The sequence below is a fragment of the Eucalyptus grandis genome, chromosome 3 (assembly GCF_016545825.1).
Source record: "Eucalyptus grandis isolate ANBG69807.140 chromosome 3, ASM1654582v1, whole genome shotgun sequence".
NCBI classification, from domain to species: domain Eukaryota; kingdom Viridiplantae; phylum Streptophyta; class Magnoliopsida; order Myrtales; family Myrtaceae; genus Eucalyptus; species Eucalyptus grandis.
Window position 1 is genome coordinate 42,885,067 of NC_052614.1, and position 72,089 is coordinate 42,957,155.

The window sequence follows — 72,089 nt, forward strand, 5'->3', positions numbered from 1 at the left end:
GGAGTCTCTCTATATCGACACAGCGTACTTTTGTAACTTGGAGTCTCTTTTCATTGACATGGCGTGCTTCCATAGCTCGGAGTCTCTTTACACCAACACGAGGTGCTTTTATAGCCTAGAGTTCCCCTACATTGACATGACGTGCTTCCATAACTTGGAGTCCCTTTACATCAACATGGCGTGCTTTCATAATCTGAAGTTAGGTAACTAGCAATTAGATATTGCAAGAAAAGTCATCACATCCCCGAGAAGGGTCAAGTAATCAACAAACTAGTATCCCAAGAAAAGTCGATACATCCCCGAGAAAGGTTGAATAAACAATTTGTTGCTCTAATAGACGACTGAAGAATGATTTAAATCCTAGAAAAAGCAAGTTCCTGTTAGGGCGACCGAAGAAAAGTTCGGGTCTTGGAAAAACAATCCTCACTGTTAAGGCAACCAAAGATAGCTCAAGGACCATGACAACAATTCGTTGCTCTAATAGGCAACCAAAGACATGTTCGAAAAGGTAGCACCCCTACGTCATCAGGTAAAATGAGACCTTGATACTTGCCAAAAAACTCGTGGTGCGTATCCCGCATCACTCCTTCTTAATAAGTAGCTACAGGTATCTTTTATTCGCCTTAGTTTGTATTATGCTATATTATACTTTTTACATAGGGCACCCGGTCCTATATAGTATAGCATCTAGTGCACATGGATGAACAAAATTTAGGTATCAATTCATATTTGAGTGCAACCTTCACAAATTCACCTTCAAAAAGGGGCATGTATTGCCTAAATTTTGGCTAAATATTTAGGATGAAATTGTATAGAAAATTTTGGCTAAATATTAACCTGGGTCATTTTTTTTAATAATAATACATTATTTTAATATTAAAATATTTTAATAATTAAAAATAAAAATCCAAAAAATCCAAAAATGATTTGCATTTCCCAAAAAATCAGAAAAAGCCCAAAAATAGTTTTTTTTTCCACAAATACATGGAAAATCCTTGAAAAGAAAAAATGCATTTAAGTTCTTGGTGGTAAATATTAGCTTATTCCAATTATGCCCTTATGATGTATGAATTTATATTTGCTCAATTTGGTTAAGAATTGAATTTTAGAACTTGTGATTGGTATAAAATATTGCTAAATGCTCACTTGATGTTTAAACAAGATTTTCTCCTGATATTTCACTTGGGTTCTAATCAACTCACCTTAAATCGGTTAGTGACGACTCCTAAATGAAATCGACTTGTAGGTTAAAAATTCGGACAATAAATTGTGAATTGGTCAGCTTGGAAGAACCTGGGTTTAGCGAGTCATTAACTTTTGCATGTGCCTGTGCGTAGGACTGCCGAAAAGGGAGATTGCAACAAACATAACAGTATTGCACAACTAAAGTGCAAACAAATATATGCTTTTTATCTCAAAATATTGCTATACTAAACCCGCTCTCGGACCGCCTCATGAGGGTTGGCAAATATGTATTTCTTTTACCATATTATGTTTCTTTTTTTTTCTTATTCCACATAAGTGAAATGGGCATTCTTTTTTGAAAAATAATTGGGTGATAGTCTTTTATCTACTATAAGAATAACAGTTTATTTTGGACCATAAAAATCAAATAATAAATAATTATAAATTATTGTGGGGTTCACTCCTTCAAAAATTTGGCTCACAATAAGTTATTATTGTAGTCCCAAACTGTTGTGCTAGCAAAATCTTTATTTTTTTCATTTTTCTTTTGGCTGAGATTTACTTGCCACTTTAAGCATAATGTGCATCTTTAATATTGGAAAGAATTGGCCAGTTAACTCTCCTTGAAGTGTTGGCTTTAATACTCTGTTCTTGTAACCCAAAAAATGTTCTGAATATATTTCTTAATGACGTATATTTGCTCCTTAATTCGTGTTAAAGTCCTTATACTGCATATATGATACTGGGCCTGGCAAAGAGAATAAATGGGTTAGAACGAATTTCTCACTCCCGCAGGCTTAATCCAATTAACTCAGTTAAGCTCAAAACCTCCCTATGTCAGTCCTATCAACTCTAATGCAATTATACGGGCTTAATTAAAATACTCTTTATATCTATATGTTAATTTAATTGATATTTTTTGTTTAGGGGTCGGGATCAATCCTCAATTTTCTATGCAATATAATGTCTAAATGGATTGCCAATTTTTAAGTGTTAACAACCTATCTTTGTGTATCATAAATAACTATAACAAACATTCCATACTTCTTACTATTCCTGTCTTTGCTTTTTTCTTTTATCTTTTTTTAATCTTTTATTTGTTTGTGTTTTGCCACAGGAAGATAGTCCATTTGGTGGATGTTTCCATCATGATTTTATTGGGTCGTGTTATATTATTCTTAAGAGACCTGTCTATAGTATTTTCGACATGTCATGTTCTCGTAAGCTTGACTATGTTCGTTTCGAAAATCATTATTTTAATAATAAAATGAAAAACAACACATATATTTAAAAAATTACAACCATCTTAAGAATGAAGATATTCATTATCATGAAACATGCTTTCGTATTTTCTCTGTCTCTCTTGTACCAACGGTAGAGATGCTTGTGCTATTCTGATTGTCGAAATTGAAATGACTAGCTAGTGGTAATTATTATCAACTATCAATAGTATATTACATGGTCGAATATCAGGAACTGATAGTAATTTATCTATCTTTGGAAAGGAAAGAAATACATACAGAAAACACTGCTGGCGTTCCCCGGGAAGACCGCAGAAGGAAGATGCGAGGATATTCTCAAATTTGACGCAAAGCGTATCATTTGGTTCTTGAAATTTGGAGAAAAAGAGATCTTGCCCCTAGATTGATGATCTTGATGGCCCATTTTTATAGTCAAGAGCATGCCATTACACAGTTCTAACAACATTATTTTACTAAAAAGTTCATTCTTTAATCAAAAACCAGAAAAGGAGAATATCTTTTGAAGTGAAGTATAGGTGAATTTGTTGCGAGACCTTCAAGTTCTTTCGATATCATTTTGGACAGTTCTAATTTTATCGTAAAGACAGGACCAAGACATCAAAGTAAATCTTGATGCCTCCTTCCTGTTTTCCATGAAAAGCGACCGTCACTCAAGGGACGGAATCACACTACTACAATTTTCATGTTTGCGAAGTCGAATTTCAAAGATACTCTATTATGATTCATTTTTTTTTTTACTAATTTAATTTAGTACTAGAGAAATTAGGAACGGTCCAAAAACCAGGTGAATTCACTTGTATAGTATGCTCAAATTAAAGGGTTAGACAAACCTATCAATCGTGCAATGTGAACCATCGTAATTTAGGGTTTTTGAAGGAGAATTTCCATAAAGATATAGGGTACCCTATAGTATGTTTTTTAAAAGACATACATGTGCTAAAGAAACTTATAATTCATTTATGATTTTATATTCTTTCTTTCAGAATGGTTGATAAGAAACAACATGTAGAGCTATATTATGAGTTGGAAAAACTATGTTTTGCACTTTAGTTGTGCATAGCAGTTTTGTTTAATCACTCTTCATGAATGTTGATATAAACACACGTCCTACTAATTTAAAATTGATTATTTTTTTTTTTTTTTATGTTAAATTGGTTATTACTAGATGGAAAATGCAATGAATTTTTATCAATAAAATATTTAAAAAGGATTGAATGCACTGTACAAATGCAACGAAACTACATATCATATAATGAATAGTTAGTATTAGACAGAAAATGCAATGAATTATTATCAATCAAATATTTTAAAAGGATGGAATGCATTGTACAAATGCAACGGAACTAATGAAGACATCTCAATTTTTCCTTGTAATTTTACAATATCATCCAACATTTTACTAGCACAAATTTGCTAGATTCTGATTGATCGTGGTGTTCAATTTTGATGAAATGATTTTCTTATAAAGCACCGGTGACAAGCTCATCAACACATTGATAATCAAATTTTAAAAAAGTGAAATATGGAAAAGCTCGCTAACATATATCCATTTTTCTAAGTAAGTGTCGAGGTTCATTGGACCTGCCCACCAGGGCAAATTACTTTCCCTCTTGACCCTACCTATTGAATTGGAAATGCTTTTTACTCTAGTTTATATATAAAAAGAAAAAGAAAAAGAAAAAACTCCTAAACCCAATAGAAAAATCAATAGATGCTTAGGATTCATACCAATGGGAATAGTACCAAAAAATCATAAACCTACTACATTACTACTAATTCAATTATTAATCTTTTAACTAGACCAATTAAATTCCAAATTTTTTCACATTAGTACCAATTGAGTCAATCGGACCAATTTAGGTCCAAAATCGATGACATAGATGCCGGTTGTTTTATATGGTACAACCAGTGTTGGCGTAGATAAAATTTAAAATTTCTTCATATCCTTTGAATTATTTATTATTTTATTTTATTTTATTTTTTTATTATGGCCAGTGAGGGCCAGGGCCCTTGCCTAGGCTATTGCTAGTCAAGCAAGAGTCACCAAACTCTTGCCAGATCTGGTGAGGGTGGCCCCCACCTGGCCGTGGTGTATCTCCCAAAGCATGTTCATTTTCCCTTTCCAAAATGAATGCAATGACGTATGGAAATGAGAATTCACCTCTCTTTTTATCCGAACCAAATCTATTTTAGTCAATCAAACCGAGATTCAACTGCAATCTCGAGTGTCAAACACATCTAAAAACGTCAAAAAGCTTATCATTCTCAAAAGCTGTGTGGGGATGGATTGATTCGGCCTTCAAAGGTGGAGGGGCCACAGCCGCCACCCCCACTAACTTAAATTGGGTCTTTCATAATTGGTAGGTTTCTTTAACCCTCGATTTGAGCATATTATATAAGTGAATTCACCTGATTCTGCAATCATTCATAATTCCTCTAGTACTAAATTTAGTCAAAGAATTAGTTGTAATAGACTATCTTGGAAATTTGATATCGTAAACACAAAAGTCGTAGCGGTGTGATTATCATCCCTTGAGTAACTCATTTTTCATGAACAGCAAAAATAATGCATCAAGATTTATTCTGGCATCCAAGATGATATTAAACGAACTTGAAGGTTTTGCAACAAATTCATCCGCTCTTTACTTCAAAAAATATTTTCCTTTCTCTCTCTCTTTTTTTTTTTTTTTTTTTTTTATATATATTAAAGAACAAACTCTTTAGTAAAATAATGTTGTTAGAACTGTGTAATGGCATGCCCTTAATCATAAAAGTGGGCCATCAAGACCAGCAATCTGGGAGCACGATCCCTTTCTCTCCAAATTTCAAGAGCAAATGATGCGCTTTTACGTCTGCTTTCGAAAATATCCTCGTATCTTCCTGCTATCTTCCCGGGGACACAGTAAGTGTTTTGTGCTATCAGTTCCTGATATTCGACCAAAGAATATCCTATTTATATTTGATTATGATGACCACCAGCTAATCATCAGAATTTCGGACATTGAGAACCACACTAGCATCTCTCCCTTCCGTACATGGGAAAACAAGAAATACGAGAACGTATTTCTTGACTAATGAATATCTTGATTCTTAAGATGGTTATAATTTTGTTTTAAAATATTATATAAGTGCTGTTTTTCACTTTTATCGTTGATATAATGACTTCCGAGATGGATACAGTCAAGCTCACTAGAACATAAAATGTCAGAGATATTATAAACAGGTCTTGTAAGGGTAATACAACACAACCTAATAACAAAATGATGATGGAGACATCCACCGAAGGTGGACTATCTTCTTTTGGCCCAAAAAAAGAAAAAAGAAAAAACAAATATAGGAATTATAAGAAGTATTGAATGTTTGTAATAGCTAATTATGATAGAGAAAGATCGGTCCTCATTTATGTTTTTTTTGTTTGGTAAGGGTCCTCATTTATGTTTCTTTCCCCTTTTTCCTTATTTTTAGCACGCCTGCTAGATGCGTTTGGATCTACTTTTACAATTTTGCCCTTTATTTTTCTGCTTTATCTAAATCTATGGCGCATGCATCTTATAAGTAAGTTATTTTCTTTCTAATATATCTCAAGCTCTATTACAACAATAAAAACATGAGAGTTAGTAGGATATTGAGTCAAATGAGAGTGGGTTCTTTGGATAAAACGTCAAATTCAATTATCATACGCTATGTCACCCAATGATTATATTTAACCGTAGCGAGGGTTACCAATAATTTCTTGACCTTGGAGATGGTTGAGGCACCAAAGGTTATGTATTTTCGAATGGTGAGAAGAAATAAAAGACAGAGAAAGAAGTGAGGAATTTATTTAGTTGGCCGTGCAACCGAAATATTAAAAAGCAAGAAGACATATCTCAAATTGTTTGCCAGTCATCTGCATAACTTCAATGAAATCAAGTGAACAAGATGACTCCGGCCAAGAGAAAGGTAAACTAAATGAAATAAACACTCTTGTTTCTTATTCTGCTTTTAGGTTTCAGCTTTAGGGTAAAATGTGAACGCTTCAGTTTTGGTGGGATCAATAAGAAGGAAGAACTTACAACATTTCGGAAGTTTCCTTCTTGAAAATTGACTGAAATACATATCGTTCTTAACCTAGATGCAGAAGTTCATCCATATACAGAGCAAACTAGCACCATCCTCGATGCTTCGGGAAATCTTACTTTTCTGCTTAGAATAACTAATCCTCCTCAAGTTGTCGGCAGAAGTTTGAATCTTTTCAGCAGCTGTTCATCACTTTAAAATGCTGAGATTGCATGGAATTCAACTTAGAAGAGGTAGCGTGACAGCGATAGGTGACGCTCTATGGTTATAGGAAAACTTTTTGATTTTTTAATTTAGAATTGTAACAACTGAGAACCCTCGATGGTGTTCAAGGAAAAACCTGATTAAATAGAATTGGTCGTGTGTTTAGGGGCTTATTTGGGCGGTCCAAAACCACTGTGCTTGAATCCTAAATCGACCTGCTCACTCAGGCCAAAACAGGGTTTCATGAAATGAGGTTAACAAATAGGACGAGTTGCAACTTACGTTGGTCAAGGATTCAATGTATAGATGGAGAAATTGATGCATTCATTCGAGATTTGAAGAGACATTTATAAGACGCTTGAGCTGCTTCATTTTCAAGAAGGATGCCCACTTGAGATCATGTTCTCCTTAGATTCGAGAAAAGATTTTACAGACTCGTTCTTGGTTGATATGCTCGTAAAAATCACCACGATGCGAGACATGTTTAGAAAGGTATCTTCTTTTATTGGTAAAAAAAGAAAAGTGAAATTTTCTACCTTTTTTATGTCATTAGCTTGACCTTATATAAAATTGTGAAAACAATACTTTCTTCACAAGGTAATGTTCACCTTTGCGGAGTTTCATTAATTCTAGATTTTTAGTGTAAACGTGTGGTACATAATAGGAACATTTGTGTGGCAAACCCAAAAATGGATAGTCAATTCCACATTGCATGGTTATGCATGGTAAGCATAGTTAATGAACTTAGTGATTTCATAGTTCCTTGATTTAAGTTTTTGATTAAATTGACTTAAGGGTTCATTAGGATTTCAAATGAGCTAGGTCTTTTGGCTTCCTTTCATTATCAACTCTACAAGGGTTGCAATTTCCAAAAGATATAAGTATATTGCCCACGGGTGGGTAGATAATTTCTAATGCCCTGTTAACGGACCAAGCAAATTTTAGTTCTGAACCCGACTTTGCCACGGTGAAGCAAAACATATGTCAATTTTGTCAAATCGCTTTAGCTATAAATCAATCTAAAAGTATCTTGTTAATTAAAGAGCATTTGTGCCGAAACAAATTGAGATATGTCTTCTTGCTTTTTGAGATTTCGGTTGCACACCCAACTCGATAACTTCCTCACTTCTTTCTTTGTCTTTTATTTCTTTTCACCATTCAAAAATACATAACTTTTGGCACCTCAACCATCTCCAAGGTCACGAAAATTATTGGTAACCCTCGTTACGGCTAAATATAATCATTAATTGAATTTGACGTTTTATCTATAGAACCCACTCTCATTTCACTCAATATCCTACTAACTCTTATGTTTTTATTGTTGTAATAGGGTTTGAGATATATTAGAAAGAGGAGAACTTATAATATGCATGCGCCATAGATTTAGATAAAGCAGAAAAATAAAAGACAAAACTGTAAAAGTAGATCCAAACACATCCAGCAGGTGTGCTAAAAATAAGGAAAAAGGCGAAAGAAAAATAAATGAGGACCAATCTTTCTCTATCATAATTAGCTATTACAAACATTCAATACTTCTTATGATTCTATCTTTGTTTGTTTGTTTTTTTTTTTTTTTTTTTTGGGGGGGGTAAAAGAAGATAGTCCACTTTCGGTGGATGTCTCCATCATCATTTTGTTATTAGATTGTGTTATATTACCATTACAAGGCCTGTTTATAATATCTCTGACATTTTATGTTTTAGTGAGCTTGATTATATTCATTTCGGAAGTCATTATATCAATAATAAAAGTGAAAAACAGCACTTATATTAAAAAAATTTAGCCATCTTAAGAATCAAGATATTCATTAGTCAAGAAATACGTTCTCGTATTTCTTGTTTTCCCCATGTACGGAAGGGAGAGATGCCAGTGTGGTTCTCAATGTCCGAAATTCTAGTGATTAGCTGGTGGTCGTCATAATCAAATATAAATAGTAGATTCTATGGTCGAATATCAGGAATTGACAGCAGAAAACACTCTGTGTTCCCCGGGAAGACAGCAGGAAGATACGAGGATATTTCCGATATCAGACGTAAAAGCGAATCATTTGATCTTGAAATTTGGAGAGAGAGGGATCGTGCTCCTAGATTGCTGGTCTTGATGGCCCACTTTTATGATCAAGGGCATGCCATTACATAGTTCTAACGACATTAATTTACTAAAATTATTCTTAAAATTAATTGTCTAGTTAGAGAAAGGAATTATTTGAAATGGAAAAGGAGGCCAGCAAGAAATACTCGTTAGTTGACCAACTAAGAAAAAAGGACAATGAGCTTAAAACATTTAAAAAGTACAATCAAATCATAAAATTTATCATAAAAATGCAATTGAGTCATAAAACTTTTAAAAAATGCAATTAAATCTTAAAACTTGACAAAATGATTCATTCAGGTCATTGTGTTAATTACACTTTTTGAAAGTTTTAAGACTTAATTATAATTTTTGATAAGTTTTAGGACTTAATTGTATTTTTAAAAGATTGAAGACTCGATTGCACATTCGTACTAGGACTTAGTTGAACTTTTTGAAAGTTTTAGGATTTAATCCCATTTTTGTTGTAAATTTATGACTTCCATTGCATTTATCCTTAAATATATGGAATAAGTATTCTGAAAACACTAATAATAAGTAATACATTTAATAATTGAATATTGAATGTGACTCACTTATTCTTAAGACCATGTATTGTATCAAATGAAAAAAAGTTCTTTAGTATATTAGTTTTGCATCAAATTATGCCTCCCAAAGTATTAAAAAAAAAGTATATACATTTTCACTTTCCCAAATGAACGCATTTTATTTTATTATTATTTTTTTATTTTATCGAAGCAAAATCTAGATAGACAATTAGCCAAGATACTCCAACCCCTGGCGGCGAACACATCTAAAAACGACCAAAAGGTATTATTCTCAAAAGATGTGTGGGATTCCTTTATTGGTTAATAGCAGGGCGGATTGATTCATGATTTCGAAAGATTGGGTCTTCGATAATTGAAGGGTTTGCACGTTTTAAGTTTTTCTAACACGTTCCATTTGAGCATATAATATAAGTGTGCCCACAGAAAAGCATTTTCACATTGGCAAAAGTCCATTCTTGAAAACAATTACTTTGAGGTCTCATTTGTTTCACTTTAAAATTAAGTTAGTCAAGAAATTAGAATAGTATGTTCAAAAAAAAAAGAAAAAGAAATGAGAATTGAGAACCGCAATAGAATGTCTTGACAAGTCCATTTCGCAAGCATGATTGCATGATTCTCGCCACTTGAGTAATACGTTTCGTGAAAAGTAAAAACAAGACACCAACTTACTTTGGTGTTTTTGTCCTGTATTTGCTATTAAATTAGAACTATCTAAAATAATACTGAACAGACTTAAATGTTTCTTAAGTCGAGCCGGGAGTGGACATCCGTGCTATGGGAGAAATTTGCTCCTATGGTTGGGAATTCTTGATAATGAGGGGTCAAGTACGATCCTTAAATCATCATCAAGCCTCGGCTTGAGTGCCATATTTACTAATTTCTGAACAAGTCTCTGCAAGTCAATAATTCCAACAGTGCCTTTTAAAGAAGGAACTGTCTATTAAGATGGTGGCATCTACTCTATCGAATTCAGGAGCGTCTACGTCCTTCCCCGAGCTGGAGGAACGGTTTTGACGGTGACATATAGGGTTTAGCCTTGTTTGGCATCTATGCCCTCTGCCTCTTGGTACGCTTATGGTTTGCATGGCTTTCGGTTTGACAAATTTGCATCCACTTTATTTCGAAAGGTATTCACTTTTTCGTTTTTAGTAAAGAATATACTCTGTTTCTAGTCAAACACACCCATTGCTAGAGATCCTTTTTTTCTTTTTTGGACAATTCCTTGGGGAACGGTTTCTCAGAAATAGATAATCATAGAATCACCAAAAAGAAAATATAAATTTTAGCCTAAAATTTATAAAGTACATATGCATTACAACACTTAATAAAGAATAATATATTTATTGTTAGAATTTTGTCATGACACGCTCTTGACCATAAAAATGGGCATACCAAAAACAGCAACCTAAGAACATGATCCACTTTTTGTCAAAATTTCCAGAACAAAGAAATGTTTTACATCGGTCTTTATAAATATCCTCGTATCTTCCTTCTGCTTTCTTCCCGGGAACACTAAACGTGTCTTTTCCCTAACTTTCCATGGGAAGTTAAATATTATCAGTTCCTGATACATGAACCTAGAATATGCTATTTATTTTGCATAATAATTACCACGAGCTAGTCACTTGAATAAATATCTTGTTGTTTTTTTTATATTATAAAATAATTATTCTCCACTAATAGAGTTAAGTTCATGATGGAGACATCCACCGAAAGTGGAAATTTGACTATCTCCTTGTGGAAAAAAATGAAAAAGAAAAGAAGACGAAAAACAAAGATAGGAATAATATAATATGTTTGTAATAGTTAATCACGTACGTGTGTCGCAGTCTTGGTTGCTGCTTGATGAGAAAATTATGGGAGATCCAAGAGGAAAATGGAGATATGTCTGTTCCTCATTTATTTTCCTTTTGGCTTTTCTCTGTGTTCAGCAAATTTACTGGGTGTGTTTAATTGAATTTTACAATTTTTATTTTTAATTTTTTGCATAATCAAAATTGAGTAATTTCTCTTCCTTCTTTTATATCTCAAGCCCTATCACAATTTATTTATTTTTTAAAATTATTAAGAGAAATCTTTCTTTTACGTTCAATTATCATGCACCATCTCTCGATAACTATGGTTAATCATTCTAATAATTAGAGATTATTGATCTTGGAGATGGCTGAGGCACCGAAAATATATAGAGTCGAATGGGAAATGAAAGGGAAGAAAAATAAAATATGAAAGTTCTTAAGATGTGTGCGTGGATTTCTTAAGTAAAAAATGATGCATCTCAAATTTTTCTCCAGTCATAACGGAAGTCTAGTAAACGAAATGATTTAGGCCAGAAGAAAGGTAAAGTAAATGAAATGGATACTTTTGTTTCTTGTTCTGCTTTCAGGTTTCAGCTTTAGGTTAAAATTTAAACATTTAGCTCAAGTGGGATCCTCTACCCTTCTCCCTGTTCACCGGCGTCCTTTTTCACGCTTGCCTTGTTCCTTATTTTGTTGTAAGGGTTTCCCTGTTCTCCCATTCCTTGTATCCGCTGTGTTGGTTGCTTTTAGCCGTTGTTTGGCTTGTTTATGCTCCTGTGCAGTTTGTGGCTTCCCCCATTTTTCCTTGGTACATTTCCACTCGCTCTGACTTGTTTGTTTTCGTGAGTGCAAGTTTTAGGTGCCGAGTTTTTGCTGTATAGCTGTATAGCTCTTTAGTTTAAAGTCAATATATCTCTTACCTTCTACCAAATAAAAAATAAAAAATAAATAAGAAGGGAGATTTTTTAACATTTCGGAAGTTTCCTTCTTGAAAATTGAATAAAATACATATTATTCTAAACCTAAATGCAGAAGTTTCTCCGTTCAAACCAAACATTACGCCACTTTAGTTCGATTTATCTTTCTCTTTTGATTGACCTAAAGTAAACTAACGGCGTTTCGATCCCGAACAAATTAGCACCATCCTCGATGCTAATTTTCGATCCCAAACTTTTCTGCTTAAAATAATCAACCTTCCACAAGGGTGGGGTTATAACGTGTGATTAGTAAACATGACTGGTGAAACTTTTCAGTATCACTAAATAAAGCATGGAATTCCACTGGGGAAAGCTGGCATGACAGCAATGGGTAATGCTTACTTTTTTTATATGTTCGAGCAAAACTCTATGTGTTAGAGTAGAACAAGTAATGTGTTTAGTGGCTCATTTGCTAACGGTTTCCTTCCATTGTGCCTTAACCGCTTTGCTCACTCAGGCCAAAACTGGTTTCATGAAATACGGTCAACGAGTTGCAAGAGTTGTAATATACATTGGTCAAGGATTGTATGTATGGAGGGAGAAATTGATGCATTGATCGAGATTTGAAGAGACAACTCTAGCCGATTGAGCTAGTAATTTTCAAGAAGAATGCCCCATTGACACCATGACTCCTTTGGTTCAAGAAAAGATTTTATAGACTTAGTCCGTGGATGATGTGAACGTTAGAATCATTGTAATGCAAAATATGATGAGGAAGTTACCTTCTTTCGTGGATCCAAGATGAGGTGTAATCAATTACTTCTTTACATGCCATTGGCTCGACATAGTATGGCAAATTGTAACAATACTTTCCATTCCATTTAGACAGTAATATTTCCCACACAAAATTTCATATCTAAACATTTAAAGAGAACTTGTGGTACTTAATAGGGAAATTTGTCTACATAAGCTAGCAAATGAATATGCAATGCTGTTGGGGGTGTAGTTCATACTCCTTATTGAGAGGATGAAATGGGGGTTCCACTCCCTGGTGAGCAAGCGAGGGTCCAAGGGGCCAACTTCATGGTTCGGTTTGGAGAAAGAGACCAAGGATGAAGTTAGGTGTTGGAGATTCAAATTGAGATAAATTGATATAATATAGAGTAATTAATATATCCTAATTAACGTGTAACTCATTATAATTTAAGTTTTTTTAGTAAAAGTGAGATCATTTGGATATGTTGATGGACTCAATTTTAGGCTTCCTCTTGGCTCTCTAGGTAAATATATCCAGTTTTTTTTGCACGCTCCCAACAAATGCATGGTTATGTGTGGTTCAAAACATGGTTGATGAACTTAGTGATTATATAGCTTATAGATTAAAATTTTAGATTCAATCGAGTTTATCTATGCATCTTTTTGTTGATGCCCAATAATAAAGATTTCTAATGAACTGGATCTTTGGTTTTCTTTCATGTTCTCCCCCATGAGGGTTGCAATTCCCAAGAAGCATCTTTATGAAGCATGCAATAATTGCAACGGTAGAAAACACAAATCATAATTCGGGTTAATACCCTGAAAAACCCCAAACTGGTACACTTGTGACAAATTTACCCCAAACTATTTTTTTGACCACCAAAAACCCCAAACTAGTATACTTTTGACAAATTTACCCCAAACTGGTACACTTGTGACAAATTTACCCTATGTTAGTTTTTGTTAAATTTTATTCTCAAATTATTAAGTTAAATGGCACGTGACAGTTAACCGGCATACCAATTTAGGATTTTACATTCCGTTTGTCACAGTTTACAATTTTTGTGATTTTTTTGTGGTATTAATCCAATTTAGCAGAGGGTATATTTGTCACAAATTTACCAGTTTAGGATTTTTTGCAGTCGAATAAATTAGTTTGGGGTAAATTTGTCATAAATGTACCAGTTTAGGGTTTTATATAGTCAGTCGGGGTAAATTTGTCACAGGTTTAACAGTTTGGGGTTTTTCATGGTCAAAAAAATAGTTTGGGGTAAATTTATCACAAATCATAATTTTTGATGAACCCTTTGTCTTCCGTTTCTTCTAATAGTTCCTTTCTCTAAATAGACAATGAATTCTAACGATGATTTATAAAGCAAATTTTAATAAGAAATAAAGCCAAAGCACTTGTTAATTAATCAAATAAGAAATGTTTGTAGTAATTAATGTATTATTTTTCTGGTGTTAAAATCAATGTTTTGAAAATTAAAGATTCTTATTAAATATACTGAACAAGTTTTGGAAAATAAAATGACCCTTATAAAATGCATGCCCAGATGATGTAGTGTATTTTTGTTAATTGAATTTTGAACGTGACTAACTTATTTTTCGGGCCACTTATCAGATGACATGGTCATTTACTGCATCGAATTTGTACATCGCATGCTTAGAGTCTTACTGGTGGAACCGCAGTTGCGTTGTAGTTCTGCTGTGCTAAATGGTTACTTGCGCCATGAAGTCTTGGACCTTGACCTTAGAATTATGCATCACATCAAACCCTCATACTCCAAGTCATTGCCCTCCTCTTCGCAGCTAAAAACGTGGGGGAAGAACTTCCGCGGGCGGAGAAGCGTTGGCCATTGCTACCTTCTCGTAACGCACTGTGTCTAGTCCTTGACATAAACGCGTTGATCTTGCATCATTGCGAAAGTTTACAAAAGCCCCCTAGTCATTGCTTCACTCGTCTTGGTCACCTCTCTCTCTCTCTCTCCTGCACTCTCTCCTTCCAAAACCCTACGTCATCTTAACATATTCTCCTCCTGCACTGATCACCATATATACATAGCTGACTCGCTAAATAAAACATCTCTCCACACCCAACTTACACTTCATCTCATCACAGTGTTCAACAACACAGAATCTTTAGCTGCTGAGCCAACTCGAAACCCTAGGGCACAAAACAACCAGATATGGAGGAGTATCCGACAGGTTTCAGGTTCTACCCAACTGAGGAAGAGCTCATTTCGTTCTACCTGCACAACCAGCTTCACGGCCTTCAGCAGGACAAGATTCATCGTGTCATCCCAGTCCTCCACATCTTCGACACTGAGCCATGGAATCTCCCACGTAAAACACAATCCACCTGCCCGTGCACGCAATTCTTTACATCCCCTATATTAATTAAATTGTCGACTAAAATTGGGTTCTTGAAAATTTCAATTGTGCATACCAGCAAAATTTCTTTTCCCCATATTTTCTTTGGTGAATTTCTGTTGCAGAGCTTGCGGGAGAGCTGTGCAGAGAAGACAGAGAGCAGTGGTTCTTCTTCGCGCCCATGCAGGAGAGGGAGGCCAGAGGAGGGCGGCCCAGCAGGAGCATGACCACCGGCTACTGGAAGGCCACCGGGTCTCCCGGTTACATCTACTCATCCGACAACAAGGTGATCGGCATGAAGAAGTCGATGGTTTTCTATGTGGGAAAAGCTCCCAAAGGAAGAAAGACCCAGTGGAAATTGAACGAGTACAGGGCCATTGAACTCTCGCCGACCAATCCCAATTCATCGAGCAGTAACATTTCTATTACTAAGGTGAACGCGCGGTCTGAATTTTTGGACCTTTATTTTAATTTTTCAAACACAGAAAGGGTAAAATACCTCCAAGTGCATGACCCCTAGTTTATCCAATTTCTACTTTGAATAATCGTTCTTGTTTTGGTTTTCTGTCATGTACCCTATCGGTCCTATGCAGGTGCACATTTTTGAATATCTGTCTTTAGTTTAATTTCCACATGAACTTTCTCAGAAATATGCAACAGACGTTATTCTCTACATTTCCTTTGCTTGAAATAATGTACTTACAGCTGAAGCGGGAACTCACCTTGTGCCGAGTTTATGTGGTGTCTGGGACGTCTCGAGCATTTGATCGCCGACCATTGGAAGCAGTGGTTGGAGAGACAACAATCCAGGGTGGGGGCTGTGCTGCTAGCAGTGGAGGCATAGGCGGTGGATCTGGAGATATATCATCATCAGGAATAGTAGCAGCCGATGTAGGAAGTTCCAATCAATGGGAGACGGCAAGTTTGGAAGAACCAACGTGGGATTGGGACCAACTGGATTGGCTCTAACTTTATGTAGCAGTTCTCTGATGATGAAGTGAGCTTCTCCAAGTATCAATATTTTTACGTTCACAGTCGATGTGTTGAAGAGCTTGTGACTCGTGGTTTATAAGAAAATCATTTGATCAAGATTGAATACCAGTCAATCTTGAACAAATGTTAGAAAAATTAGGGTCAGTAAAATGTGGGAGTATCTTGTAAAATAATAAGGAATCGGTGAGATATCTGCCATTGTATTTGTATATAGTTCGGTTGCATTTTCGCCCTGCACTTCATCACAATAATAATAAATTAGTGGGATGGTATTTATATCAATATTCATAAAGAGTAATTTAACATCACAGTATTGCACAATTAAAAAGCAAATAAATTAACGCTTTCCATCTCATTATATAGCTCTAATGGTTGTTTTCTTATCAGAATTTCTGAAAGAAAGGATACAAAATGATGAACGAGTAATGAGTGTCTTATATTTATTAGCACATGTATGGCTATTCAAAAATATATTATAGGGTACCAGGTATCTTTATGTAATGTATCCCTGCATAGACTAAAGGATATGGCCCCGTACATTGAAACCATTTTATGCTAAGTATTTCAAGCTTTTAGAACTTGGAACCTAGTCCTTGACATTTAAAACCCATGCTAGAACTACTCAGCCATGCCAATTTTGTATGTTCTCTTGCAAAAACACTAATTATGATGGTTCATGTGCGGAAGTGCAATTAGATATTCTTCCAAGATTTCTTTCATTAGAGACTTGCTTTATGTCTTACACTTGAATAAATAAGGAGAAGTATATAAGCGGAGGAATTGTTTCTAATACATGAACTGCGAAAATCTTTTGAACAACCCCCTCCCATTAGTTAACTATCCAAATCCAAAATTATAAAGGTAACTTATAAAAAAGAAAATAACACAACCTTTGTACCTTATATAAGTCCAAAAGAGAATATGAGGCTAAACAAAGGCATACATGTATTTCATATGACATAAGCATTAATTCTCACAATGATCCATATAATATAATAACTTCAGGTTCTTTTGGTGAATGGTCTACTTATCACAATTATTTATTTATAAAAATATAAAAATCTATTGTATACTAAATGAGTTCATATTATGATGACAATTAGTGCATTAAAAATTGCAATATTTTCTTATGTAATAACTTACAAAGCGCCCTAGGATACCCTTTTTAAAAAAAAATTATATATTATAAAAATCTATGGAATATTGAAACGATACAGGCCTATGGGGCATGAAGAAGAGCATCAATCGATTTTATTAATCAATTTGCAAGGAGAATTGCTCACTTCTTCCTGCAATTCATCAATTAGAAATGCGCGAGGAGCAACAAATATATTCCATTCTACTGTTAATAAGATAACGTCTCTAATATCTAACATCATCAAGTGAATCATAAAAAAATATTAATAAAAAAATAAAGGAAAAAAACGAGAATGCCTCATTTCATATGTTCATGTGCACTAATTTGTGGATGGATCATCTGGCTTGTGTGACTTGTCACTTAATAAGTAAAGTCAAAATTAAGGTTTGGGAAATTACAGTAATAATGTCATAACTTTTGTATAGTATTTACTTTGGTGCCATAACGTATAAAAGAGAGCATTTACTTGAGTATTCTCGATAATTTTCCTTGCCTAAAAATCTCACTTGGCATTACTTTATCATAAAGTTATTCGATGCGGCTTGGAAAATGGTATAATTAAAAGTATACTGAATACGTCGTTTAGTCATTTTCCTTGCCTTTTGCCGCACACCCCACCCCCGCCGAAAAAAAAAATCATTTTCCTTGCCTTAAATTGACAATTTGGGGTTAAATTAGATTCCAGTCGACCTACAAAGCAAGCGTTGCATCCAAATCAAACAGCAAAAGTGATGTTCTTACATCCACACGGAGAGAGCTGTTTACTGCTAAACCATTTGTTTGGTCCAAGTGCAATGCCCCATTTTTACGTTGTCTTCGTCTTCTCTCTTAAGTCAAGACAGGATTTGATAAGTTATTATTTGATTTAGATTTATATATGACAATAAGTTTGGCTTCCGCGAAATTTACTTTTGGTAAGAAAACCATCGTCTCATGATTTTGTCTTGGATCTTTGGAGATTATCATCATCATCATTTTGTTCAGATATTGGAGTGGAGACTGACGTGTGTAGTTTAAATCTTGAACCATTTCGTAATTAGGTTAATTTAGCTGCATAAATGTTGATGGTTCTGACGTCATTTTGTGGGAAATAATTTTTCTTAACGAAGATCTAAAGAACAAAATTCCAACATACTTTAATTAGTACTTGTATTGATAGTCTACTTCTAGCTGGATAGGAGATAAAAAATATATATTTGTGAGATTTTGTGCACAGCTATGTCTGCAAGCTGAAGACTAAAAAGGGTTCTTTGAAAGTTTCCAACAAAAAAAAAAGAAAAAAAAGACGACGCCCGTTCAGGTTCAGCCTTAGAAGATTGCGACGCCGGGAGTGCATGCGGGGCCAAACCAGTAGGCGATGATGTCGCTCTATGTTGACCGGTGGGCTATGGTTATGTTAATTACAGCAATCGGATTGATGCTGCTCGGGCTTTGGAGGTGTCGAACTTTACTCCTCTTAAAGAGAAGCCAATTAACAACATGTATCCTCGGCGCAATCCTAGAGCCCGTAAAAGCGGGGCCGGAAATATGTTCATCGGGAATTTGGACAAGGGAATTGACCCAAAAGCATGACATGGTACATATTCTGCTTTTGAGAATATCGTCTCTAGCAAAGTTGCTACAGATTCTTCTGGTCAATCAAAAGGCAATGGCTTTGTGCCAAATCGTGGAATCTGCTCAGAAAGCTGTGGAGAAGCTAAATGGCATTTTATTGAATGACAAGCCAGTATATGCAGGACAGTAAGAATTTAGTTAAAAATAGCTATTCCGCTACTCGTATCATTAAGTTACAAGGATATCAATATCAACAGGCGACGTATGAAAAAGATCGTCGTTGATCTTACCGTTCAATCTGATTTTACAGTGATTCCAAAAGTTATAAGAATTTCAATCCAAAGCAGTATGATATTCTATTCGAAGCTTCCTTCTCTTCCTAATAAGGTATATCAATCAAATGACACGCTTTTTCAACAATTAGCTCATTCTTTGGTTCATTTGATAATGCTAGAGATAAAGAGCGTGCCTTCGAGAAGGTCCATCAGTCCTCTCTTTGACTCCATATCGATTGCAACACAACTCGCAACACCTGAAGGCTTCCATGAAAGAGCACTTGGAAGCTTTTTCTCCAATGAAAATTCACCACTAACTAAAATCCGACATCTATCACTGCATGAGATGACATCCTCGGCTGCTGCGTGTGTACCTCTTGAATTTCTAACGGCGAAGAACTCTTTGGAGCACTTATTGGGTAAATTGCTATTGGACTTTGAATACGCCGTCATGGAAATTTATACATTGACTACTATGATGGTTAGCATTTGATTGATTAATACGCGTCTTCATTAGATTATTGTTGCCTAAATCCCTCTTAGGTTTGATTTGAATTGCTTTAATTTGAACCGAGGGAAAATCTCCTCTCTTCTCTCTCATCCTTGCTAACTGCGGGAGATCATTTCTTTCTAATCTTTCTGCCTTGTGACGACACGACTATTGTTTTATTTGTTCATGGTCTTCAGATCATAATAACCTCCACCTCCCCACTTTCCTAGTATGATCAATAGACCTGATCATCATGCCAATAACTGGGCATGCTTCGATGATCACTAGAACCATTTAACTTTCAACACTTCATGGTCTAATAGTTATGTGATATCAGTTAGCACAAGCAGCCAAGTAGGGCTTATATAAGGGGAGAAGTACCAAAAAGTCATAAATCTATTGTATTAGTATCGGCTTAGTTTTAAACCTTTCAATTGGATCAATTTAGTTCTAAACCTTTTTTTATATTGATACCAATTCAATCCATTTGGCAAATTTTGATTGGAAATTTCTTACCAAGACATTGACCGACCAACATGGCGTGGCTGATGATGACGTGGACATTTTAAATAATATTTTAATATTTTTTGAATTTTTGAATATTTTAAATAATATTTTGAAATTTTTATCTTTTTTTTTTCCTTCCTTCTTCTTTTCCTTTTCTTTTTCCAGTGACCAATGTTGGCCATCTGCCACATCCATGGCTAGTGAAGGTTGGCCTCGATTGGGCGAGTTCTCACTCATCGACCACACACGAGGATCGGTCTTGCCGAGCCGAGGGTGAGCATTGGCCATCTAGGCACAACTAGTGAGGCCCCCTTTGCCAAATTTGGCAACGTTGACTTTTGCTAAGGCCAGAGCAGCCACATTGTGCCTTGCCTAAGAGATAGTTGGCCTCACCAAGCCTCGCCCTAGCCTAGGCAATTGGGTGAGGGTTAGCGAACCACCGCAAGTCTCTGTCAACATGTCACGCCCCAAACCTTGAGTGTGTGCTCATCCCTTGGTGGTCGATAAAATTTGCGACGTTCCAGGATGCGTCGCCGACTCTTTCTTTTAATTGCACATGCGAAAGCGTATAATAAAATTTCCAGACAACACAAATATGAGATAGAAAAGCAGGATACCATTTTCACCAAAACACTTTTCATAAACAAACTAGTTTATACACAGAGGCCAACTCTAAGGTCTATGTATAGCCATCCATGCTCCCCATCCACTCTTCCGCCTCAAGCTCCGGGTTTTTCACACTAGGGACTTGAAAATATAAGCCCACAACGGGGTGAGACAATGTCTCAGCAAGTTCCCCTAAACCCCGATTAGTACACCAACTCAACTCAGGGTATCTCTCTAGAACCACCCCACAAACAAAACCACGACTAACAACCAACAATCAAATAGTCGATTTGCATGCAACCTTACCCGGTATGTCATACCCCGCACGATATATCTCAACACAATACACGCAATGCACATGGTCATTAAATGATGCAGTTCATCAATCACATACGAGTCGCATCACAAGCGATCTCACCTGGCCATTGCCACACCTTGCACGTTATCGGTTCATGCGTGCGTACCATAAATAATGTGATCAACTTATGCATAATCGGAACCAATGATGCTATGATTCTCATACACTCTTGCACTTTAGTGCACCACCTAACACACATCAATCAATTATACGAGTCCTGATTATAAGGTAAAATCGTTATGACACGTCCCATACCGTACCACACAATTTTACCTCATAATAAGACCCACTATCTCGATGACTCAAACACGTCTAGTTATCACGGCCCACCAACCACGCCCAACTTCCTAGTTATTACTACCCTTCCTAGGGTTACAACAATTACTACCCTTCTTAGGGTTACAACCGAGCTCCCGCCGGTGTCTACTAGCATGACCAAGCATCACCCTCCCCGTGAGGCACGGTAACGTCTAGAACTCCTGCCTAGACGGTATTGATATTGCTAGTATGAGTACCTAGAGGGGGGTGAATAGGTGCCTAAACAATTTATCGATATACGGAAGCGATTCTTAACATATGATAGAAAGTAAATTCTCTCTTAATTAACAAAATGAAATACGATTGAGGTAGAGAGAGTGAGGAAGAGAAAATTGAACACAGGATTTATAGTGGTTCGGCTTATTCCAAGCCTACGTCCACTCTTTTGCACTGACAGCCCACCGGGTGGATTTCACTATGATCAAAAGAGAAGTTACAGCACAGCTTTGCCTTGATTCCACAGTGTAGATGTTTTACCACACCTCCTCAAGGTCTCTCACAAATATAGACTCTCTTTTGTATACAAGTATTCGCTCAAAGGATTTATCTAAACAAATAGGAGCTTCGACTTTGGAATTCTTCTATCGCGCACACCTCGAACAACTAAGAACGTCTTCCTTATATACTCCTTTATGCCATCATACCCGTTGTCACTTACCAAAGGAATTCCTCCAATCTACCCGTTGGACGGAATCAATTAGGAAGATTGTTCGAGCTATTAAAGGAACGTGTTGATAGCCCATCAATCTTCGTTCGCCCATACAATCGGGATCTCGGTTTCCATAAGTAGAACCTTCCAATAATATTTAGACAATCATCGAATCTTCAGTCATTGAATCAATCTTGATCAATCAAAGGATTCTCGATACGTCTTCTCCAACCACGAGATCTTCTCCGGATGATAAGGTTAAATCCCGAACAAAACATCTAGTTCTCGATAACCTTTCTTCAACGGATTAGAGACTGTCAATGAGGATAGACTTTGAGTCTTGAGTCTGGATGTCCGGAAGTCTTCGGAATTTAACTAACGAGTCCGCAGACCTTCGACTAGACTGATGGAAACGTTTTGTCAACTTCAAAACACTTCATGAAGATTTCTCCAACAATCTCCCCTTTTTGATGGTGACAAAACCTTCCCGAGATTTGGATAACTTTGACTGCAAAACATTTCTCAAACACATATGCATATCTTATAGAGATGAATGGCTAAAAGATTAACACTAGAATCTGCAACCACAGAAAATAGGTTAGTCTAGTATATAATAAAACCATCCATAAGATATCAATACTTGTTAATAGAAGCAATCAAGTCCAAGTCTAGTTCGGTTCTCATCCGACACACAAAACTAAGTCAAAGTCCGTCAAAAACAGCTTAAACAACAACACAATCCAACAAACAGGTTAAAAAATGATTGAAAGTTTTTGATCAAATCATGCATCTCTCCCCTTTTTGTCATCATTAAAAAGGATGAGATGAAGTCTTGGGAATGCGGACAAGCTGGAAATCTTCCATAGACTGAACGATGCCTTCCAGCCTTTCAAAGTCTTCCTTCACTGTACAACCTCCTCACTCTTGGCATTGGCCTGATTCGAATAGAGAGGGCTTGCATCTTATCATTCAATGAACAGGAAGAAGCTTGACTTTCATTCTTCAAACTTTGAACTTCGCATCCCAAGGCATAAATTTGACCTTGCATTTCCAAGAGAATATCCAAGATTCTGCGAAAATCTGCTCCATTATCGGTCGAATACTTGCTTCGGCTCGATCGATGGAGTAAAAGCGACGATGGTGGATCAGCATAATCTCGCAGGTTTGGCGATGAAGCTTCATGACCTTCCTCTGGAAATTGAGATGCATAAACATCTTCCGGGTCCGGGCGAGCGATCGACTCCTTCACTTGCATCGGGATATGAAGATGTCACTCCTTTCTCCTGATCTCCCCCTGTTTCCATGCCTACAGGTGGAGAAGAGATTTCCTTAGGTTCTCCTTCTTCTCTTCTTTCTTCTTCAGGTCTTTCTTCCTCTGCTTCTTGCTCTGCTTCTCTTTCTTCTTCTTCCTTCTCCTCTCGCTTCTTTCGTCTTTTGTTCCGATTCTTTCGTGGAACAGACGACTTAAATTCTTCAAAGCCATTGCGAGATGGTGATGTCTTCGTCATCATCTTCATCCTCAACAAGGAGAGCTCTTCTTCTCTTGGATGGAGCAACCATGGGCTCCTTCCCTTTTCTCTTAGCAGCGAGAAGAGAGTTGATGAGATTTGGCGAGTCTTCTCCTTGAATTTCTCCAATTCCTTGCTCGGTTCCTTTCCGACGCATTTTGGTCACCATTTTCAGTCCTACCACCATATGATCGCATGATCGAACACAAAAGATTTGCGGAGGCTGAATATTCGGATGTCCGAATAACTTCGTAACAAGGCTTGGGTAAGGGAGTTGACCTATGTCCTTCATCACCGCTCTCTATACATGTGAAACATAACAAGATGAGGGAGAGAAAACTTCTTTCCACGAGAGGATGGCATACATCAACTTTGCCTCGAGCTTGAAACGTCGGTTTGGAAGTTGATTTCGGTGAAGGCAATTAATCACAATCTTGTGAAGCAAGATGTTGAATGCATTCATCCGTGAGTAGGTGATCTTCTCATCTGTTCTCCCGTCCTTCACCGGTTCAAGTGTGGCCCGAGCAATGGAAACTTTGATTGGTTGATATCTGCCTCTCTCAACTTCTAACACATCTCGGATATTCATATCCACAACATAGTCTTGTTCTTTAACGCTGAAGGAGAATCTATTCGCATCCAAAAGCTAAGATTTGAATAGAAATATGCAGTCAATTCAGCATAAGCCTCGGTTGAGTCGAGCGAGAACTTTTCAAGTTGAAGATAATGAACTTTTCCCTTAAGTTCACTTTCACAAAGATCCAGAAAATCAAAGTCCACACTCCTAGGGTTTATTACCCCACGCTTAAGCAATTTCGAGTACAGATCATTTTGTTCCTTTGATCTGAACAAATCTCCTATTTTTCCTTGAATTTCAGCCGCAATACCCATTTTCGGTTGAAATAGACTGAACAGATTGTCATCGTCATTCCCATCTACAGATTCGGTCCCCAAATCACGAGGATCACTTGGGATATTCGCAAGGGTTTCCTCGGCCACCCCTTTACGAGCGATTCCCAAACTTTCCATTTTTCGCGAAAGATATACTCGTTCTTATATCCTTTGTCTCTAAGAAACTCATCAACATAGTTCAAAGGAGTACGAATTCCTTTTAAGGCACGATATAGCTTGTAAATAAAAGCGGGCTTTTGAACTCTTACGGGGTCTGCATCCTCGATGATTTCTTCCTGATGCTGATGAACAACGCCTTGAGGACTAGATGGTGGAGAATGACGCTGCTGAGAATGTTGTGGGCTCGGTTGCGATCTGGAGTAACTTCATCTTGATGGAAGATCGAAGTGCGTAGGCCCCTCACTCATTCTCTCGTGGTCCCCCGCTTGCGATTCTTGAGGACTTTCGTGAAGAGGACGTCTTTCTCGGTGTTTGGAAGATTCCTTGCTTGACTTTCCCGAAAAGATGACAACTTTTTCAAGATTGAGCGAAGAAGACAAATGGGAATGGAGGATCGATGCTTTCTAGGGTTTTTGAGAGAAAAGTGAATAGAAAAGTGAAGAGGAATCGACAGTGCACAATCGGTTAAAAAGAAGAGTAAACGAACCGTCACAAAGGAAATAAAAATATGCCTTTTCAAAATAACTGTCTTTATCCGCAAAATAGCTATTTCAAAAATAACTTCCCTTTTGAAAATGAATCGATGCAATATTTACGTTAATTAAATATAGCAACAATTTAAACACAGTCTGATGATCGTACATTTTCAAGATAAGATTGGAGAGAGAAAGACTTACAATCTGAAGGTCGAGCCAAGACTGTAGATAAAGTCTTGTAAGCCTGAGTCTGAAAGTCTTTAGACTTTGATATCCTCATACCTCAAAATGTCGAGTCTGGACCGTATAGACTGAAATTGATTTTTCTCCAAAGGCTTTGTGAGTATATCAGCCCAGTTGATTCTTTGAGTCAACAAATTGAATTGAAACATCTCCATTTTGAACATGATCTCTAATAAAGTGATGTCGAATCTCTATATGCTTTGCTCTTGAGTGGAGAATTGGATTTTTGGTGAGGTTGATAGCGCTGGTGTTGTCGCAATTAATCTCCGTGCATGAGTCTTCAATTTCAAAATCTCTTAGCTGTTGTTTTATCCATAGAATTTGCGAACAGCAGCTTCCAAGAGCTACATACTACGCTTCGTTGTTGAAAGAGACACAGTGCTTTGTTTCCTTGAAAACCAAGACACTATCCTGCTTCCAAGCAACTGGCAAGTTCCTGAAGTGCTCTTTCTATCAACTCTGCAACCGGCCAGATCTGCGTCTGAATATCCTAGAAGATTAAAGTCTCCCTTCTTAGGATACCAAAGACCGATGCTTGATGATGAAGCGACGTATTTAATGATGCGTTTCGCAAACCGAGATGAGATTCTCTAGGATCGATTGAAACCTAGCACAGATGCAAACACTCAACAAAATATCAGTCTAGAGGCAGTAAGATAAAGAAGTGATCCAATAATGCTCTGTCATGACTTTTGATCAACTTTCTTCCCTTCTTCATCTTTGTCTATCTTTAAAGAACTTGACATTGGTATGTCGGTCTTTTTGCACTTTTCCAGTCCAAACCTTTTGACAAGATCATTAACATATTTTTCTTGATAAATAAAAGTTCCTTCCTTCAATTGTTTTACTTGAAGACCAAGAAAGAATGTTAACTCTCCCATCATACTCATTTCAAACTCATCCTGCATAGACTTTGAAAATTTCTTGCACAGACTTTCATTAGAGGATCCAAAAATAATATCATCCACATATATTTGAACAAGTAAGAAACTTTTGTTTTCCTTCTTGATAAATAAAGTCGTATCTACTTTACCTTTGACAAAACCATTTTGTATTAGGAACTTACTTAATTGTCGTACCAAGCCCGATGTGCTTGCTTTAAACCATACAAAGCCTTTTCGCCCGAAGACCGAGTCCGGCTTCTTTGGGTCTTCAAACCCTGGTGGTTATTCCACATAAACTTCCTCATGGATAAATCCATTTAGGAAGGCGCTTTTGACGTCCATTTGGAATAACCTGAAATTCTTATAACAAGCAAACGCAAGTAATAGTCGAATAGCTTCTAACCTTGCCACTGGAGCGTAAGTCTCATCATAGTCTATTCCTTCTTCTTGCGTATATCCCTTGGCCACGAGTCTTGCTTTATTTCGTACGACTTTTCCTTTCTCGTTCATCTTGTTTCTGAACACCCATTTAGCTCCAATAATAGTTTTACCTTTTGGTTTGGATGTCAATTCCCAGACATCATTTATGCTGAACTGTCTGAGCTCTTCTTGCATAGCTTCAATCCAGCTTTCATCAGAAAAAGCTTCTTCTATGCTCTTTGGTTCAATTTCAGAAACGAGTGCCACATCACTAGACTCTTCTCGCCTTTTGGATCTGGTGCGAATTCCTTCATTAATTTCGCCGATTATAAGATCTTTGGGATGACCGGACTTATGTTTCCATTACTTGTTGATTTGTCTGGATGATGATCTCTTTCTTTATTTGGATCTTCACTAACAACCCGATGCTGGTTTTCCAGAGTCTGAGATGCTTCTTGAGTTGTAGACTTTGGAGGGTTGGGGCAGGTTCAGACTCTTCTTGATGAGTCTGACTTGATTCATCTTGCGTTGAGTCTTGAAATTTGACATTCATTGACTCCTCCACGGGCCCACTCTTCTTGTTATAGACTCGTAAGCTTTGCTTGATGTAGAATATCCAAGGAAGATACCTTCATCTGATCTTTCTTCAAACTTACCAACTCGATCTGCTTTCCCGAATACATGGAGTGCATGAATCGCCTTTTGGTATGGCAATGTCTGGGTAGTCCTCGAACAAGCTGTTTTGAAGAGATTTTGGCTAATTGCTTCATGTTGACATGACCAAGCTTTTTGTGCCATAAGCTTTCACATCCAGAAGATAGATATTTCCATGTCTTCGACCCATGAAAGACTGAGTAGAGTCTTTGCGATTCCGAACATGTTCCTTCTTGAAAGAAGATCTTGAAACCAAGATCACACAATTGACTAATGCTGAGAAGATTGTAATTGAGTCCTTCCACTAAGGAAACATTACTTATTGTGAGAGTTCCAATTTTCACGGTTCCAAATCCCACAATACTTCCTTTGCTGTTTCCTTCAAATGAAACTTTTCCACCATTTACTTGAGCAATCTTTATAAAGCAATTTGAGTCTCATGTCATGTGTCTTGAGCATCCGCTGTCAAGATACCACTTTACCTGTTTCTTGACGGAGACCCGCATTTAAAATAAAGTCTCAAGCTTTCTTTGGTACCCAAATTTTCTTGGGTCCTTTGGTGTTAGTAAGATAAACAAGATTAGCCCATACTTTCTTAACGGGTTTCCATACCATAGGACACTCTTTTTCAAAGTGATCCTGACTGTTGCACTTAGAACATCCGAGAGCATTTCTACCTACGGTTTTACAAAAACTTTCTTGAAGTAATTTTTGTAAACCTCACTCGAGAGTCTTTTCTTAATTCTTTCTTTTACTTTAGGAAAATCAATCAAGGGAATTGTTTCTTCACATACCTAGACCAGACTTATTGAAGTAAGGTCTTTGTCTTTGAAAGAATTTTCTCAAGTTTTTCAGACCCTATAGAAAATTTCTTTGATATATTTGATAAGTCTGTTTTTAAAAAAACATTTTCTTTTAAAAGATTATCTTCATTTTCTTTAAGATTGGAAACAGACAAGTCTAGACTTTTAACTCTTTCTGCTAAAACATTTTCCTTTTGTTTTAGAGCTGAGTTTTCTTTTTTTCAGTTCGGAAATTCTTTTGAGAGAAGTCTTAAGACTAAAGCATAGTTCATCAATATATTTAGAAACTTTAACAGGAATTTTAAAATCACTTGCCTCAAATTCACTGTCTGAGTCTGATCCTGAGTCTGATCCAGAGTCTGAGTCTGATTGTGCCATCAGACATAGATTGGCATATTCATTATCACTTTCTTCACACTCGCATCACTCCGGTTTCGGCTTTGAGAGCTTTTCAAAATTTTTTCAGCTTTTCCTTTCTTCTTCTTCGAAGAGGACAGTTAGGTCCGATGTGTCCCTTTTTCTTGCATTCAAAGCGACTACATCTTTATTTGGTTCCTCATCATCAACGAGACTTGGTCTCGCTGTCTTTGAAAGCTTTGTTTCTTTGAGTTGAACCTTCTTCCTTTTCTATTTAGTTTTCTGAATCTTCTTATCATGAGAGCAAGCTCCTCATCGTCCATATCATCTTCGAATCTGTATCATCGAATCATCATTTGATTTTAATGCAATGGATTTCTTACCTTTTGGATCTTCATCTTCATTGATCCTTTCCACTTCATAGGACTCAAGAGTTCCAATCGCTCGTCGACGGATAGTGGCATGATTCTCTCGCGTCTCTCTTATCGAAGTCTTTATGTGATTCCAATCCTGGAGAGTCCACGCAAGCTTGTTTATCTTCATGGGATCGGAAGTTGGTTGACCTTGATTTTCAAGACCATTCACAATATCTCGTAAACGACCGAACATGTCGGATATTGATTCTCCCGGTTTCATTCTCGAAGGCTTCGTATTGACCGAGAAGAATGTTGATTCTTGTTTCCTTCACTCGACTGTTCCTTCATAGGTGATATGCAATCTGTCCCAAACTTCTTTTGCTGTACCACAAGAAGATATTCTATTATATTCAGTTGGTGATAAAGCACAATATAAGGAGTAAATTGCTTTTGCATCGAGTGTCTGTCTCTTGATTATTTCTTCCTGAGACATTCCGCTGGTTTCTTCATTTCTTTTCCTCTTTCGTAGACTCGATGCATTGGTAGGAGTAATTCCTTTTTCTACAACGTCCCATTCCGAGGATCCTTTGATCGTAGGAAAGCTTTCATCTTGTTCTTCCGGATGTTGTAATCCTTTCCATCAAAGTAGGGTGGTCTGGTATTGCTTTGCCCTTCCATCGCCCCCGGTGCTAGCATACTAGCCATGGATCTTTTACTATGAAGTAAAACACTTCAAATAAAGTAAGTACACAGGCTCTGATACCAATTGATATTGCTAGTATGAGTACCTAGAGGGGGTGAATAGGTGCCTAAACAATTTATCGATATACGGAAGTGATTCTTAACATATGATAGAAAGTAAATTCTCTCTTAATTAACAAAATGAAATACGATTGAGGTAGAGAGAGTGAGGAAGAGAAAATTGAACACGGGATTTATAGTGGTTCGGCTTATTCCAAGCCTACGTCCACTCTTTTGCACCGACAGCCCCCACCGGGTGGATTTCACTATGATCAAAAGAGAAGTTACAGCACAGCTTTGCCTTGATTCCACAAAGTGTAGATGTTTTACCACACCTCCTCAAGGTCTCTCACAAATATAGACTCTCTTTTGTATACAAGTATTCGCTCAAAGGATTTATCTAAACAAATAGGAGCTTCAGACTTTGGAATTCTTCTATCGCGCACACCTCGAACAACTAAGAACGTCTTCCTTATATACTCCTTTATGCCATCATACCCGTTGGCACTTACCAAAGGAATTCCTCCAATCTACCCGTTGGACGGAATCAATTAGGAAGATTGTTCGAGCTATTAAAGGAACGTGTTGATAGCCCATCAATCCCGTTCGCCCATACAATCGGGATCTCGGTTTCCATAAGTAGAACCTTCCAATAATATTTAGACAATCATCGAATCTTCAGTCATTGAATCAATCTTGATCAATCAAAGGATTCGATACGTCTTCTCCAACCACGAGATCTTCTCCATATGATAAGGTTAAATCCCGAACAAAACATCCAGGTTACGGATAACCTTTCTTCAATGGATTAGAGACTGTCAATGAGGATAGACTTTGAGTCTTGAGTCTCGGATGTCCGGAAGTCTTCAGACTTTAACTAACAGAGTCTGCAGACCTTCAGACTAGACTGATGGAAACGTTTTGTCAACTTCAAAACACTTCACGAAGATTTCTCCAACAGGTATCCCAAAGAGGGACATCGGTTTGTCCTCTACCGCGACTGGCTTCCGAACTCTTGCCGAGCATCGCCTCCAAACTCCCGTTGGGTGATGGTTTGTCCCCAACTCTCGTTGGGTAGGCAAGCATACCACTACAACTCACTTTCTCATAAAAGCAGTTCATTTCCAATGTCCCTCGTACAAATCATTTTTCCCCTTTTTGTGGAAACTATACATTTCATGCGGATATCCATGCATTTACACATCCCATTCACTCCATAATATCCAAACACATGAAACAAGACAATTTTTCTCTTCTAGATGAACAGCGCGCGTAAATAGTGCATGTGAATAGTACTATGTGAACAGTACCTCGTGACAATGCATGTGAATAGTATTTTGTGAATAGTGTCGCGTGAACAATAATTTGTGAACAATGTCGCATGAACAGTAAATTCCCAAAATTAAATAAGTAATAAATTAAATTCAGAAATTAAACAAAACCTTAATTAAAGCAAACAATCAATTAATTAAGGCTAAATATGCTTAATTAAGCACGTAGACATCATTAAGCAAAGAAAGTGAGATTAAGCTAAACTAATCTTAACCATCCATCTAACGACCTATCTTAAGGCTAATACAACTTAATTAAACCTCCTAAACTAGGATTAGCCCTAACTAAACCAACTCTAGGCAAGTTTAGGCACTAATCGATGGATTAGGAGCTAAACTCACCCGTTAAGTAAGCTGAAGACACAGACATGGTAGCAGCGACAAAGGCGATGAAGACACGAGTCTCCCGGCACCAATGGTGACACAATCGGCATGGTGAGGACAGCAGAGGTCGTGGCTCAACCCACGGCCAAGGGGGGAAAGAGCTCGGTTTGGGGGTGGTGGTGGTGGTTTGGAGTAATGGCAGCCTGGATCGCGGAGCAAGCGGCGGCAAGAGGTGGTGACGGTGGTGTGGTGACGGTGGTGTGGGGACGGCGGTGGTAGCTCACGGCGGTGAGCGGCAGCGTTGGGCGTGCTGTAGCTTGCTACAAGTGGCAGCGCGAATGGTGCGGTAGCTCGTCGGGCTTAATGGCGAGATGGCTCGTCGGACATGCGGTGGGTGGTGGTAGTTCGGTGGTCAAGAGGTGGTGGTGAGTAGGGCGTGGGCGGTGGTGGTGTTGGTGGTGAGGAGCAGAACGAAGAAGAAGAAGAAGAGGAGGAGGAAGCTCGGTCGAGAGGGAGGGGGAGAGAGAAGAGAGAGGGAGAGAGAAAGAATAAAATAAGAGGGAAAATGGGGGTGGCAAAAGGGTGGCGTGAGAAAAGAGAGAAGAAGAAAGAAAGAAAGAGGAAGGGGGGAAGAATCACGTGGGGGAGGAGGAGAGAGGAGAGAGAAAAGGAGGGGAGAAATGGGGATGTCACACAACATACCCGAGCCATAGCAAACAACCCAACCTCGTTGTCAAAGCCTCAATCTTAGAACCTAATGGATGCGGTAGCCTCGCAAATGTCAATTCCCAAAAATCTATCACTGAACCCTAAAACCTATTCTTAATTGCCGCTCTATCACTCCTCTCCCACAAATCTTGTCCACTTCTCTGCCTGATTACCCCCAGCAACAAAAGCAACAGCAAAAGCAATTGTAGCCAAAACCGTAACCTTAATCGCTCACTTGGGCATTTGCCCTCAGCCTAGTGGGGTCAATCCTCGCTTGTGGCTAGCAAGTGAGACCTTGCCTAAGCGAGGCCAGCCCTCACTGGCTATGGCTATGGCCGGTGGCTAGCACAAAAGAAAAGGAAGAGAAAGGGAGAAGGAAAAAAGAAAAAGAAAAAAATTCCATAAATTCAAAAAAATTATTAAAATATTATTAAAAATGTCCACATCAGTATCGGCCGTGCCACATCGGTTGGCGGGTGTCTCGTCGTAATTATGTCCTAAATTGGTCAAATGAACTAAATTGACCAAATGAACTGAATTGACATTAATGTGAAAATATTTAGGATTAAATTGATCCAGTTGAAAGATTTAAGATTGAATATGTACTAATATAATAGATTTACAATTTTTTTTTGGGTACTTTTTCCTATACAAGGGAGCATTGTAGGCTGATTAAAACACTAGTAAATCTTCCACGAAAGTCCTATCAAGCAAGCTCATGGGAAATCTTATTTGCAGAGTCAAGGGCTCTAGGAGAAAGATATTTGCTAGCACTAAAACAATTCTTCTACAATTTAGTCACAAACTGTATGGCAAAGGCCTAAAGGAATGGGTCCTTACCTTTTAATTGGTTGTCTAACCCCTGGAAGGCCTATGGGCCTTACTTTGTTCGGATTCAAGTCTTTTGTACTAAATGAGGTAGCTAATGAAAAGTTATTTCTTGACCAAAAAAAGAAATAAAAAACAATTCTTCTATATCTCGCCTTTGTTAATTCTTGTATAGCTTGATGTGTTCTTAACATCATGGGGCAAAACTTCGACCATGATGATTCTAATCAAATTAAATTTTGTCCTTTCGAATTTTCTTCAATGCTTTCTTTCTTTCTTATTGAATTGGCACACATGAAGTGAAACTTGGCGTTTTTTATTCACATCTTATATCATTGGGATGTTAAATTTGCATGTAGCACCCTAAAGTTTGAATGCAGAATTCTAAAAAGCAGGTTACCTAGAAGAATAGAAAGCAGTAGGAAGTGAAATATTTTATCTTTCACTCTAGATCTTATGCTTGAAGACAAAATGATTGTTGATTGGATGACCCATGTCACGCCTCGAACTCCAAACACGCGCACATCCCTCGGTGGTCGATCAAATTGCGGCTTTCCCAAGACACGGTGCCGACCCTTTCTTTTTATGCACATGCGGAAGTGAACTCATAATTACCCAACCAACAAATGAGCACATGGGATAATAAAAACATGACAACCAATTATCACAAATCATACTTTATATACATGTTAGGTTAAACCTATAGGTCTATATATACCAGTCTATCTCCAAAAAGAAATTACTAAGTTACCTACGCTCCGGACCCTTTAGCCTCGGGCTCCGGGTTGTCCACTTTAGGGACCTGAAAATATTTAAACCACGACGGGGTGAGAATAAATCTCAACGAGTCAACACCCTAAACCCGGATTAGAACGAGAATTTACTCAAAGGTACCCTAAACAGGCGTCACACACAACTTACCTCGCCTCAACATGTCCCTACACATTAGTACATCATATATGCACTTATAAACGCAGCATGCATAATCAATAACTAGAACATATCATTTCATATCTCAAACAATCACAGAGGTCCCGATTATAGGGTAAAATTGTTATGATACATCTTATTTTGTGCCACACAATTTTGTTCCATAATAAGGCATAGTTATCTCTATCACTCAGGCATGTTCTAGTTATTATGACCCATCGACTACGGCCAACTCACCAGTCAGCGGTCATCCGGCATAACCGAGCATTGTCCTGCTCTATCGGGCACGACAACGTCCCGCGTAAACCATCAAGACGGCATTCCATAAAGGAGCATCGGTCCAGCCTCCATTGCGACCGGCATCCGTTGTCAAGGGCATTTGAACTTAATCAGGCATCGTCCTGTGTAAACACATCAGGACGGGTTTACTACCCCGCGTAAAAGCATCGGGGTACTTAAGTGATCACACACTAGCACATACTTGGCCAAGAATACCGTACTTTGCACTCAAATATCTTAATTTCAAATAATGGACTTGGCCAATTTTCTTCATATTAAAAATTCCCGGTAAAATAATTGTGCGTGGTCACACATTCAAATCGAACCATAAAATGTGGTACTCTCCCATTTTAAAATTCCACAATTTTATATAGTACATAAAATATTTTTGGTGTCAAAAACCAACACCTGGTATTTTTCTATTTAAATACCGTAAAATCAATTTTTGTAATAATAGTCCAAAACAACAATCAAGCACCCAATTGCATGAATATGCAATCAATTTCACATATAAACACATCCACAACGATCGGTATTTAAATATAAGCACCCAATTGCATGAATATGCAATAATATCCCATCATAATTTATGCTAATTATAATTAATTAAATAAATTACAAATTATTTAAATTAATTCACTTAATTAATTTAAATAAGCTAACCGAACTAATCTAATTGGGCTAACTAAACTAATCTAACGAGGCTAATTACATTAATCTAATTAACCTAACTAACCACCTAACTAGACTAGTTTGGGTAACTAACTAACCTAACTAACTTAGTTACACTAACTGTAAATCAGTCTGCCTTTTCTCTTACTGCAAATCCTATCCTACATGCTCGAACCAAACACATCGAAGTTCGACTTCCACTTTGTCCGGGAAAAAGTTTCATCAGGCTCACTAGGTGTTCGTAATGTCCTTAGCACTCATCAGCTTGCTGATATTTTTTTCCAATCCGTTATCACGATTGGATCACTCCCCAATTTGCGGGGGGATGTTGAGACTCATCCCGCATAGCCTCTTGCTGTTTCAACAAGGAAGAAAAGAAATGAAGATGCTGCTGGCATGACAAAGACGGGAAGAAATGAAGTGAGCGAATCATCAACTATATCAGCTACGCGTATGCCTGGTGTTGCTGCTTCGACTAGAAAGGAAAGAGATGAAGTCGGTAATGAATCTTCCAGCTCCACATGTCAAACTATGACTGGTGCTCTGCTGCATAACCATTACTTTGTTTTGTGCCCTTAACAGAACGAGAAGTCAAGCAACAGATTGGGATGCATGATCCTTTTACTTTCATTCCGTTATGTTCTGTTTTCTGTTCGTTTGTTTCTCTGTTAAATGAACTGTAAAACTACCTTTGGCTGTTCTTTAGATCTGAGCATGGAATATAAATAGAGAACAAAGCAAGCGAGTGAGCAAGCTCTCAGATGAATGTTTTCTTTTTTTTGTTTTGTTTAGAATACACAGAGAAGAAATCATGAAAGCTCAAATTCTTCGTCTACACTCATCGCTCTTCCTCTCATTCCATTCATAAATCTTCTCAGCGAGAAGTTTCTGTGAAGGGCTTGGTGATCGTGACCGTCGTAGATCGATGCGCTTCGCCACGATGCGAGACCACTCCGAGCTCTCTAGGCCAGCCTACGACAAGATTGTAGACCCCAAGCTGGTTAAGATTATCATTTATTACAAAGTGTGAGTTTCATCTCCCTTTGTCTATCTAGTGATCTGTTGAGTTTTTGTTTCCATGAACTTACTCAGGGAGGAATTTGCAGGCTTTATGCATGGGAAGGATGATGGGGGTGAAAGCAACTTATCATTCCTTTGGACATTAAATATTAGATTTTTTTATTTCTTTGCTCAGGTCAATGATCTTTCATTGAATAATGTTCTCTTTTTGGTTGTACGAAGAGTAGCATCCCTGCTTTCAAAACTCTCTCTCTCTAGGGATATTATAATTGAAAGTTGATCCTTCACCATCTTGGGCAAATTGATCTACTCTATCTCCTAAATGAGAGGATCTCATGCTTTGTAAATATATGTTGCTTTGCTTTATTTTCTTGGATATGCTTTTTGTGCAAAAAACATCAAATATATCCCCAAGCATTGCTCGGGTAAGTGTAGCGATAGTCCTATGCATTTAATAGTCATTTGAGTTCAAAACTTGTAATTTTGATCAAATGAGTTGTAAGACCACATTCACCTGTTAACCATTGTTGATGCTAAAATAAGCCAGTCAAATCGGCCATGGGTTAAAGGATTTGATTGCAAATTTTCTATAAAAGCTAGGAATCGATCAAGCAAAATTAGATGTTAGACTCAATCGATCAACGGTTGAAACATATAAAACTTTCGTCTTACTTATCCAAAATATTGCCAATAGCTTATAGAGTAATGATGTTAACATAAACATATAAAACTTTCGTCTTACTTATCCAAAATATTGCCAATAGCTTATAGAGTAATGATGTTGACCACATATAAAGGCTAAGTCCGCAGATTTAATCTTGAAGGAGATTAGACATTAATTTCATTTTGCGGAAAAATTACCAATCAATTTTAAACCCATTGTATAAATGCTAATTTAGTTCTAAACTTCTCAATTTTGCCAATTTAGTTTTAAACATTTGCTTGAAATTCCAATGTAATTCTTTTGTCTAATTTTTGTTGGAAATTGTCTACATGACGATTTAATCACCAATAGTAAGGCCAATTTTTGCTCGAAATCACTGATTTTGGGGTCCAATTATCACCGGTCAACCTACTTAATGCATCATTATGTCAATAATTTCGGCAAGAAAATCTTTTTACTAAATCGGTAAAAGTGAAAAATTTAAGACTAAATTGACATCCGTATAATATGTCTTATGATTGATTGGAAGTTTTCCTCTATATGTGCTAGTTCAAAACTATTTAATTCCAAAGAGATTACTAAGATGAAGTTGCTAATTATCTGTTAGTAGTAGTTATAAGCAAAAAGTAGTGTTTGGTAATGCAAAATTTTATGAGCTTATAACCAATAATTGGGACAACAAAAAAATTCATGGCATTATTCCAACAAAAGAAAAAATTACTTCTGTTGTAGAATTACTTCAAAGGGCCATCTTTTTAATATGGAAGTTGTAGAATGTTTGACAAACATTTTAATTACAAATAGGAAGAAAAAATTTTTGAACAAAATACACGTTTGGTAAACTTGTTTGCTAAAAATAAACAGAAACATGTTTGGTAAATTTGGATAATTTTTTTATTTCTTTTATTTTTTCTATTTTTTTCTTTTTTTCCTTTTTTTCTTTTTTTCTTTTCATTTTTTTTTTTTGGCCGGTTTGGCATGGAAGAGAAAAGTGGGGAAGGCCGCGGCCGCTCGTTGGGGATGGGAGGCGAGCGCGAGGTCGCCCGGCGCCGCATTTAGTTTTGAGTGTAGGTTTCGACCACCGCCAGTCTCACCGAGGCTCGGCCTCGCCGGATCCGGGCGAGCGAGCTCGTCGCCTGGCCACGGCGAGCCTCGGCCTCGCTGGGAGGAGATAGGCCGTAAAAGGCCGCTGAAAAGAAAGAAGAACAAAAAAGAAAAGAAAAAAAAAAAAACAAAGTGTAGAATAGGAATAAAGTAGGACCGACAAAAAAAAAATAAATAGAAAGAGAAAACAGGAAAAAAAAAATATCCAAATAAATCAAAAAAAGTAAAATGAAAATGGGGGAATTGGATTGCTCTCGGGTTGTCGGCCCTTCCCGCTAAACCGAGTCCGAATCACCGAAACGCCCACCCGATTCGCTCCCCCTCTCTCCCTCCATCGCAAATCCGCCGGCCGCCGCATTCCGATGCCCGTCCGGCGGCCGCTCCTCCGCAGACCGCCGGCCACCCACCCCCTTCCCGAACGGAACCGCCTCCGTCGGCCGAACCCATGTCGCGTCCGCGGCATCTCCACTCTCCAACCCTCCGCCGAGCTCGCCCCCGCCGCCTCGGAGCAGTCGGCTCCCTCGACCTCCGTGTCGGACTCCTCCTGGCGGAGAAGGTCCTCTTCGACCTGAAGCGAGGTAACGTCAGGGACCCTCGAAGCTGCCTCTCTCGCTTGAGCCCTTCGACCGTGGTCGAGGTGCTCCGGCGGTGCCGCGACGATCTTCGCCCGGCCCTGAAGTTGGTCGACTTAGTTTTGTCGGGCTGCCCCGGTTTTAAGCACTCGCCCGAGTCCCTGAGCGCGATGGTCCACGTGCTGGTTCGCGGCAGGAGGGCGTCGGATGCGCAGGGTTTGCTTCTCAGGATGGTTAGGAAGAGTGGGGTCTCGCGTGCGGAGGTCGTCGATTCTTTGATCGAGGCGTCTCGTGACGGCGGGTCGAGCTGCGCGGTGTTTAGTTTGTTGATCAGGACTTATGTGCAAGCTAGGAAGCTGAGAGAAGGGGCTGAGGCTTTTCGGCTGTTGAGTAGTAAAGGGATTCGGGTTCTTATCGGTGCTTGTAATGGTCTCCTCGGCGGGCTTGTGAAGGCGGGGTGGGTTGATTTGGCGTGGGAAGTTTATGGCGAAGTCGTTAGAAGTGGTGTTCAGGTGGATGTCTACACTCTTAACATAATGGTGAATGCATTGTGTAAAGATCGTAAGATGGACGAGGTTAAATCATTTTTATTGGACTTGGAGGAGAAGGGGGTTTTTCCGGATATCGTTACTTATAATACTCTGATTAATGCTCATTGTAGGGAGGGACAAGTGAATGAAGCTTTTGGGTTGGTGAATTCGATGTTGGAGAAGGGCATGAAACCAAGCCTCTACACCTATAATGGCCTTATCAACGGATTATGTAGAAATGGAGAATACACCAGAGCTAGGGAAATGCTGAATGAGATGTCGGAAAAAGGTGTGAGCCCTGACAATGCCAGTTTTAATACCTTGCTCGTTGAGATTGGTAGAAAAGGTAATGCTGTGGAGGCTGAAAAGATTTTTGAAGAAATGTCACTGCGAGGTGTGGTTCCTGATTTAGTTAGCTATAGTTCGATCATTGGGGTGCTTTTGAGAAGTCACAATCTTGACCAGGCTTTAATGTACTTTAGGCGCATGAAAAGTGCTGGGTTGGTGCCGGACAGTGTAATTTATACCATCCTCATTGATTGGTACTGTAAGAATGGCTTAGTCTCAGAGGCTTTGAGGTTGCGGGATGAAATGATGGAGCAAGGCTGCTTTGTGGATGTAGTTACATATAATACTATATTGAACGGGTTGTGCAAGGACAAGATGCTTGTGGAGGCAGATCGGCTCTTACATGAGATGGGTGAAAGGGGTGTGTTTCCTGATTTTTGTACATTCACTACACTAATTAATGGGCACTGTAAGGATGGGAATATGAACAAAGCAATGAGCTTGTTTCAGACAATGTCTCAGAAAAACCTAAAACCTGACATTGTGACATACAATACACTAATTGATGGGTTCTGCAGAGTGGGTGAAATGGAGAAAGCTTATCAAATATGGGATGATATGATCAACAGTGGCATAAGACCAAACCATATTTCATACAGCATTCTAATAAATGGTTTCTGTAGCACAGGAGCTGTTGCTGAGGCTTTGAGGTTGTGGGATGAGATGGTTAAGGGGGGTATTCGTCCTAGTCTCATCAGTTGCAACACTATATTAAAAGGTTTTTGCCGGTCTGGAGATGTATCCAAGGCAGATGAATTCTTCAGCAAAATGGTTGCTAAAGGAATTCTTCCAGATAGCATCACTTACAACACTCTGATCAATGGATTTGTGAGAATAGAGGACATGGATAAGGCTGCTGAACTGGTTTATAAAATGGAGAACGTGGGACTGTTGGCTGATGAATTTACGTACAATGTCATATTGAGTGGTTTCTGTAGGCAAGGTAAGATGCAAGAGGCTGAGCTGGTACTGAGAAGGATGATCAGTAGAGGTGTGAATCCTGATAGAGCTACATATTCAGCATTGATAAATGGCTATGTTAGCAAGGATGACTTGAAGGAAGCGTTTCGGTTCCATGATGAAATGCTGCAGAAGGGATTTGTGCCGGATGATAAATTCTAGATCTCATTCAAAGTGATTGCTGCATGTCATCATATGCGGATGGTGAAGTTTTTTCCCCCTGTTTGTCAATGAGATCCTATGCTTTTTTCTCTCAATACTCTAGGGGTACTATTATGTTATGGTCTCAGGGGAAGGCCTAATAATCTTCTCCTTTTGTGTTTCTGGTGCATCTGATGTGTGCTTTGTGACTAGATTGAATGTTGCAATAAAATGTTATATCCTTCTTAGATCTGTTTGTTCTTTCCCATGAACTTTGAATTTAGACAAGAGGTTTGCTGCCAATTTTACCTATTCTTGCTTTTTGGGCTTGCAAGCTTCTGTGCTCCATTATGTTAAACTAAGTCTCTGTCTAAGTATATGTATCTTTATATATTCAAATGAAATGCATCAATCCTATTGATGGTTTTTCAATTTCACATGCCTTTGTTGCAGGGGACCATCAAGAACAACCTTGTTGATTATTATGCTCGACTTTTTGGACCTATTTCATCTTTTGCTCAAGTCATGAGAATCTTCTTAAGAATGGTGAGCCAAATATTTGTCAATCCCTGCCTATTGCAGTCTGGCTGCAAACAACTAGCTCTTTAGGTTTTGCCCCCTCTTGACTTTGCAAAGTCTATGTAGCATCTTTAGTCAAATTATTACCTGCATTTGCTCCATATTTTGCTCAATTCCAGTAGTTACATCCTTGGTCTTTGTTGGGTAATCAACCAAATTCAAGTACCTACTGTTTTTCAGGTGCTTGATAATCGTCCACATAATCTTATCTATGTACAAAATCAGATTTCTACGTGGATGGGAGTTTGGGTCGAGAAACGAAATGACAGGTTGGAGCATCGCAAGCGGCATGCTAGTTATGTGGTCTTGCTACTATTATGATTGAATTTTACAACATGGGTGTAATGAGTTTCAATGAACAGATTGGCCAACTGCCGAAGCAGTTCTTTCATGTGGGAAAAATAATGGTTCTGCGAAAATTTCCCATTTTGATTGAGTTTCTTTTTCGGCCAAACTAAGTTTCTCTATTTAAATAACATAATGTTTGGTTATGTGCCAAAAACATCTGTGATTCTTTTTATCTCTTTATACTCATATCGAATGTCCCTTCACCACCTCTTTCCTTTTACTTCCCTACATCTATAAATTTTTAAGTGGTAGTCTACTTGGTGTCTAGATTGGAATTATCTTTATAAGTGAAAGAATAAATATTATGGTTTCATTCTTCTCTGTCTCAATGAGTTGGCTCCATTTACCAATTTCCTTTTAGCAATTGCATTTTATATTTTAATTTTTTATCCTCTTGTTTCTTGGATACAAATAATCTTGATTTAAAAGCAGCTCCTAGATTTCCACTTTGTGCATAAATGGAGATAGGTTCTGACATGGAACCATTAATTGAAGTTCCTGTAAACCAATTTATCCAGGGAAACCCTATCTAGATTGTTTAAGCCACTGGAGGATCCACTGATCAAGCATTGTCATGAAATCGTGAATCCAGCAAAAAAAAACATGCTTCTAAAGGTATAAGATTATTGGCTGATATTTTGTGGTCCAAAATCTTTCCCTGACCTTGAAGATGTTGGCTGCTGATGGGTTGCTTGGGAGGAAACAGTAAATTGCACACTTTCTGCTGCTTACTTCAATCTACTTTTAGTATTCTAGCTTGGATGCAACCCCTATACAGGAACCTTTCTTTAGTTGTAACACTGCCTTTACAAATATGTAGAAACTACTTGAGGTTATACACAAGGATTTACCAAAAATGTTTTTGATTGTTTCAGGCCTCAGTTACATAACTGATGTAAGGATATCTGGTGAAAGAGTTCCTCTCGTATCAACAAAGGTACATCCAATCTCTGTTGGTCTGATTTATTTGAGTTCAGCATATTGGAAAACAGGAACTAAAAATGGGACTGGAAGAAGAAATGCTATGGTAGGTCAAAACAATTGGGAGATGTTGTGAACTTATACAGGACTGCAATAGAAGAATTTACTGTGTTTTGAGTCCATCTGGTCTGTCCTCTGATGTAGGAATTGGAAGCCACTTGTATTGCTATTTTCATTAGTTTTCTTTAGTCCTGCAGTTGGCTTCAACTTTGTAGGACAGAATGGAATATGTTGTTTGACCATCTTTAGCTTTTGTTTTGCAGACTGACAGGAGGAGCTCAAATCACAATAGCATTTGGATGCAAAGGTCAGCGATTCTTCGAATCACTTTCAATGGTCCCAGCAATGTATCACCATGATATGTTCATTGGCATCATATCAACTGATTTCCATAACTTAATGGGTATGGAATACAACTTTGAGAAGCCTTATGAGTGACTTCTTTTGGGGGCCAAGGCCTCATGGAGGTTGTGCACATACATGCATTTAGTTTTGAAACTTTTGCCAAGTATTTGTTTGTGTGTTCTCTTAGTCTTATTATTCACAAGTCTACTAGTATGCCTATGTTAAGTATTTGGTAGTATACTCAAGTGTCTTCTTAATAATGTTTGGCCAGGGCTGTGATTGCAATGACACTACTTAGCAATTGATGTTTTGGAAGGCTCATTCCATCTGTACAGCAATGATATGGAACACCAAAATTAACAATGGCGGCATTTCAATATGTGAATAAATATTTTAATTTCATATTATATACTAGTTTAGTTGTAATTTTAGTTTTGGGCATAATTGAAGGCATAGTTTTTAAAATTTGGGATTATATTGGTTTTATCTGTGGATAAAGTCTATTTTAATATGTTAGTACTAACATGAATTAAGAATAAGTATGGATAATATACTTAAGTGGATCCATGCTCCTTGCACCACTGTTCCTTGTGGTTATACTCATTGGTCGGATTAAATCTTATTCTGTATTCTAGAGGATAGAAATTCTAATCATTAAAATTGTAATTTTAAATAACTAACTAGAAAATGTATTTCTGACTAATATAATATATAGAAGTATTGACATAGAACCAAGTCATTCAGTAAAATGAGGATGATGTGTCTAAGTAATGGTCGGGTTAGCTCAGCTAGTGGAGCATATGATTGAAAATCCTTGTATTACTAGTTGTATGGGTGCACAAGATGTTATTTGTTCTAAGAATCTGGGGTGGTAGTGACTCTTTCATTCTCCCATTGATGCAGAGCTGTATTTGTTATGCAGGAAGATGCTGACATATTCTTCCCTAATGACTTTTGGAATGGAGTGACCATTTTGTTCTGGGTGGCTGAAACTTAATGAAGGCACATCATCTAGACTAAGGAGAAAAGAGGTTAACAATCTTGGTGAGACTTTTTTTTTCCCTTTTCCTGTACACTTTTCATGTTACTTTAAATTATTTAGCAATGCTTTTTCTACTGGAAAGAAAAAATATTTATCTGCGTAAAAGTAGAGGAGATTCATTGCATTATAATTTTTACTCATTTGAGTGGTTTCAATGTTTTTTTGGTGAAGAGAGTGGTTTCAATGTTCATATGCATTATCCATCAAAATGCTTCAAGCACCTTTATTGATGAAAATAGCTTGCACATACGGAAACTTGCATTATCCAAGCAAATAAGGGGCAGTAAGTGAACTACTCCATATTTATTGGTAATATAGTGATCTTAGAATCACTTTTACTGCAAGGTGGTTGCCGTCTTTGAGCACAACGATGGCAACTGCTTCACAGTGGTCATGCAGCCTTGAGAGGGTCACAGAGCTCATAAAGCAATGACTCTTTTTTCTTGCCCCAGCTTTTTTCTTTGTTGAATTTCAGTTACTTATTATAGCATTTTATATCTAGTATTATCTGACATGAACGGACTTTAATGTCAAAGAGTAGATACCTTTATCTGGTGTCATCATTTATTCAGAAACAAAAGTATAGGATATAGGAAATCCTACCATATTATATCCTATTTAATTAAATACTCTGGGTGACCAAATGCTGGCTATACTCTGTGGGATTACTTGATTCTGTCTTTGGCCTTAGCAGCTGAAATGAATTTGCATATTTGCTTTTGTGGTCATGTTTAGCTTATCAGACTTTCTCCGATGCAGCTCAATGCTTCTTCATTTCTTGGTGGAATTCACATTACCTTCAAGGACATGAACCAAGGATGGATATAACCTCTCTTAGATGACTTTAAGGACAAAATTCTCTGTCTTCCTACTCACATCAAGTGTGAAAACTTGTGTGCTCGAGTTTCTGAGGGCATCGCCTCCTCTATTTGCTGGAGGAAGAGATTGATTTGGGTTTTCTCAAGGGAATTCAGCAGTCTTTCTTCTTCAAAGCAGATGGGTCTCTAGATTGAGAGTTGCAGAGGATTCTAAACATCACAATTGTCTTGTCTCATTTGCAGAACAATTCTGTGCAATCCGGCAAAAAAATTGCGGAGATTTTGAGACTTATTATTTGTTTTCATTGGCAATAGGATGTCCTAGATGATGCATGGTCGATATTGTGCTATTTTATATCGATGCATGAAGATGCAACTGCCTGCAGTACATAAATCTATGTTTTTTTTCTTTTTCTTTTTCATTTCTTCTAGCTACTGTTAATCTTCAGCAATCTGGGTCGATTTCATATCAAATTGCTATTATTTTGTTTTGAATCTTTTCCAAGTGAAATGATCACATAGTGAAGTAAACGGGTCCATGACATTCCCTTTTTGGGATACCGTTTTCATAGTTGCGGGACAAAAGTTTTGATTCAGCTAAAAGAGGAACAGAACCAAAGTCACTTTGTCACTGAATTGGCTAAAAGAATGTGACGAATAGAAAGTTAATCACACGAAAAGGACCCAACTTCAGCAACTTCTGAACAATCTATTCTGACTTACACGCTAATTATCCAATCAACTAATTCTCACATTTCCGCAATGGAAAAGGGAATAACGATCGAGCATAGCAGAAGGTAATCTAAATCCATGCGATATGTCAGAGAGGTTGATTGCTTAGCCATCCTTCGGAGTCAACGAAACTCGTTCTGGCCAACTGGTTGACCGTCGCCAGGCTCGGCTTCTTCTCCCAACTCACCCGGAAAGAAGTATCCGACGCGGCTCCGTAGCAACCGTATTCTGAAAATGTCAACTGGGACTCTGATCCATTTCAATCAAAGGAAGAAAAAAGCAACCTTCAATACTTCTATTTTAAGCCTTTGAAAAGGAAAAAATCTTGAGATGGAGCGCCCTTTTTAGAGAATGCAAAGCTATCTTGTTATTTCTTAGTTTCTAATTACTTGAATGGGTAATAGTAGACATACAAGCGAAACTAAAATAGGGACGCAGATAAATTCATGTCAACAACATGGTCTCACTCTATACTAAAATAGGAAAAAGTAATGGCACAAGTACAAATATCAGCATAAGTAGTCTTGATTAAAATGGGGTGCAAAAAAATTGACTCGCTTTAACCCGCTATTTTCTTGAGTCTGAATGCGCAATGAACAATTTATCCTAAAACGAATATTGAATTATGAGTGAACGGCGGATGATAAGACTTCATGATGGTCCGAATGCAATCACGAGGAAAACATTTAATTTTCATAGTGTTAATGCTGATTGTCTTCTCAAAACAATAAATGAATGCCTTTTGTTCTTTCATGGAGAGAAGAGAATAAGAGAGAAAACTTTCTTTCAGAATGTTCTTTCTACCAAATGATTATCTCCAAAAGTTTTTTATATGACACCCTTTTGGGTGTCTCTCCATCATAACATATCAAGACGAACTGGTGCATCTTAATCGTATCCCATCATGGACATACTAATAAAGTATAACATCTCCTATTCAGATATAATGGGCTTGATAGCGTTTTATTAAGAATATAAGGTATTCATTTTGGCAAGAAAGCCATGCGATCAGTGAGCACTAGAACTTGGGAGCTTAAATTATGCATCTGTCATGGATAACATAATGGCTACAACCCGAAAAAGAAATAAACAATTGATGTCATAGTACCCCAAACATATTTTGCTACATTAGTCCAAGCATATCTATCTCTTAAATGTTATACTTGACTATTCTCATAACACCATCTATTTACAATTATATCCAAAATTACAAAAGGCGATATAATTGATCGATCGGTAAATACATGTAATAGATGTAAAACAATAATAGTCTTCTTTTGCACCCATGTCTCTCTCCATTTTAGAATAATTGTTTTTCTAGAAACGTTCCATAAAACCATATCTATTTATGACTGCCGATAACATGTTAAAGTAGCAATATTGATTTTTCACTTCGAGAACATAATCATAAATAACATAGAGCACAAAATAAGGTAAATTATAAATTACTTCAAGAGCTCACATGATTAGTAAATAGAGATAATTTCACTCACCATCCCTTGTCGGTCGTACAATGTACATGTAGTATGTATTACATGCTATGATGGATTTATATTTCTATAAGAGCGTATATCATTTATTAAACACATCAACTATACGAATCTTAGTCTAAACATACTCATGTGCTTCTCACGTACTCATAACTCAAGTGCTATATTAACTCGCTTTCTACAGCGTCCAATTAAATACTTGCTTCTAGCATCCTATGAGCATACATAATTGCAAGACTATCATGCTCGGTCTTATCACATACAAATCGCAGATTTCATCTTAACTCTAATCAAGGCGATGTATTATTATATATACTAAACTTGCTCTTTCAGCATTTATAGGTACATAATGTTTCATCTCAACGTGTTAACTATAGTACTTGAGGTGATTGCTTGTGTGAGTGAGCCAATCATTATCTGTTGACATACTTTTCAACAATATATGTATGTTTGCACTAGTCTCATAATGGATTTGTACTTATTGATAAAACATCAAGTCACTATAGACAAACGAGTACAATACATATACTCACATATACATAAATCAATGATCATCTATAATATTACATATCACATTTTACGTTAGAGGTATCATGTGGGTCAAGAACACGTCTCTAAAAATGGCCTTCATAAATGGATCAACAACCATTCTATTACTTGAAATGTATTGAAGGATCAATTCTTTATGCGCTATTATATCTCTGATAAAGTTATTCTTTAAGTCAATGTGTTTTGTCATTCCATGATACTTGTGATCTTTCACATAAGTATTGACTGTTTGACTATCATAGTAAACTATCACTAGTCTTGGAACTTGAGTGATAATGTCTAAATTTTCCAAGAAACGTTTTAGCCATACCGCTTCTTGCACTGCATCAAAGTATGTAATAAATTTTGTCTCCATCGTAAATAAGGCCGTGCATGTCCGTTTCTTGCTATTTGAAGAAATTGCACATTCATTGAGCACGAATGCATATCCGAAAGTCGATTTACGCTCATCTAGGTCTCCTCTCCAATCAATATCTGAATAGCCTAATAAGCGTAAATCATTCCCTTGATAAAAAAGTCGATAATCCATGGTGCCTTTTAAATATCTTAGGATCCTCTTTACTGCCTTTTATTGTGCTTGACTAATATTTAATTGATACAAACTCACCGATCCCATAGCATAACATATGTCGAATCGAATACACATCATAGTATACATCAAACTTCCAATCGTACTAGCATAATGAACAGTTTCCATTTCTTTATTTTTTTCTAGAGTCTTAGATACATTTTAATACTTAGGCCTTCGCCTTGCATCACAGGAATATTAATGAGATTACAATGTTGTATATTGAAACGCTCAAGAATTTTCATTATATAAGACTCTTGTGATAAAGTAAGGAATTTCCTTGAGTGAATTCTTTCAATCTTAATTCCTAATATACAAGCAATTTCTCCAATGTCTTTCATTTCAAAATTGGAGGACAATCATTCTTTTATGGTGAAAATCAAACCATTGTCATTTCCAACAAATAGAATATCGTCAATATAAAGTGATAAAATCACAAATTTATTTTTGAACCATTTGACATATACACAATATTCTTCTTCAATCATTGTGAATCCGAAAAACGTTATGACTTGATGAAAATGAAGATACCACTGTCTAGATGATTGCTTAAGACCATATTTTGAGTGATGAAACTTGCAAACTTTATGCTCCTAATGTTCAACTATGAAACTTATTGGATGCTTTATATAGATTTCATTATCTAGTTCTCCATTGAGAAATGTCGTCTTTATATCCATTTGATATAATTTTAGATCTAAGTGTGCAATGATAGCTAGGATAAAGCGTATAAAGGCAAACCTTACAACTGATGAAAATGTTTCCCCATAGTCTATACCTTCTTGTTGAGTATAGTTTTTCGCTACAAGATAAGTCTTATATTTTTTAATAGATTCATCCGCCCTTTGCTTAATCTTGAAAACCCATTTGTTTCTAATAACTTTGCAATTATGTGGTAAATCAACCAAGTCCCAAACATGGTTTGCCCTCATTTACTCCATCTCATCTTCCAAAATTTTTCTCCATTCTTCCTTATTAGAGGATGAGGGAGTCTCTTGAATAGTCTTAGGCTTAGCATCGTCTTGCAGAGCAATTATAAATGCTTTCCTTTCAATCTTAAAACGGCGACAGGAAATTCTTTTACGATTATTTTTACGTAATTGAACTTCTTTCGAATCTAGTTTGTTAGGCGATGCAACACTCCCACTAAGTCTTATCTATTGAGGTAAATCTTCGTTTCCCTCGACAACATTAGTGGGTGTGTTATCAATGTCTTCCATCTCATATAATTAAAAGTCATTATCAATCTCGCCTCTACTAGGGAAATCGTTCTAAAAAAACACATCTTGTTACTCTATTTCAATCAAACTTCCACCAGCTTACTCACTTATGAATATATACCATTTAGAGTGTTCAGAATATCTTATAAAGATACATTTTTTCCATCTGTGGCCTAATTTGTTATATTTATGGAAAGAAATATAAACATAAGTTACACACTCCTAAGGACATAGATTACTTATGTCTGGTGTCCTACTAGTTCATAATTCATAAGGAGTGGAAGTAATTAACTTTGATGGCACACGATTAAGTATATAGGTAGAGTCAATAACGCATCTCCCCAATATGAGATATGTAGATTTGCTTGTGCCACTATAGAGCTAACCATTTTCAATATGGTTGTATTCTTTCTCTCAACAACCCCATTTTGTTGTAGAGTACTAGGAATAATCAATTGTCATACAATTGATTCTCTACCAACGCTATATATCATCTAAAACATAAAATACTTTTGACTTACGGGAGATTAGAAAAACATAACCAAATAGCATGAAGTCATCTATAAAAGTGATGAAATATGAGGCTTCATGCCTCGCCCTCACATTCAATAAGCCACAAATATCAGAATGTATGAGTTGTAATGGAAATTCAACTCCAGTTCCCTTATTGAATGGTTTACTAGTTATTTTTTTATGTTAGACAATGTTCACATATGGGTAAATCAATATTAGCGAGTGATCTTGAAAAGCCTTTTCTAGATAACATTTGTATTCTTTTTTACCTAATGTGACTTAATCTAGCGTGTCAAGTACTTACATTAATCTCAACATTACTAGAAGATGCAATTAAAGAAAAATAGCCATCAACATTAACATTGTATACACCATAGTCAATGTCTAATACCATAAAACCATTCAATACATCGTTAGAATCGTAATAAACTGTTTCAAATAAAATGTCAACACAATCACCATGGCAATTTAATATATAACTTAAGCTAAGAAGAATAATTACGGAGATCAAGTTCCGTTGAATATATGGGGCATAGAAGACATCATGTAGGAATAAGTTTCGATCACCATGTAAAATTAATTTACATGTGCTGATACCCTTCACTTCAACTCATGAGTTATTTTCAATATATATCCATCTTCTTCCGAATTGAATCCAACGATACTCCATAAATGCTTCTCAGTCTCTAGTTACGTGGTCTGTTGCTCCTAAGTTTACAGTCCATATTGGATGAGATTCAATAAGTATTATAGTGCTAGAAACAAAAAAAATCACTTAAAATGATAGAGTAATAGAGTCTCTTTCGACTCAGTGCATTCACGAGTAAAATAATCAATCTTGTCACAATTGTAGCACTTCATCTTAGCCTTATTCGTCTTCCCACCACACATCATGTGTCGGAAAGTCCTAGCCCTCTTGATGCTTGATTAGTCTTCTTCCCTTTATTGTTGAATTGATGGTTCCTTTTGCGCTTGAAGCCCGAAACTTTGCGTGAACTCGATTCAGTAACATAAGCATGGGTAGATGATCTCCCAGCCTCTAGACACTCATTTTCTAATTCCAAATGACGCACTATATCGTAAAAAATGACAATATTCTCATTGTGCATCATGTTAATCTTCAAATGCTTCCAACAGTTAGGAAGAGACCTTATAATATCCTAGACTTGCTGTTCATAAGTAAGGGAGTGATTTGCCGACTTTAGCTCACGAATCATTTTTGACATCCTCCGAAGATGCTGGTTTATTGTTACATTTGGGCACTTTTGGTATGTGTCAAACTTGATGGTAAGTCTCCTTAATTTAGTAGTAGACGTACCTCCAAACTTATCTTTCAAAGCAACTCACATTATTTGAGCTTTATCATAACTTTCAAACTTACACATGAAATCATCTTGTATACAACTCAGTAACGTGATGTAAGTAATGCTATTTTTTTTTTTCAAAGCTTGATAAGGTTCTTGATATTTCCTGTGCTAAACTGAAGTTTCATGCTCAGGCTCATCTATAATATGGTTGAAGGTTTTCAAAACCTCTTGCTCCTCAACGATGTACTGAACTTTTTGGTGCCAAATATCATAATCATCATCATTCAGCTTTTCACCATTATTATTATTATTATTATTATTATTATTATTATTATTATTATTATTATTATTATTATTATTATTATTATTATTTTTTGTTGGTTCTACTCTACTTCTATTCTAACTCTCACTCTCAGATTTTTGCCATGCCTCCTTATAAGGCGTGGGGGTCGAAACTCACTCTTGAAACTAATTCGTCCCCACTCCAACCCTCCTGATAAGGTGGGGATTCGAACCCCCCTTCCTCCCCCTTCCAAGTTGGAAGTTAGTCATAATCATATTGGATGCGAAAGTGATAATCAATTGTTTTAACATATTGACATAATAAACGCAAAATCATTATTAGTACATTTTCTGTGTAACACACATATTTAATTTGTAGCAAAGACAAATTAAATTAATGATAATTCAACAAAAGATACAAAAACGAAAGTCACTATATTCCCAATTAGCTTCTTTACACGATTGTTCTACTATCATTAAATAGTTTAATTTTCGCAAATTTTAAGTTCTAGATAAGAACTCATTCGAATTCTACCAACCTACGAACTTTCACTAGAAAAGATAATTATATGACCCCACATATTTTCCACATTGTTATATTAAATATCAAAAGGTATGTACAAAAAAAAATGATGCAATCATTGTTCGAGTTTACTTGGAATCAGGAAATTGCAAGCGCATTAAACCATATATATGCTATCATCGAACCAAACTCTACACAACATATATGTGGTCATTTTCATATAGGCTAGATTATGTATTTCCAAAATCATAAGAAAATATAAGCTAAAATGAATAAACAATGCACTTATACCCCAAAAATACATGTACTTAGGGTTTCATACACATTTTTATACTTTTAAAAGTCTTAAACATGCAAATAACTTTACTACAATGTAGAGCATATTCATATGAACCAAATATCGCCAACCATGTGCCAATTAGACCTCTCATGTACCCACACGCGTCGCCTGAGTGTGCGGCACGTGTAGCACATGCACTAGCGAGACAATATGGCTCCTGGCCAATCCAACTCGTTTGACCAATCCAACCACTAGACCGATTAACCAACCAAACCGGTTGACCAGTTAACCGGTTTGGGGCTCATAGTCGGGCCTCCGATTTGGGTGTTCAATCAGGTCTAGTCACTAATCGATCACCGGTCAGCCAACTACCCCCGATTGGGTGATGTCATCGATGCCGTATTTCTCCAATTCTAGTTTCTCTGGTTGCACAGAAGTGAGGTATTTCTCTCAATATTTCACTTGGATTTCTAATCGACCCATCCCAAATCGATTAGTGGTGATTCCTATTTGAAATTGACTTACAAATTAAAAGTTCGGACCATAAGTTGTGAATTGGTAGACGTGGGAGACCCAAGCTAAGCCTAATACTTAGTGAGTCATTAGCCTCTGCACGTGCCCGCGCTTAAGAGGGGTGCCAAAAAGGGAGGTTGTGACAAGGTTGCATGCTCAATGAAGATTTTAGACTCCCATATATAAAGCTGAGGGTTCATTGGGAGTCGGCGGGAAATATAACTATATAAGAGATGCGTGATCAAAGGTTGAATCTTGAATAGTCAATGGGCCATCGTGTTCAAATTGGAGCGTGTTAGTCATTGTAAAGCAGCATACTATAATCAGAATCTGGTGCATGTCAACTACAAATCCGTACAAGCCTATTTTAGTTTGACAAAGGGGCTTCTCGCGTGAAAATTGGCTCACCCGGAAGTCGGCATTTGTGTACAAAATTGAAGGCTAGATCAGTTAGGGAGGAAAACATAAGCTGTTGCATGGAATTTGCGTGGGAGTTATTCAAAATATGGTCAATTCAGGGTTGCTGTTAGGTCGGGTTCTAGATCATGAACCTCCCCTAAATCAACGGACAAGAAAGGAAAAATTAAGAGGAAAAGACCCCCTAAAATGTTGGAAAACTAACGTGGAGATTGGTCTGCATCGACTAGAATAAACAACATTCAGTTGTCTTTGTTCTAAAGTGGAAACTTTACAGCATAAAATCAAAAGACAATATTGACCGTCAATAAATTACTGATGAACAATTTTCTTTTGGGCCGAAAAGTGAAAAATTCCCTTCCCTTCCCGAAATGTATGACTATCATTCTATTCTTCCGTCAACATTAACATATCTTTCCTTTGACTTTCTCTGCGTCTAGATCTTCATCAGTAGGGTAAGAAAGACTGCCGCCACAAGTGAGGGTTTATCGTGGACCACACGTATACCCGTGTGTATTTGCGTGCGCTTTTGTGAGAATTTCGTTCTACTTATCAATCTATAGATTTGGTTGTTTGGGTGGATATACGAATGGTGATTGGTAGTCCATGTTAAATGATATGTGACACTATGACCTTGCTTTTATGGAATTGGAGGATGACTATGGGGATAATGTAAACATTAGCTGTATGGTGCCTTCTCTAAGTGGGATTTGTATGGCTCTTGAAATAACACAAATTGTAGTTATGATTGAACTTTTCTATGCCACAGTTTTCTGACTATATATTAGGCTACAAGGAAGCCGAAAATGGCTTGAGGTGGTCAACTTGTATTGTTCAACTTCATCATAAAAACTAAAAAAAGTACTAATTCATTGAGCAAATTATCAGGAACACCTATTCTTGAATCAGAGAGAGAGAGAGAGAGAGAGAGAGAGAGAGAGGTCGAACTGTGCAGGTGCCTAATTTGGTAGGTATGGGGGAGGAATTGATTGATTATGTATGGGCTCGTGTTGATTATTGTGAGGGCAATCGTTGCATATTAAATTGGAAGTGAAGTGTTGAGTGGTGGGGTTGGTGGCCTGCGAATTAACAGAGGGTGTCCTTCATTTCACAAACTGCACGTGGAAAGACATTTGCAGTTTGGTGGGCAATATAAAGTAGCCCTTTCCGAAATAAAAAACCTCATCGTGAAGAATTAATGGTATTATCTTCTTTCTACAAAAGATGGAAAATTTTACCAAAATCAACCTGTTACTAAAAAAGAATAGCTTTAGAAACGCTAAATTCTTATTCTTATAACGAGAATTTGTTGATCATATAATGTAGTGAGGTTATGATTATTAAATGTTTAAATTGTGAAATTTGGTGAGACCATAACCGATTGTTCTAAAAACTTAGGTTATTAGACGAAGCCGGGGGAAGGGGGATGGAGTCTAAAAAGATTCGAATGTAGAATCTCAAATATCATGTGAAATTTGGTGAGATCACAACTGACTCTTCTAACATAAACAATTCTCTCTCTCTCTCTCAACTAGTATTCAATGTGTGCCACATCATTAAGAGCGCAACATTCTACCTTAGCGTTCCTACTCAATGCATCAAGTGAGAAAACTGAGCCATCAAGTTTCCAAGGACATTAAGGGTGTGCAAAATACCCGGGAACCGCTCCGACCGCCCGGAACCGGATCGGAACCGCCCGGAACTGGCAGTTCTTGAGGGAACCGGTCCGATTCCTGGTTCCAATTTATGGGAACCGGTGGGTACCGGTCCGGTTCCCAGTTCCATGGGCGGATCCGCCTTCCCGCCCACCCGGACTGGACCGAAACCTTTTTAATATTAAAAAAAAATTACTAAAAGAAATCCTAGATCTCATCTCACTCCTTTTGTCTTTGGCTCCTAATCCTATCACCATTTCGTTGCATTTACTTCTCCTGCCGTCCATGTCTCCACGTACTTAAATTTGGTTTTTCTTTCTTTGGCTTGCTTTGATGTCACATAGTCATTCTATGTTGAAAGCCAAAATTGTTTCGCGTCAAGATCGGTTCCATGGATCCAGACCGACGGTCCGGTTCTCGGGTGGATCCATGCAATAAACGGGTGGATCCCGGTTTTAATTTTTTGGAACCGGCCCTTAGCGGGCGGTTCCCGGTTCTAGGTGGGGAACCGCCCGCCCGGACCATGCACACCCCTAAAGGACATCGCCACATCTTTTTGCTGGAGTAAGAAATTGAGTCGGGTTTTTTTAGGAGATTCATCAATTTTTCTCCTTCAAAGCAGATAGAAGGTCTCTCAATCGAAAGTTGCAGAGCATTCCAAATATCAGACTCAGTGGTCTTCGAGGAAACTTGCTGAAGTGCCGAGGTCATTGACGGTACATGCTTTGTGTCTCATCTCAGATGCAGAACAAAGCTGTGCAATCAGGTAAAAAATCTGCGGTAATTCTGAAACTTATGATTTGTTTTCATCGGTAATAGGATGTCCTGGACGATGTGGTCAATGTTGTGCTATTTATATTGCTTTTCAAAGATACTGTGCTATTTATATTGCTTTTCAAAGATACAACGGCCCATAATACATAGATCATAGGTTACTTTTTTTAATTCTTATAGTCACTGTTAATCTTCAGTAATCTGGGTCGATGTCGTATGTCATTGCTTTTATTTTGTTTTGAATCTTTTCCAAGCGAAGTGATCACATAGTGAAGTGAACGGGTTATGACTGAGTAAGCGTCGGTTCTATGACATTCCCTCTTTGGGTTGCCGTTTTCATAGATTCAGAACAAATGCTTTGACTCAGCTCAAAGAGGAACAGAACCAAAGTCACATTGGCAAATGCGAAATGTTCAGAAAAATGTGATAAATGATAATTTACATATGCAAAAAGATTGAACACAACTACACCAACTTCTGAACCACCTATTTCTAGTTACATGCCAATAATCCAATCAACTAATTCACACATTTCCAGAATGGAAAAGGGAATAATAATCTAAATCCTTGCAATGTATCAGAAAGGTTGACTGCAAAGCCATCCTTCTGAGTCAACGAAACTTGTGCTGGTCAACTTGCTGATCATCGCCAGGTTCAACTTCTTCTCCCAACTCACCTGGAGAGAAGTATCCGACCCGGGTCCATAGCACCCGTCTTCCGAAAATGTCAATTGAGACCTGATCCATTTTAATGAAAGGAAAAATGTATAAGCAACCTTCGATACCTTTATTATTAGCCTTCGAAAAGGAACAAATCTTGAGATCAAACACCCCTTATAGAGAATGGAGAACTAGCTACTTATTTCTTCTTCCTTAATCAATTACAGGGGGAATAGTAAACCAAATAAGCGAAACTAAAATAGGAACGAAGATAAAGTAGTAGACTGGCCAGTTACTAGTTGACCGCAAGCTTTAAAACTGATGTCAACAATAAGGTCTGACGAAACTAAGATAGAGAAAAGTAATAGTACAAGTACAAATATTTGCACAAGTAATTTTGATGGGGAGCAAGAAAAATGACCCGCTTTGGCCTGCTAAGTCCATGAGACTGAATTGAAATTCGCTAACTTTTGTGGTCATGATTGATCTTGGGATGTTTGTTTAGGGTTATAAAAAGTGGAAACTAACTTATTTAACTTTCCCGCTGGAGTCTAAAATATCATTTGAATGGATTTAATTCATATTTAATCATACTTGTCAATATCAATAGATATTGTGACAGTTTGAACGTTTAAAGATCATGCTCAAATTTTCTCTTTGGGTAATTTTTCAAGATGAATTAGCTAAAAGGGCATAGTGAATAGAGAACGCACTCTTGTCCGGCAAAATTCCATGCGTCCCAGCCTCAGGGATTCACAACGTCGGTGAAATTGGAGCGATAGAAGATGCCTCTCGCGTAGGCTCTCCATGCCCTTCCCAACAAGGCCGAGCCGGAGCCAAACACATTGCACTCATTGAACACGAACCCACTCGCATCGTCTGGGTTGCTCCTCCCTTGCGCGGTGATGAAACCTGTCACTCCAGGCCCCAGGGCTCCTCCAAGCACTGATATTGCACAATTCTACGAAATGGATAAGTTACGAAAAAAATAAGTTGGCGATATGCAAGAATCAGCACGTACGTCTCTACAAGTTTTTCGTGATATGTCAGAAAATTAAATAAGTTGGTGACATGCAAGAACAACAAAAGAAGACCTATTTGTTTGATATACTCTTGGGGATGATTGCAGTAGAAACGATATGCAGCTTTGCATCTACCTATAAAAACTTATGTCACCTTACGTGTGCGTAAAACCAGACAATTTTGATAGAATTTTCTAATCTACATGAATTGCAATGTGAGGTTGCTTCTAAGACAATCAATTACCTCGTAAATGGACTGACCACCACCGAAGATGAAATCAACAGCTCCTTGGACCGTGCAACGCTTGAAATAATGTCGTCCTTGGTTGTCCCACAACGTATCTTGCAAACCATAGAACTCACACCTATGGAACACGGTCATGTCCCCAGAAACCCTAGCTGCAACTGCTGGAGGTCCGAGGGTGTTTCTTGTTAATAGGATTATTACACGAATTCTGCGACATAAAAGAAAAACAAGTTAGGATATAGCTCAACTTTTATTAAGTCGAAGAGAATTACTCAACCACCGTTGGTTACATGATACACGCGAAAAACTCTATTGGCCAAACCGACTCTCAAATGCTAGCGCTACAATGTTCAGTGATTGTCTAAAAATATTATTTTTGCAAGATCAGGGGATATCGACATTAATCCGTCGTTTTCTCTTACCCTAAAACTGATGCTTTTAGCAGTGATGTTATCGGCCAGAGATATGAAAGTCGGGCTTTGCATGATGTTGTCATGGTTGACTGGTCGTCCCAGGTTGACTGGTCGTCCCACGATCTCTGTCGTCCGCTTTGCTTGTCCTTTGAGGATGATATAAGGCTTGTCCTCTGGTATTTTTACCTTCTCCTGCATTTTCACATTAGGCACTTCTCATCACATGTACAACCTTCGCAAGGAACTTTCCGTATTTCTCCAGGATGAGACTACAGATGGTTGACTATATCGAAAAATACCAAAAAAGTTCTAAACCTATTTAATTGGTACTAATTCAGTCCTAAACATTTCAAGTAGACCAATTTAATTCTAAACATTTTTACATTTATACCAATTCAGTTCTAAATATTTTAATTGGACCAATTTAATTCCAAAATTCACATTAATACCAATTCAATCCATCCATCCAATTTTGATCGAGCGACACTGACATGGACACTGGCTCGTGGCCAAACACTGACATGACAATTTTTATATATTTTTATATAATTTTATTTTTTTATAAGTTTTTTTTTTTTCCTTTTCTTTTCCTTCTTCTTCCACCTTCATGGACTTTCCTTGCAGTGGCGGATGAGAGACCGGTGAGGGTCACGGCCCTCGCCGCCTCCCCTAGGGCCGCAAGCAAGGCAACTTCACCTAGATTTGGGTGAGGCCATGGCAACCTTCGCCTAGGCCTTGGCAATCATTGCCATGGCCTCACCAACCCATGGTAGGCCAGGGCAAGGTTGGCCTCACCCATGGCCCTAGGCAAGGCTAGGCAAGGGTTTCATGGGCCTCGCCCAGTGGCCAGCAAGCCTCACTAGAGGCTCCTCGACCACTGTGAGGAAAGTCCAAGAAGGAGGAAGAAGAAGGAAAAGAAAAGGATAGAGAAAAGAAAAAGGAAAAAAAAAGAAAAGAAAGAAAAAAATGAATAAAAAATTCAAAAAAATTATTTAAAAATTGCCACGTTAACGTGCGGCCAATGGTCGGCATCCACCTCAAAGATTGGCCGACTAAAATTGGTCGAATTGATTGAACTGATATTTATGTAAAAATGTTTAGGAATAAATTGGTTCAATTGAAAAATTCATGACTTAATTGGTACAAATATGAAAATGTTTATGACTAAATTGATCTAATTGAAAAGTTTAGAACTGAATTAGTATAAATGCAATAGGTTTAAGGCTTTTGTGGTATATTTTCTGTTGACCATGCTACATTACATGTGACAAACTTTAAATGAGTACTCAAATTTCCTTTCTTTTCCATTGTGGAAGTAAAATATAAAAATTAAGAATTGCTTACACCCTTTATGCCCGTTTTGATCTTTAGTTTCTTTCCAAAATTTGGAGCAGAGGTGGATTTAGAGAAGTCTTAGCAAAAAAGAGAGAAAAGTTACTCGAAGGATACCTATAAATCCCTTTCTTGATATAGATGCAAACCCACTTCTCATTATTCGAGGGAACGGAATCAATGGCGGACTGTATGGTGGTGAAGTTGCCAAGCTGCCCTGACGGGTCGACGAAGATTGTCTGGTAAGCATCACGTTCCTGCTGATTTGCCGGAGCCAATCACTATCATCCGCTAGTCCCTCCGTGGATTTCGCATGGAGAGGAAGAATAACCAATCCGCATAGGTTCCACAGGAGAAACAATTCCACTGATCTCGAAGAAGCCATGAGCGTACAGATAGATAGAGAAGAGGAAACAGACAGAGACTTAATATCACCAACTGGATGTTGCATGCTCAATGAAACTTATGAACTCCCATATATAAAGCTCGGGACTTAATTGGAAGTTTGGCTGGAAATATAAATCTAAGAGAGATGGGTGATAAAAGTTTGACTCTTGAGTGGTCAACGGTCCATTGTGTTAAAATCAGAATCTGGTGGATGTCAATTACAGGTCCACGCAAGCATATGCTGGTTTGACAAAGGGGCTTTTCGTATGAAAACTGGCGGACGAGGGAGTCGGCATGTGTCTACGAAATGGAAGGCAAGATCAGTTAGGGAGGAAAACATAAGCTGTCTCATGGGATTTGTGTGGGAGTTAATTCAAAATTTGGTCAATCCAGGGTTGTTGTTAGGTCGATTAGATTAAGAGAAAAGTCACCCTAAGACGTCGTGAAAACTGACGGAATGATTATTGGTCTGAGTCGATTAGATTAAGAAATGGTAAGTTATTTTAGTTCTAAAGTGGAAACTGGGACCCGTTGACATAGACATCATTAGTTGATACGAGAGACTATATAAACTTGGTTTTATGGAATGGAAGGATGACTATTGGGATTATTGTAGTTGTTTAGTGCCTTTTTGTCAAGGGGGATTTGGATGGCTCTTGATTTGATACAGATCGGAGTTATGATTGAACTTTTCTACGCCGCACTTATTTCGCTGCATATTAGGCTAACAAGGATCCTGAGAAAAGCTTGAGGTGGTCAACTTGTTTTGTTCAACTTCGTTATATAAACTCAAACGTAATTCTGATTATCAGGAACGCCTATTCTAGAATCTCAGAGAGAGAGAGAGAGAGAGAGAGAGAGAGAGAGAGAGGAAACCGAACGGGCAAGTGTCTAATTTGGTAGGTCTGAGGGAGGAATTGCTTATGCATAGGATCGCGTTGGATATTAAATTTTGTAATGTAGGGATTGAGTCGTGGTTGGTGGTTTGCGAATAAGGGAGGGTGTCCTTCGTTACACAAACTGCACGTGGATGTATATTTGTAGTTTGGTGGGCTATATAAAGTAGAGGTAAGCGGTTTCAAGTTCCATCTGGAACCTAGAACTTATCAATTAGAACAAGTTCCTCATATTTTAGAACCTACAACATATCATGCTTATCCTAGAACCTGGAATATACCTATCATAGATTCTAGGATCAATTCTAGAGTCTACTCAGATTTCACCTATATTATTAATTGAACGATTGCAGTGAATTCAAAATTTTAATGACCATCACTTGTCGCTACAATTCACTTACTATAAAGACACATGAAAAATACGAACATTAATAAAATAAAAATCTTAGTCATAAAATTGAAGCTCAGTTAGTGCTTCCAAGTTATATATTCATTATTAAACGGCTTTAAATATCACAAGATTGCATGAAGATATAAATCAAGAAAAACATTAAAACTTATTCCAACTTCTAGATTAAAGGTTGCAGGTTACAAGGACTCAAATTTCTCCAACTAAAATCTTGGAACCTACACCTTAAAACAAGATCTTCATTTTTTGGAACTTGAAATTTACCTTGCATATCTTAGAACCTGGATCCTACAGGTTCCCATCGATTTGATTTTCATGTTCCAGGTTCTACCCTAGAAACATGCTCACCCCTAATATAAAGTAGCCCTTTTGAATTAGATAACCTCATCATGATGAATCAATTGTATTAGCTTCTTTCTACAAAAGATGGAAAATTTCAATAAAATCAACTTGCTACTATGAAAAGAATAAAGTTAGAGACACTTAATTTCTTATCCTTATAACAAGAATTTGTTGATTATATTATGAGATTTTGTGGTATCACTATTAACTGTACTATAAACTTAAGTTATTAGATGAAAGTGTAGTTAAATATTTAAATATTCTACCACTCCCTTTCACACTTAACCTAATCTTTTTGCTAAGTACTAAGTGTGGATATATATTAACAGCTTAAACTTTTAGAATAGTTGGCAGTAGTCCCAATTAAATATTCTACCACATATTATGTGGTGAGGTTATGATTATTGCATTTTTAAACAAAGGTCTCTCTCTCTTTTTGACAAGTATTCAAAGTGTTCCACGTCATTAAGAGCACAATATTCTATCTTAGCGCTCCTACTGAATACATCAACTGAGAAAACTCGTGCCCTCAATTTTTCAAGGACATCGCCACCTCTTTTTGTTGGAGGAAGAGACTGATTCGGGTTTTCTCAAGGATATTCACTAATGAGAGTTGCAAAGCATTCCAAACATCCAAATCAGTGGTCTTCAAGGAAACTTGCTGAAGTGCCGAGGTCATAGACGGTACATGTTTTGTGTCTCGTCTCACATGTAGAACAAAGTTGTGCGATCAGGCAAAAAATCAGTGGTAGTTTTGAGACTTATGATTTATTTTCATTGGTAATGGGATGCCCTGGACTATCTGTGCTCGATGTCGTGCTATTTATATTGATTCTTGAAGATAGAACTACCCACAATACTTAGTTCATATGTTAATACTTAGTTCATATGTTACTTTTCAATTCTTCTAGCTAGTATTAATCTTCAGTTTTCTGGTCAATGTTGTATGACATAGTCTTTATTTTGCCTTGAATGTATTCCACATGAAATGATCACATAGTGAAGTAAACGGGTTATTAGTCAATAAGCATCGGTTCTATGACCTTCCCTCTTTGGTAATACCCTTTTCATAGTTTCAGAACAAACGCTTTGACTTGGCTAAAAGAGATACGGGAGAAAAGTCACTCTGGCACAAGTAAAATTCTTACAAGAGTGCGATGAATGATCAATTACATACGCACAAAGATGTACACAACTCTACCAACTTCTGAATCACCTATTCCTAGTTACATGCCAATAATCCAATCAACTAATTCACACATTTCCGTGATGGAAAAGGGAATAATCAATGAGTATAACAGAAGGTAATCTAAATCCATGCAGAGTATCAGGAAGGTTGACTGCTTAGCCATCCTTCGGAGTCGACAAAACTCGTGCTAGTCAACTGGTTGACTGTTGCCGCGTTCAGCTTCTTCTCCCAACTCGCCCGGAGAGAAGTACCCGACCCAGGTCCATAGCACTCGTATTCTGAAAATGTCAATTGGGACCTGATCCATTTTGAACAAAGGAAAATAGTATAAGCGACCTTTGATACTAATATTGTTGCCTTCCAAAAGGGACAAATCTTGAGATAAAACACCCTTTTAAGAGAATGGAAGACTAGCTACTTCTTTCTTCTTTTTTAACCAATTAAACGGAATAGTAAACCTAAAACCGAACCTAAAATAGAAACGAAGATAAAGTCTAAATCTGGCCAGTTACTGGTTGACCAAAAGGTACAAAACTGATGTCTAGAATGATGTCTGACCACACTAAAATAGATAAAAGTAACAGCAGAAGTACAAATATTTGCACAAGTAATTTTGATGGGGAGCAAAAAATGACTCGCTTTGGCTCACCAAGTCCATGAGTCTGAATTGAAATTCGTTTATTTTTGGTATCATGATTGATATCGGGATGTTTGTTTAGGCTTATAAAAAGTGAAAACCAACTCATTTAACTTTCCCACTAGAATCTATAACATTATTTGAATTTAGAAAAAATCACGGACAAAATTTATATTTAATCCTACTTGTCAATATTAATAGATATTGTGATAGTTTGAAGCGTTTAAGGATCATGCTCAAATTTTCTCTTTGGGTAATTTTTCAAGATAGATTAGCTAAAAGGGCATAGTGAATAGAGAACGCACTCTTGTCCGGCAAAATTCCATGCGTCCCAGCCTCGAGGATTCACAACGTCGGTGAAATTGGAGCGATAGAAGATGACTCTCGCATAGGCTCTCCACGCCCTTCCCAACAAGGCCGAGCCGGAGCCAAACACATTGCACTCCTTGAACACGAACCCACTTGCATCGTCTGGGTTGCTCCTGCCTTGCGCTGTGATGAATCCTGTCACTCCAGACCCTAGGGCTCCTCCAAGCACCGAGATTGCACAATTCTACAAAATGGAAAGCAAGACATTAAAAAGTATTTCAAGTTTTGAGAAATTATGATAAAAATAAGTTGGTGACATGCAAGAATCAGCACGTACTTCTCTACAAGTTTTTCGTGATATGTCAGAAAGTTAAATAGGTTGGTGACATGCAAGAACAACAAAAGAAGACTTATTTCTTTGATATACACTTGGAGATGAATGCAGTAGAAACGATATGCAGCTTTGCATTTACCTATAAAAATTTAAGTCACCTCACGTGTGCGTAAAACCAGACAGTTTTGATAGAATTTTCTAATCTACATGAATGGCAACGTGAGGTTGCTTCTAAGACAATCAATTACCTCGTAAATGGACTGACCACCACCAAATATGAAATCAACAGCTCCTTGGACTGTGCAACGCTTGAAATAGTGTCGTCCTTTGTCGTCCCACAACGTATCTTGCAAACCATAGAACCCACATCTATGGAACACGTTCTTGTCCCCAGAAACCCTAGCTGCAACTGCTGGAACCCTAGGGTGTTTCTTGTTAATAGGATTATTATATGAATTCTGCGACCAAAAAAAAACAAAAACAAGTGAGCATATGGTTCAACTTTTATTAAGTCAAAGAACATTACACCACCACTGTTGAATATGCTATGCGTGTGAAAAACTTCATTGGAAAAACCAACTCTCAAATGCTAGCGTTACAATGGTGAGTGATTGTCTAAAAATTTTCGTTTTGCAAGATCAGCGGATATCGACATTAATTCGTTGGATTCTCTTACCCTGAAACTGATGCTTTTAGCAATGATGTTATCAGCCAGAGATGTGAAAGTTGGGCTTTGCACGATGTTGTCGTGGTCGTCCCACACGATCTCAGTCGTCCTCTTCGCTTGTCCTTTGAGGATGATATAAGGCTTGTCCTCTGGTATTTTCACCTTCTCCCTGCATTTTCACATTAAGCACTTCTCATCTCATGTACAACCTTTGCAAGGAACTTTCTGTTTTCCTTCTGGATGAGACTACATGTATCCGACCATGTTACATTAAATGTGACAAACTGTAAATATCTTATCAAATTTCCTTTCTTTTCCGTGGAATATCTGACACGTGCGGAAGTAAAATATAAGAATTAAGAATTGCCTACGCCCTTTACGCCCATTTTGATCTTCATTTCTTTCCAAAAGTTGAAGCAGAACTGGATTTAAAGAAGTCCCAGTGGGAAAAGATAGAAAAGTTAGCCGAAGGATACCTGTAAATCCCTTTCTTGATATAGATGCAAACCCACTTCTTATTGTTCGAGGGAATTGAATCGATGGCAGACTGTATGGTGGTGACGTTGCCAAGCCGCCCAGATGGGTCGACGAAGATCGTCCGGTAAGGTGCCACGTTCCCGCTGATCCGCCGGAGCCAATCGCTATCATCCGTGAGTCCCCTGGTGGATTTCGCTTGGAGAAGAAGAATAATCGAACTGAATAGCTTCCATTGGAGAAACAATTTGACCGATCTTGAAGAAGTCATGAGAGTACAGATGGAGAGAGAAGATGAAACAGACAAAGACTTAATATCACCAGCTGGAGGTTGGATGCTCAATGAAGATGATAAACTCCCTTAAATAGAGCTTAGGATTCAATGGAAGTTTGGCGGGATATATTACTATAAGTTGTCAAAGTTGGACTCTTGGATGGTCAACGGTCCATTGTTTTCAAATTGTAAAGCCGCATACTATAATCAGAATCTGGTACATGTCAACTATACATCAATACAAGCATATGTTGGTTTGACAAAGGGGCATTTCGTGTGAAAATCGGCTGACAGAATATTGTCATTTGGGTACAAAATTGAAGACTGGATTAGTTAGTGAGGAAGACATAAGCTGCTTTCATGGGACTTTGTGTGGGAATTATTTGAAAATATGGTCAACTCAGGGTAACGGTTAGGTCGGGTTGAAGATCATGCACACCCCCTAAATCAATGAACAAGAAAAAACAAATTAAGAGAAAAGACATCCTAAGATGTCGTGAAAACTAACGGAATGATCGGTATGTATTGACTAGATTAAGGAATGGTAGGTTTTTGTAGTTCAAAAGCGGAAACTTTACATAATAAAATTGAAAGACAGCGTTCGCCGTCCCTGCCGACAGCATTAATTGACATGTGACACCATATGACGTTGGTCTTGTGGAATGGAAGGATGACTCTTGGGAAAACGTAAACGTTGGCTATATGGTGCCTTTCTCTTAAGTGGGATTGGTATGGCTCTTGAAATGACACATATTGTAGTTATGATTGAACTTTTCTATGCCGCACTTATCTGACTACATATTAGGCTACGAGGATGCTGAGAATGGCTTGAGGTGGTCAACTTGTTTTTTTCAATTTCATTACAAGAACTTTCTATGCCGCACCTATCTGACTGCATATTAGGCTACGAGGATGCTGAGAATGGCTGGAGGTGGTCAACTTGTTTCGTTCAATTTCACAAGAACTTTCTATTCCGCACCTAACTACATATTAGGTACGAGGATGCTGAGAATGGCTTGAGGTGGTCAACTTGTTTTGTTCGATTTCATTACAAGAACTCAAATATAACCCTAATTGAGAGAGAGAGAGAGAGAGAGAGAGAGAGAGAGAGAGGAAGTCGAACTGTGCAAGTGTCTAAATTGGTAGGTCCGGGGGAGGAATTAATTATGGAGGCTCGCGTTGATTGTTTGCTTATTAAATTCGAAGTGAAAGTTACAGTGGTGGGGTTAGTGGCTTGCGATTTAAGGGAGGGTGTCCTTCATTTCATAAGCTGCACGTGGAAATATATTTACAGTTTGGCGGGCGATATACAGTAGCCCTTTCGGAATAACGGGACTTTGTTGATCATATAATGTAGCGAGATTACAATTATTTGACGTCTAAAACAAGGGTCTCTCACTTTCTAATGATTATCCGAAGTTTATGTTGGTTGGGTCTACCTTCATGTGGGGCCCAACTAGCATTAAATAAAAAAGAACAAAAAGAAGTGGAAGTAGGGTCGTGCACGTGTGTGTCCAAAAGTGAAGAGGAGAGAGAAAATGAAAAAAAAAAAAAGAACTACAGAAGCAAGAGAGAAGAGATGAAAGAAAGAGGATTGCAACTTTGCAGCTCCGATTCAAATGTCAAATATTGACGGAATCGGCTCAAATTTCAGTATGTTGTTCGTAAGACTGAAGGCTACAAGTTGATGGTTTTTATTTGTTGAGAACCGTCTCTGAATTCTCCAGTTGCGGTTAAGGATTTTTTACTCTAAATTTGTTTGTCTACTTATGTGGTGAGAAAAAGATAATTGTAATGTTAATGTTGAGCCTTTAGTGTGTAACTAGAAAAGAATATTTTGTGTATCCTACTATTCTTGGTGATTAGTGAATGTTTTTGGGCAGTTCGTGGTTTTTCCCGTATCGGGTTTTCCACGTTAAATCCTTGGTGTCGTTATTTGTTTTGTCTACTTATTATTTCAGTATTATATTTGTATATTGTGAGGTTATACATTGCTGGTTGTTGCCTGAGGTTAAGAGATTTTTAGTTGATTTCGTTTCGGGAGAAAAATTGATCCTGGATTGTGTTTGGCTGTGGTGAACTGTTATACCTGAGTTCTTCCCAACAATTTATCACGTCATTTAGTGAATTAAGTTTTACAAGAAGCTTTGGCATACTTGTGCTTCGCTCAGAAATTTCTCTTTCAAATCATGGACTTGACAAGCAAATGTAATGATTTTGACCAAGCACCTTGTGCTTCGATATCAACAAATGATTTCACACCACGAAAGGATTAAGCACTTGATGATTGGGTTATGATATTGGTGAACCATGACCAATTGTTTTCATTTCAAGCATGGCATGACTTCCCTCTCACTTTTGGATGGCATCATACTTACCTCCGGTATCACTATAGAAAACCCTGCATTGACTGAAAATGATATCTCTAATGATGCTCTCACCTATTAGAGCATGTAGCATTTCCTTTATTATGGATTTGCAAATAACTTATTTGCACAAAAGCTCTAGCCAATTGTCACGCCTCGATCCTCCGATCACGTGTCCATTCCTCCTTAGTCGATTAAAAGCGACGTCCCAGGACGCATCGCCGACCCATTCTTTTTAATACGCATGCGGAAGCAGATAAATAATCCCCAGACAATAACATACTGGCATAGGAAAGTAGGGCCATATTTTTCTAACTAAAAACCTAACCACACTTCTATATACAACTGGATTTATATACAAGAAGAGTCTAGGTAAAGGTCTACAAAATATTGGCTCTCGAAAAGAAGCTGTCCTACGACAACTAGTCAAACACAGACGCCAATCCTTCAGACTCCACCTCCACAAACTCTGAGGCTTCAGTCCTCCATGACCACCATCTAAGGACCTAACAATGGTTATACAATAACTAGTGAGACAATATCTCAGCAAGTTCAATCCCTTAAGACTCGATTATGAAGAAAATACGCTCTAAAGGCTGTCTAAGCACACATATGCGTCAGAGGACTTACCTTAGCCTCAATTCCTTCATGTAAGCCAATTCAAACAATAAATACTGACAATCCTAACACCCAATGAAATTAGATCGAATCATCGATTAATCGAATTAGTCGATTACATGTCATCGGACCATCACCTGGTCAAACAATACTATCTATGATTGAAGACTGCTTACCCTAGGTGATATATAGATAATAGCTTGCCCCAAAGCCTAATAAATAGAATATTGTTCATTCTCTAAGATGACATATCGAGTCACTGAGCTAGTATTGCATACCATTCATTCTCTAAGATAACATATAGAGTCATCGAGTCGGTATAATATATTGTCATTTCTCTAAGATGACATATAGAGTCATTGAGTCAATATAGCACATCGTCCTATCTCCAAGATGACATATAGAGTCACCGAGCCGATATAGAATAACATTCTTTCTCCAAGATGATATATAAAGCCATCGAGCCGTTATAATATACTATTCCGATCGTACAATCAATTTATCAATTTTATCATACACATGTGTGGGTACACGGCTAGCCTTAGCCAAAATACAATATTTTCACTTTTGTACCTCTCACTATTTTCAGCAATCTCAAAATAGATTTTTGGCACTATAGATCGATGCTCGGTAATTTTCCAATTAATTACCAAAATTATCCATTTTTGGAATTTAATACCTACAAACACTAATCACAATCAATTTGCACAATCAAGTACTCAATTAAATAAACAGAGAGTACCACTGCGATCAGACATAAAATTTCGATCGCTGGTTATCCCGATCTAATTTCTGAGAATAAATAATTACGGAAAATATTAAATAAATGCCAATAAATCCAACTTAGGCCCATAATACCTAATTGGACGCCAAAATGGACCTGGAAAATTTTCAAGACTTGTTAAATAAATACTAGAGTCTATTTACTTGCTAATTGCACTAACTATTCACCTAACATGCATCGGTAAATAATTATATTCACTAATCTAATCTAATCTAATCACATAATCCATCTTAGCCTAAACTAATCAACCCCTAAGTGTGATTAATTAGTGAGTTAAGCTCACTTGATTTGCTATCCGCTCGGATCAAAATGATAGGGACGCGACGGGGTTTGATCTTCTCCAAAGAGATGACACCAATGGGGCACGGCTCAGGCCCAAAAATTGGCCCGCACAACTCACGGCCAAGGCTGAATTCTGATTGAGCTTCGGTGGGCTTCTCGGGGACAGGGCTTCACTCGGTGGATGTTGTAGGGACATGCGGACGCTTCGCGCAAAAGGCCGCGTGGAGCTTCCGTCAACAAAGGTTTCGGTGGAATATGGGATGAGCGGCTTCGATGGCAGCTTGGAGAAAGAGAGACGGTGGGGCGCGGACGATGAAGCAACACCAAAGAAAGGAAATGATGGGGTCAACCAAGGGGCTTCGTTGTGGTGAGTGTTGACTGGCGTGAGAGCAGGTGGCAATTGAGGAAAATTTCGGTGGCAGAGGGTTATTTTAGTGGGATCAATTGAAGCGAAGGAGTTGCAGGGAAAGGCAGAATCGAGGGATGCAGGAAGAGAGGCGTTCGAAGAAAGAAAGAGAGAAGATGAGGGAGAGAGAGACGTGCTGAGGAAGATCAATGGAAAAGAAAAATCAAAGTCAATAAAGATTATCCAATAACTTGAATGCTTGGTCTCCCAATTAGCCCTCAAACTTATCTCAATGTTTCTTAATACTTTCTTGCATAAAATCCACCAATAATCCAAATTTTGAAGCCCAAAATTGCACCCCTTTTCTTAGCTCCGAATTTCACACATTGGTCTTTAATTTCTTCAACAATTTTCCCCAATTGGTATCCAAATTTGATGTAGACAAAGCCCACATAATTTCTACAATTCCCCTTTTCCCAAGTAGCTCGGTTTGCAAGTCGAAAATCTCTTTAATTCAGCCAATCCGAATTTTCGTTCATTTTCCGAAACGTCCGAATCAAATTTCCGTAAAAATCCCAGAATCTTCGAAAATTCTTCGAAGGATGAGTAGATGTTCCTAAAATAAGTCTAGACATGACAAAATTTTCAATTTCTGAAATTGGGTTCAAATTCGCAGTTAATTTCAATTTGACGCAATTTTAGCGTAACCTAACCTACCGGATAACTTTTAGGAATTTTTTGTGTAATTGACCCGTGGTCAATTTTTTTCGAGCCACACGTACCTCTTTGACACATTGGCGACTCTCGGTTGTCGTAAAAATCTCAATGTTTCAAATACGGACATAGGACGCCAAAAAGACAGAAAAATCAGTTTAATGCTGATCGACGAGAATTTTGCAAATTAGTAAAAATCACCCATGTTTAGCTACACTTCTCAGTCGAAACGACCTATCTTTGGTCTCTAATCAATTTTTAACTGTGCTGTAATGACCCTTGCAAACTAGCACGATTGAGCAGTTGATTCCTAGTCGATTTCTCAAGTCTATTGCGTTTATATTCTTTAATGGCTTCACCTGATAAGCTAATTATCTCATGAGTGGCCATCTCAGAGAAAAACACTATAATTATGTCGATGAAAAGCTAAACTTATCCAATCGAAATCAGAACCAGAAATTTAGGATATCACACAAATCGTGTTGTCGCTGGTCCCTGTTTTGCCCAAAGTTACTCGACGAAAAACCTTTGAATATGTGGATTGATATGGACATCAACAAGAGCTGCGAAGGCCTTTTGTTGATTTTGGACAAGAAAGTAAATGATAAGAAATATAATTGTATGAAGATTGATGGCAATTGCAGCCAATCATTTAAATTGTGAAAAAGTGAAGATAAAGATAAATTTGCAAAGAGTACGATGTAACTATAATAACCCACAATCAATACAAATGGTTATTAATAAGATAACTTCCTAATCCTCTATGCTGCTACAAGAAGTTACATTGTCTACAAATTTCTATTATCTAGTAATACTTATCTAAAAGAAGTTACATATTAAAAAATATCACCACTCAGCAGTTACATGTTGATGTTGATGACTTCATCCCCAGTGAAGATTCTCATCTATAACTAATGTTTGTTATTAATAACTTGCGAGTTGTTGATACTTTTTAAGTTGGTGATTATTCTTTTCATCGATGACTTTCATTGTTGACAAAACTAGGATATTATTGACTAATTTGTCACTTGTTGATTATTAACCTAATTTTTTATTTTGTAAGTCAACATATGCCCATTTTCAAAGAATTCGAATGGTTTGGTTTTGAATGTAGTCTTCCATTCATCTCCGTGCTTGATTATGATTTGATGATAACTGCTCTTCAAATCCAATTTTGAGAAGATAGTTGCATTAGAAAGTTGATCCAAAAGATCATCAAGACGGGGAATAGGAAATCGATACTTGATGGTGATCTTGTTAATCATCCTACTATCAACACACATTCTCCAAGTGCCATTTTTCTTGGGCACCAAGAGAGCTAGAACGGAACGCGAACTAAGGCTCTCCTTTATAAAACCCTTATTCAAGAGTTCCACAACTTGCCGCTGCAATTCTTCATGTTCAACCGGATTCATTTGATAATGAGCTAAATTAGCTAGCGAAGTACCGGGCATCAAATCAATTCGATACTGAATGTCTCTCATGGGAGGAAGGTTGGGTGGTAAGTCCAACGGAAAGACATCTTTAAATTCTTCCAAAATAGGTTGAACTTGATGAGGTGTGGAAGATACAATATCCACACAAGTTTTGTTAAGCAAAATATAAACAACACTTACCTCCCTTCATGGCACTATTTACTTCTTTCATTGAGAGCGAAGTAGGAGATAAGAAATTCTCAACCAAAGGGGTCTTGAGAGGTTCTGTACTAGGCACCAAAGCAATTTTCTTTCCTCCATAGTCAAAAGAATATGTATTACAATAACCATCATGGATAGTGTTTCTATCAAATTGCCACAATCAGCCAAGAATAATATGACTAGCATCCATGTGTAGAGCATCACGCATATCTTGTCAAAACAGATAGAACCAATGGAAAGATTGACAAGACATCGTTTGGAAATGGTTACCTCGATATCTCTCTTCAACCAAGACATTTTGTAAGGTGTGAGGTGCGCCTTCAACTCCAATTTTAGCTTACTTGCCACCACTTCAGAAATCATGTTTTCACAATAACCCGAGTCAATAATTAATTGACATTCCTTCCCCAAAATAGTGCAGGCCGAGTGAAAAATATTAGCGCGCAACTATCAATCTCTAGTGCTATCTTTAGGAGTGAGATAAATGTTCCTCATCATGAGAAGTTTGCCAAAATCAGCACATATTATTTGTGCATCTTCCGCAGTAACTTCATCATCTTTCAATTCTTGTTCTGGTGGCTCATTCATGTCCTCATCCGATTCATTTTCCACCAAGAAAGCTTTACCGGCTAGTCAATTCGTGTTGTTTTGAAAATTACTAGCACGATGACCCATCTCTCCACAAGAATAACAATGTATATAAAAAGTAATGGGTTGTTTTGAAACATTGGGCTGAGTAGAAGGCTTACTAGTAGCATGTACCATAGTTTCAACAACTTTGTCAATGCCGGTGGTACTTCTAGTTGCTCAGT

At 37.6% G+C, this 72,089-nt stretch overlaps 4 protein-coding genes across 4 annotated transcripts; 2 read left to right on the plus strand and 2 right to left on the minus strand.

The window, feature by feature from the left end:
- Positions 1 to 14,761: 14,761 nt before the first annotated feature.
- Positions 14,762 to 16,412, plus strand: LOC104439683 (NAC domain-containing protein 90). The gene is made up of 3 exons (XM_010052709.3): positions 14,762 to 15,164; positions 15,317 to 15,624; positions 15,897 to 16,412. Exons 1-3 carry the CDS (start codon positions 15,008 to 15,010, stop codon positions 16,158 to 16,160), a joined length of 729 nt encoding a protein of 242 aa, XP_010051011.2. The 5' UTR covers positions 14,762 to 15,007; the 3' UTR covers positions 16,161 to 16,412.
- Positions 16,413 to 37,713: 21,301 nt separating this feature from the next.
- LOC104437461 (pentatricopeptide repeat-containing protein At5g01110) lies at positions 37,714 to 44,611 on the plus strand. Its single transcript, XM_010050412.3, is given in 7 exon segments — positions 37,714 to 37,992; positions 37,995 to 40,066; positions 40,457 to 40,549; positions 41,806 to 41,867; positions 42,175 to 42,314; positions 43,179 to 43,300; positions 44,058 to 44,611. Coding segments are annotated over 2 exon segments (2,208 nt in total). The 5' UTR covers positions 37,714 to 37,814; the 3' UTR covers positions 40,025 to 40,066; positions 40,457 to 40,549; positions 41,806 to 41,867; positions 42,175 to 42,314; positions 43,179 to 43,300; positions 44,058 to 44,611.
- An 11,732-nt stretch (positions 44,612 to 56,343) lies between these two features.
- Positions 56,344 to 58,079, minus strand: LOC104439684 (probable pectinesterase 55). The gene is made up of 3 exons (XM_039309619.1): positions 58,045 to 58,079; positions 56,865 to 57,075; positions 56,344 to 56,559 (listed from the first exon to the last, which is right to left on the minus strand). The coding sequence occupies exons 1-3, from the start codon at positions 58,077 to 58,079 to the stop codon at positions 56,344 to 56,346; spliced, it is 462 nt and encodes a 153-aa protein (XP_039165553.1).
- A 3,735-nt stretch (positions 58,080 to 61,814) lies between these two features.
- LOC104439685 (probable pectinesterase 55) lies at positions 61,815 to 64,567 on the minus strand. The gene is made up of 5 exons (XM_010052711.2): positions 64,259 to 64,567; positions 63,792 to 63,951; positions 63,364 to 63,573; positions 62,778 to 63,025; positions 61,815 to 62,133 (listed from the first exon to the last, which is right to left on the minus strand). Exons 1-5 carry the CDS (start codon positions 64,525 to 64,527, stop codon positions 61,974 to 61,976), a joined length of 1,047 nt encoding a protein of 348 aa, XP_010051013.2. The 5' UTR covers positions 64,528 to 64,567; the 3' UTR covers positions 61,815 to 61,973.
- Between the last annotated feature and the right edge of the window lie 7,522 nt (positions 64,568 to 72,089).

Coding starts and splice junctions, on each gene's coding strand:
- LOC104439683 (XM_010052709.3), top strand. CDS start 15,008: ATGGAGGAGTATCCGACAGGTTTCAGGTTCTACCCAACTGAGGAAGAG. Junction 15,165..15,316: donor TGAGCCATGGAATCTCCCAC/GTAAAACACAAT, acceptor TTTCTGTTGCAG/AGCTTGCGGGAGAGCTGTGC. Junction 15,625..15,896: donor GTAACATTTCTATTACTAAG/GTGAACGCGCGG, acceptor ATGTACTTACAG/CTGAAGCGGGAACTCACCTT.
- LOC104439684 (XM_039309619.1), bottom strand. CDS start 58,079: ATGGGTGAGGCCAACCTTGCCCTGGCCTACCATGG. Junction 57,076..58,044: donor CTTGCCCTGGCCTACCATGG/GTTGGTGAGGCC, acceptor TTTATGTCGCAG/AATTCGTGTAATAATCCTAT. Junction 56,560..56,864: donor GTGGTCAGTCCATTTACGAG/GTAATTGATTGT, acceptor TCCATTTCGTAG/AATTGTGCAATATCAGTGCT.
- LOC104439685 (XM_010052711.2), bottom strand. CDS start 64,527: ATGACTTCTTCAAGATCGGTCAAATTGTTTCTCCAATGGAAGCTATTC. Junction 63,574..63,791: donor CTAAAAGCATCAGTTTCAGG/GTAAGAGAATCC, acceptor TTTTGGTCGCAG/AATTCATATAATAATCCTAT. Junction 62,134..62,777: donor TGGAATTTTGCCGGACAAGA/GTGCGTTCTCTA, acceptor AAAATGGATCAG/GTCCCAATTGACATTTTCAG.